Source organism: Sciurus vulgaris (genome assembly GCF_902686455.1).
Source record: "Sciurus vulgaris genome assembly, chromosome: 1".
Classification (NCBI taxonomy): domain Eukaryota; kingdom Metazoa; phylum Chordata; class Mammalia; order Rodentia; family Sciuridae; genus Sciurus; species Sciurus vulgaris.
This window is the reverse complement of record NC_136461.1, coordinates 22,063,477-22,126,367: the sequence shown is the minus strand read 5'-3', so window position 1 is coordinate 22,126,367 and position 62,891 is coordinate 22,063,477. Positions and strand designations below refer to the sequence as shown.

Sequence of the window (62,891 nt, the reverse complement as noted above, 5' to 3'; positions counted from 1 at the left end):
GCCACACTTTTGGACAAGTGGAGGGCCAGGCTTCCCTCGAGCTTAAGGAATGCCGAATGCGTGCCCTTCACGGCCGAGCCCCTCACCTGACTCTGGGTCCTAAGCTCAGGCCCTTCTGACGCTCTACCTCCCAGCGTTTCCACCATGGCCGCTGCTCCCACTGGCTGGGGGAACTCTTCCCACACCCCGTGCAGGCAGCCCAGGCTCCTTTGCCCACTGCTGGGCAGCTGGGCAGCTCCTGCTTGGTGCCCTGCGCTGGGCTCGGTCCTGGCTCTGAGCCCACAGGCAAGAGCCGTGTGCTCTTGGAGCTTCATCCTGTGGGGAGGCAGCCCAGAGAGGGACGTCAGATGGTGATAAATGTTGTGGAGAAGATTGAGTGAGGGAGGAGGTGCAGACTGTTGGCAGGGGCTCTTTTTAATTTCTGTGGGAGGCCTGGGAGGTTTTCTGATGTGGCGACATTTCAGCTAAGACCTGAAGGAGGTGAGGGAATGAGCACACAGCTCTGAGGGGAAGGTGGTCTAGGCAAGGGGAGCAGCCAACGCGCAGGCGCCGAGGTAGGAGCTGGCTTGGAATGTTTTGAAATGCTTGAGAAATAGCAGAGACCTGAGTGTGCAGTGAGGGCGAGGGTTGGAGAAGGAGGCTTCTGGGTGACAGCAGAGGACAGGAGGGGTGGCTGTGTAGCCGTGCAGGCCCTTCACTGGCTTTTCACCTGAGAAGGGGGTGGCAGGGGAGAGTTTGAGGGGACAGGGTGGACTCAGGGAGACTGGCTGGGAGGCTCTGAGGGGACTGCACGGTGGTAGTGACTGCAGTGGCAGAGTGATCAGACTCTGGGTCTTGGGAGGGGTTTCATTGTCCCAGAGCTGGGAAGGCCCCACTAGCAGTTGGAGGGACCTGGGAGTCAGGTTCGGGCATGCGGACTGAGGTGCCTGCTCCTCGGACACATGGACAGCTGGGAGTGAGGGCGGACCTAGGATTTGGGGTTCTGGGGAAAGGGTGGCTGGAGGCAAGTGCGTGGGAGCATTGGAGAGACAGGGTGGGCGAGCCAGAGACTGCAGGTGCCCTGGGGAGGGAGGGCGGGACGCAGGAGAAAATCCAGACAGAGCTGCCTAGACCTCGAGAGGAAAGAGCCCCCCAGTCTGATCACCTGCTGTTGAGAGCCACCTGAACCAGAGACGGGGACTTGGCTGTGGACCCGGTGCAGGCAGGTCTTGGAGCAGCAAGGATGGAAGCCCACAGGGAGAGTGAGGAGAGGAGTGGAGGGTCAGGGAGCACCTCTGGAGCAAAGCCTGTGTGGAAGAGTGGACGTGTCCACCTTGGAGGAAAGTTCTAGAAGGAGGGCAGAGGTGAGTAGGTAGCCACCAGGGGGCTTTGTCTGGGGCAGACTGGAGTTGAATCTTTTGGAAGCCAGCTGGAAGCTGCTAGAGGACTTTGAGAGCTTTATTTCTTTATTTTAAAAACTGCCCTCTGGTTTCTGAAAGGGGGACTTTGGGAGCCTTTGATCTGAGCATCCCCTGCTGTGGCTCTTCCTGCTATCCCTTATCTAGGCCCCTCTGGTCCCAGAGGGTCACGCCCTCTGTTCCTGCTGCCTCTGATGTCAGCCAGGCTGTGTGGGCTCCCCTCACCCACGCTGGTGGCTGCAGGAATGGATGGTGGCACATACTGGTCTTGTGAGGCCCTTTTGTCTTGATCAGGCGCTATGAGGCCGGAAGTGCCCTTTGACACCCACCAGAAAAGGGCCTCTTGAAGGGCCAGGAAATGGCCAGCTGAGATTTTCTGCCCTGGGGTTTGTGGGATCATCAGAGGACCAAAGAGCAGAGAGCCTGGGCTCTGCAGACCTGTCGCTAGTGTCATATACGTGACCCCCTGGAAAGCGCCTTCGTGCTCCATCCCCTCGCTCAGCTCCTGTGAGCCTCCCTCCTTTACTTCCTGCCCCCGCCAGGGGACCAGTCAAGGTAGTACCCACTCACCGTGTGCTTATCTCAGCTGGCCCAGCCCCTTCCCGGGGGACCTGGCTCATCCTGCAGAGGCGCCATGGGGGAGACAGCTCCATCTCCATTTTACAGCAGGGTAAGTCTGGCCTGAGCTCAGGTGTAAGGGGCAGGGCTGGGTCTGTCCCCAAGCTCCACAGGGTCAGGCTTCCCAGGTGGTGCAAGGCCATGTCTTCTGAGCACCGCATTTGCTAGAAGGCCTCTGAGGGGAGGAGTCGTCTGCTCACATGGCCCATTAGCGAGGGCCTGGACCAGGACCTGGGGCTGGCCATGGATGGTTCCAGCCCAGCTCTGTGATGTCCCTGGGTGTGGCCTGGGCGAGACCCTCTCCTTGAGGTTTTCCTGTTGAGGCAGTGATGCTTCCTCAGGGTTGCTGCTGCCGGACACCGTGTCAGTGGTGCATGGCAGGTCATGTCCTCGAGGGGCACACTCCTTCCCCACTTCCCTGGCCACATCCCAGGGGACACGTTCTGGGCACTTGCCCTCACAGTGCCTCTGGAACATCTTCAGCCACGGCTTTCACCTGGGAGTTGGCCCGCCAGCCTTCGGATCCAGAGGAGTGACTCCCTGACGCCGGGCCTGGGGACTTGGGGCTGGAGGGAGCACCGTCCCCGCGTCTCCAGCCTGGACCAAGGCGGTCCTGCCGGGTGGCTGGGCATTGGAGTCTGCGTGGGGCCCAGGGGCCCAGGTCCTGAAGCAGTCGCTGCTGGATTTTCCTCCTCAAGCCTGACTTCCTGAGGAGGAAGGAGCCAGGGCAGGCCCTTTCCTCCTTCCCCAAGGACAGCTGACCCGGGTGGAGGGCACACAGTGTCTCTCCCCCTCCCAGCTGCCCTGCACGGTGGCTCGTGGTGCCTGCTTCATAGACGAGGACATGGAGGCACCTGGCCAGGAAGCCACTGCTCAGGTGAAGTGCCCACTGGTCCGCAGGCCAGGGTGCTAAGGCTGCAGTCCCACCCTCAGCCCAGGGCCACCCTGCCTCAGGTGGGAACGCAAATGTAGGCAGGCGGCCACCAGCAGGACACTGGTTAAATCACAGGGAACCAGGGGCTTGGCACTCCTACGAAGGAGAAATCTGGGGTGGGTGGAGCTGTTCCCAGCTGGCCAGGGAACAGAATCTCCCACCGTGCTGTCCCCACTGGTGGGTTCCGTCCTCATAGTTGCGAAGTGCCTGCTGTGCCTCTGGCACCCACGTGCATCCCAGGCCAGGCTGTCCTTGGGAGGCTTGTCCTCTCGTTTGGGAACTGAAGCCTTTTCCCGCAGATCCCGCCAAGATCTTGGCCAGAACCCCTGGCTCCCGTGGCTGGGAGGTCGCTAGGACAGGAGCCGCTAGCCTTGCGGCCTCCAGAGTGAAAGAGGGCGGGGCCGGGAGGCGTTGGCTGGCAGTCCTGTCCCTTCCTGGCTGTGGTGGTCTCTCCAGGAGGGTCCCTCTGCCCGTGCTTGTTCAGTGGTCCCCTCCTCATGAGAGGCTCTGCTCCAGCCCAGCAAGTGGAGGGACCTCCAATATGTGCCTCTGCCCTCTGAGTCTGGGCAGTGACCGGAAGCCAGGAGAGCTGGGGCAGGTGTGCGGTGCTCTCTGGGCCTCATTTTCCTCATCTTAAAATGGGGCCTCCCACCTCCCTGCCTGGCAGGGTGGCCAAGAAAAGTAGCCAATCGGGGTGCCCAAAGTGCCCAGGCCCCTGGAGCAGGGGATAGCAGGGCTCAGGGTTGCAGGTCCCCCAGCTGCAGGTCAGGAGCAGCAGACGGACCTCCCTGCCCGGGTGGTGGAGGGGGTTCTGAGGGTTAAAGGAGTTCACCCACAAAGAGCTTCGGGATCACTGCTCCGACCCTTGCTTGGGGCAGATTCCTAGAGGGAGCGGCCCTCTGGAAGATGCTGCTCCACGGTGTGTGTAGTGTGTGTAGTGTGTGGTATGTGTGGTGTGTATGTTATGTGTGTGTGCAGTGTGTGTGGTGTGTGTAGTGTGTGTGTGTGTGTGTGGTGTGTATGTTATGTGTGTGTGCAGTGTGTGTGTGTGTGTGTTGTGTATTATGTGTGTGTGCAGTGTGGTGTGTGTGTGTGTGGTGTGTATTATGTGTGTGTGCAGTGTGTGTGGTGTGTGTAGTGTGTGTGTGTGTGTGGTGTGTATTATGTGTGTGTGCAGTGTGTGTGGTGTGTGTGTGGTGTGTGTGTGTGTGGTGTGTGTGGTGTGTATGTTATGTGTGTGTGCAGTGTGTGTGGTGTGTGTGTGAGTGTGTGTGGTGTGTATTATGTGTGTGTGCAGTGTGTGTGGTGTGTGTGTGTGGTGTGTATTGTGTATGTTATGTGTGTGTGCGGTGTGTGTGTGTGGTGTGTATTGTGTATGTTATGTGTGTGTGCGGTGTGTGTGTGTGTATGTGTGTGGTGTGTATGTTATGTGTGTGCAGTGAGTGTGGTGTGTGTGTGTGTGGTGTGTGTATGTGTGTGTGTGGTGTGTATGTTATGTGTGTGTGCAGTGTGTGTGGTATGTGTAGTGTGTGTGTGTGTGTAGTGTGTGGTATGTGTGGTGTGTATGTTATGTGTGCGGTGTGTGTGGTATGTGTGTATGTGTGTGTGTAGTGTGTGGTATGTGTGGTGTGTATGTTATGTGTGTGTGTGGTTTTCCCTACAGTGATTTGAAGAGGTAGGTGGCCCTGTGCTGAGCAGGGAGGGTACTCCCTGACCCCTCCTTCCCAGGTCCTGGCTGCCTCCAGAAAGGACCCCAGGGACTCATCAGTTTGCCCTCCCCAGGCCCATGATGGATTGACCCCAGCGCCCTCCCAACGGCAGTCCCCAATCAGTGGCTCCCTGTGCTGGGCTTTGAGCCATGACCACAGTGGCCTGGCCTGCCTGCCCTGCCTGCTAGTCAGTTCCTGTCCCTAAACATGTCTCCTGGGAGAGCAGAGGGCTTCCTACTCTGGAGGGATTTGGACCCCTCAGCCTCTCTGTCTTGCTGTGGCTCAGTTTCCCTGTGACACAACACCTGGGGGAAAAGGAATGGGGGGTGCTGAGTCACCACCTCACGGTTCCTGGCCCCTGGTCTCTGCCTGGTCCCTGCCTAGGCCGAGCTCTGTCAGGGTCTGGAGAGGAGCAGGTGCAAGTGTGTGGATGGGGTGGGGTGGTGGTGGCTGTGGGGACCTGTGCGCCTTCACAATTCCAATCCTGCTTTGTCCTGACCTTCTGTGTGACCGTGGGCAGGTACCTGCCACTCTCAGACCTCTGTAAAAGGTCCCCAATTCTAGGCCCCTTCCAACTGGGACATCTCCGTGGCCGTGAACCCATGTCTCAGGGTGTTCACCACCCAGGGAAAGCCTTCACTGTGGCCTTGGAGCCCCTGGCCAAGATAGATGCCCCAGGACTGTGGCCCTCTCCCGTCCCTCCCTTTGTCTGGGGTTGGAGACACACTGGGTTCCTGAGTGCAATGCGCCCTCTGGTGGCTTCTCAGGAACACTGCTGTCCAGGTCCCAAGTGTTCTCTGCTGGGCTGGGGCCTGGCAAGGGGGTCTTGGGGAGCAGCTTTCTTTGGTTTTGGAGGGCTGGGTGGAGCCAAGGTTGCTGCAGTTTCTGGGAAGCGTTATGGCCCCCAAATGCAAATCTGCCACCGATATCTGTTCCAAGACCCTGGTTAGATTTTTCTTTTCTCCTTTTGAAGAGCTGTTGTCTGGGGGCTGATGTGAGCAGCCTGCTTGTCGGCTGAGTGGTGTCACCCGTGCTGTGGGTGAGGAGGCTTGGTCTCAGGAGGTCCCAGGGATCCGTGGCTGCTGGCCTCCCAGGCTGGCCCCACACTGCACCCTCTGCCTGGGAGACCTGCCCCTTCTTTGGAAGGATGTTCATCCTGAGTCTTAAATGCTCCTCTGTTTGTCTTTATTTTAGAAGCTGCGCTGCTGCATAATGTAAAAAGCCCTCTTGGCCGTGTTTCAGGTGTATTCGGTGGCATCGAACACGTCCACGTCGTTGGGTGGCCATTGCTGTCACCCATCCCCAGAACTCTTTTCCCACACTCAAATCTGTGCCCCTTAAACACTGACGCCACTCCCCCTCCTCCCACCCCAGCTCCTGGTGGCCACCATCAACTTCCTGTCTCTGTGAATTTGGCCACTCTGGGGTCCCCATATAAGCGGAATCACGTGATATTTGTCCTTTCGTGCCTGGCTGACTTCACAGAGCATAGTGTCACTGAGGTCCATCCGTGGTGCCGCCCACGTCAGAACCCCTGCCCCTCCCGCGCGTCTGGGCCACACTTTGTTTACTTGTCATCCTCTGCGGATGCAGTTGCTGCCAGCTTCTGTGGCACAGTGAACAGTGCTGCCGTGAACTGGGGTATGGAACAAGTATCAGTTCAAGTGCAGGCTTTCAGTCTGCTGGGTGTCTACCCCGAGGCGGAGTCGCTGGGCCCCATAACAGTTCTCTGCTTAATTTTTGGAGGAGCTGCCGAGCTGTTCCCACAAGGGCTGCACCACTTTCCATTCCTGCCAGCCAGGCAGGAGGGTGCCGACTGCTCTGCATTTCCACCGACACTCGGTTGTTTTGTTTTTATCAATTTCCTTTAAAAGAACATACCGTAGCCATCTTCATGGGTGTGAAGCGGTACTGCGTTTGACATTTGCATTTCCCCAGTTATTAGCAATGTTGAACATCTTTTCATTTGCTTATTGGTCTTTTTTTTTTCTTTTTTCCTTTTCCCTTTAACATGTCTTCTCTTCTGTGCCCTCCAGCAGCATCACTGATGCCTGGGAGCTTGTTAGAAATGCAAATTCCCCATCTCTTCCAGGGATCCACTGAGTTGGAATCTCTGGGCCTGAGGCCTAGCAGTCTGGGTTCTAACCAATCTCTGGGTGGTTTGCACGCCCGATCCAATTGGAGAGCCACTGGCCTGGGCATCGTGTCATTTCATTTGTGGTACCACTATTATACCCACTTGGCAGATGAGTAAACGGAAGCTCAGAGAGGTAGAGTCACTTACCCAAAGTCACACCAAGTCAGAGCTCTGAGCCCTGTCCCCCCTCTGTGGTGCCTTACTTGGGGCTCATCAGGCCCCTGCATGGCCAGGAGGGGGCGGCTTTGACTCAGGATCAGAGTCTCCTCTGAGATTGAAGCAGGTGGAGGGCTGCACAGGAGAAACTCAGGGCTCCTGTCCAGTCCACAGGCTTACCTCTCGTCTCTCCTCCTTGGGCTCCTAGCTCCTGACTACAGAGAATGCTGGGGCAGAGACTCAGAACAACTTGAGAGAAGTTTGAGAAGTTCCATTAACAGGCTGTGTAACCTCGGGTGTGTTACTGGACCCTCTGTGCCTCAGTTTCCCTATCACTGCCCTCAGGGTCCCCGAGAGCAGGCTTCTGGAAGGTGCTTTGAGCCAGGTGTTCTGCCTTCCTGGAGGGTCGCGATGAATGGTTCTTTTGGGGAGGAGGGATGGAAAAGTGAACATTTATTTGAGCTACCTAGGTGCTGGGCGCCTTCATGTGCCATTCTGTCATGTGCCCATACAGTGAAATAAGGCGTATTACCCCCATTTTGCCACTGAGGAAATTGGGTTCGGAGAAGAGAAGCCCACAGAGTGAGAAAGTGAAAGAACTGGAGTTCAGAACCAGGTCCTGTTCCTTCAGGCTGCCACCGAAACTGTGGGTGAATATGCAGTCTGAGTTGTCCCTGCATGGACTCTGAGGCCAGCGTGCCCGGTGTTGGCTCCACTGTCTACCAGCCCCACTGCAGGGCAGGTCCCTCCGCTCCCTGAGCCTCAGCTTTCTCATGGGTACTCATGGGGATGATAGGACTTTGGGCTGCCAGGATTTAACAGTGAAAGGCAGAGTGCAGGCCCACAGCACGGGAAGTCCCAGAGAGCTGGCCTCAGAGATGGAGCATGTGGAGTCGTCTCCATCACGTATCTCCTCTGCCTGCCTCTGCTTCCCTTGCTTTCTCCATCCTCCTCTCCACCTTGGTTCTGCTTGTCTGTCGTGGGGCAGAGGGGCTTCTTTGGCTGAGATTAGGAGGGCAGGACTGTGCACAGCACTGGGTTGCCTTTTCCTAACTTAGTCCCCCTCCCAAGAACAGCTCTTCCCATAGCCCATTATAAAATCCCAGAGGAAGAGTCTGATTGGCTGGGTTTGTCTATTCCTGGGCCAATCACTGAGGCCCACTGGAGATGAGACATTTCAATTGGTCAGATCCAAGTCACGTGCACACCCTTGTGGTTGGGGTGGTCAGGACAGTGAGAACTACCAGCTGCTTACCAGGTACCTGCCCTTGTCTAAGCACCCTAGCTGCCTCCTCCGTTTGTTCGTCACAGCCATGACTGTTTGACGGAGGACGAGACTGAGGCTGACAGGCGTACGGTTGGCCATTTGAACTCCGTCTGGTTACAGAGCACATGCGCTTAGTGTATCTGAAGGGAGGTCGTGGAGTTTTGAGAAGCAGGGGGAAGGGCTGTCGGCAGAGGAACGCAGTCCCTGTCCCTTCTACCCTCATGACAGGGAAGGCACCCAACCCGCGTGGGCACGCAGCCGCCCAGTGGAATAATGTTCCCTCCCCGCTTTGGGAAATCAGGGCAGGCCAGCTAATCCCCGGGAACCAGAGAACTGCCCAGTTGAAAGGCCTCGCACATGGCTCCTACCTGGGAAGCTCTGGACAGCTAATGCTCCCCAGAGGGAAGGCTGGAAGAGGCAGGCCCTTTGGCCCAACCCCTGACCCCGACCACCCTGGACAGAGGACTCTCAATGAGGAGGGAGCCTCAGTAAGGGGCGCAGGTGGGCGCAGGGGCAGAGTCTGGCCCGTTTCCCCTAGCGCGGTGCGCCTGCTGCCATGTTATCTTTGGAGCCTGGGCTGGGGCTGGGGCCTGAGTGCCATGGCTCTGGGGGCTGGGTGGCCTCTGCTGTACACAAACACTGAACTGCCGGCCAGCTGCTGAACAAGGCGGGCCCTCAGCGGGACTCCATGAGGCTCCAAAAACAAGACTAGGTCCTCCAGTGCCACATTCCTCCGCCTGTTGGCAGCTGCTAATTTATGCTAATCAGATGCACAAAAACCCCAAGTCCCCAGTGGGTCTCTGGGGGACAGGGAAGGTCCAGCTGGCTGAGCAGAAGGATGAAGTGGGCCTGTGTTCCCGCGGCTGCCCGCTCCCTGCCCTTGCTTGGGCCCCTGAGCACCCCCAGTTCTCCTGAGCCCTTGCCATGTTGGACCTGGGGGCCAGGGCCTTGTCCTTAGTGTAGGGACTCTGAGGAAGGTTGAGGGGCCAGGAAAGGGCAGGTGGCTGACTACAGGCCAGACGCAGGACCTGGTCCTCCCTTGTCCCCAGGGTGGGAGTCCCGGTTTGTGAGAGAACCAGAGCTCAGGGTGCCTGAGACCTGCTCCAGGTCACCTGGAAGTGGTGACTTTTGGTGACAATGAGGTGCTTAACCTTGAGCCTCAGTCTCCTCATGTGTACCAGGGGGACAATAGTACTTCCTCAGGGGTCGTTTGGGTCACTAAATGGGCACATAGTGGGCAAGAACTGAGCAGAGTCGGCCATGCCTGAGCAAACTGTGGGCCGAGCAGGAGCCTGCCTGGGAGGCCCTAAGCCCGGGGTCTCCCCCGGGGGGGTCCCTCGGCCCAGACCCTTCCCTCCAAGGCCCTGCGTCAGGTGAGGTGACAGGCAGGGTGGGCAGTGGAAGCCTTGTGTGGGTGTGGGCGCCCTTGCTGGGGAGGAGGGCTCTGCTGTGCTGGGCGCTAAGGCCACCTCTGCCTGTCCTCTTGGCCCTCGCCTGTGCTGGCGCTGCCGCCACAAATGCCTTTCTGGCTCCTCTTTCCCGTCCTGTCAGCCCTGCCCTTGCCCCAGCAGGCAGCTCCGTTCCTTTCGCCTCCTTGACCTCTGTGTCCCCTCACCTGTCCATTCACTTGCCGTCCCCCCGCCCCCAGCCCTTTGCTCAGCTGCTGCCAGCAGGACTTGCTGGTCTCACCAGTTGTCGCCAGGCACTGACTTGGGGGCTGGTGGGTCAGCGCTCTGGCTGCCACCTGTGTCTTTCCTCACACAGGAAGGTGACCTCTGAACCCTGGCTTCCCAGGCTGTGTGAGGAGGAGGCTGGAGACCTACCGGCCCTGCCCCCTGAGGCCTGAGGCATTGGTGCTGCCATCCTCCTCTGGGCTTCTCCTGGCCGCCGGCTCCATGAGGACCCAGAGGCAGGGCTGTGGCTGCCTTGGGCTCTCAGAACCAAAGGCCACGGGTCAGGTGATCCAGGGTGGGCCATCTGGGGACCTGGACCTCACATTCATGAAGAATTCATTTAAAATTTCCATGGAGGATCCAATCCCAGTTCTGGCCATCTGAGTTATTTTGGGACACCCTGGCCAGGGCCCTGTGCCCGCATCCAAATAAACTGGCCCAACAAGTGGGCGTAAAATTGTCCACCCACCTTCGTTTGCTGTCCTGCAGGGCTCGTGGCAGGTCAGTGGCCAGAATCCAGGATGCCAACCCCAGACCGAGTGGAGTGGGCACAGGACTGAAATGTCCAAGCCCGTTAATGGCATTGTGGTCTCTGGGCCAAACAGGAGCATCCTGAACTGCAGAAAAACAAGAGTAACACAAGCGCTCACTGTCCGCCCTCTGTGAGGCCTTTCCAGCAAGTGACAGGAACAGGGAGAGCCATCTTCCTGCCACCTGGTCACGGGGTGACGAGATGGCCCTGCAGTGTTTGCCCTGAGAAGAGCTGCAGCCCATGCAGACTTGGCCACAGTGGAGGGGACAGGCATCCAGCCCTTCCCCCCCCCCCCCATCCCCAGCTGCCAGCGCTCTGCGGGGTACTCCCAGAGACTGGTGTCCTGGCTGTCCCTGGAATGCCAGAGAAGGTCCCCCATGGGGGAGGCCTGCGTCTCTCTAAACCCAGCGAGGCACCTCCAGATGAGGCCTCAGGGAGGGGGGGCATCCCTCACAGAGCAGCTGTGGCGACACATAAGGCTCAAAGAACCCCCTCCACCAGCAGTGGAGGAGGGAGAGGCTTCCAGGGGGACAGACTTCCCTGTCTTTCTCAGAGGACGACAGCAGGGGAAGCAATGGCTGTTTATTGAACATCTACTATGTCCCAGGCACAGTCTCATTTAATGCCCACGACAGACTGGGATGTAGCTCACTGGTAGAGCCCTTGCCAAGCCTGCAGGAGACCCTGGGTTCCACCCTGCCGAGAAAACAGTCCTTGACAGCCCAGGAGGCCCCTGGACGCAGAGGTTGGAAGACGCGGAGAACAGGCTCCTGGTGCTGTGGTTCTGGTCTCACTCCTGCCCGAGGGGCTCTGGTGGCAGCCTCCGCCGGCTGGCAAGCTTGGCAGCGTGAGCAGAGCAGTCTCCTGTGTTCCCCGAGCCGACGGGTTCCATTTCACACCTTCATCCACCAAATGGCGCCCGGCCCTGCCCTGGCCTGTCGCAGGTGGTGTGGGATGGCAGGGAGGGACACCCGGGTCTCGAGCAGGTCACTCACCAGCTTCCCCACGTCGCCCCTGTTCTCGCCTCAGTCTCACCGCTGGGTCCCCTCACTGCTGATCACGGCGTCCCTGCAGTCGCCAGCCCTGGGGCCCATTCTTGCCGTGACCATGACACTGTGGGTTTGGGGAGGCCTTTGAGGGCACCTGCCCTTCCCTGGTGTCCTGGCCCACCCTGCCCCTCCAGCACCTCGCTCTGGCCAGCAGGAAGGGCGGCGTTCAGGCTCCCCTGCCAGGCGGAAGCTGCTCCCCACCACTGGGGTCTCCAGAGCCGCGAGGGAGAAGCCTACCTCCAGGGGGTCAGGAGCCCGCAACCCAGCTCTGTCCGCCGCCTGCACCCCTGGGATCTGCCTGGTCTCAGGGTGAGAAGGCATCTCTGCTTCCTCCGTGAGCGCCCCTCTGTCCTCTGCAGGGCAGTGAGGAGTCTGCGGCCCTCGCGGCTGCTGGGCATGTGCCTGCCCTTCCTGCCCAGGGGCGGGTGGTGAGCGCAGAGGAGCGGGAGGAACCAGTGGCACGTTGTGATGCAGAAGCCACCCGCGGAGGGGCGCGGGTCAGGCAGAACAAGCTGCCGTGACCCCAGCTCTGAAGAAAGAAGCCCGAGAGCTCTGGCTGAGCACCTGGGCCGACCCACAGGTCCCGCAGGGTGAAGGTGGAACTCAGCCTTTCTGGGTTTGGTGGCGGTTGGCTCCAGGGATCACTGCTGCCTAGCATCCCTGGGAGCGCGGAGGGCCTGTGGGAGGAGAGGGAAACCTGGCAGAGCTGCTTCACTTGCTGCGTGGCCTCAGGCAAGGCTTTGCCCTCTCTGGACGCCCACTCCTTGTTTTGTTTGCTGGGATGCTTGAAAGGAGAGGGCCTGAGGATGTGGGAGGAGCCTTCTTCAGGCAGAGCCCTCCTCTCACCTGAGGGTCCTGTTCAGATGGGAAAGCCCCCTCCCTCCCGTTCAGGAAGTGGCCATACCGTGGGAACGGCCTCCTCTCTGACCTCTTGAGGCTGTTTCTTCCGCGGTGCTCCAGCCTCCCTTTCCTTCGACATGGTGAGGTGGAAATCACCACGCAGCCTGGGTGTCACTGAGCCAGTCCTCAGGTTCCGCAGGTCCTCCTGAGGGCCTAGGACTGTCCTTGCACTGAGTTGGGCTCGTCTTCAGCCCCTTCAGCCTGAAGTGGTCCCCATGGCTTCACGGTATGCCCTTGACCCCTGGAGATCGCAGGCCAGTTGTTTTGTGAACGCTCTCGAGCCGGGTCTGCTCCCCTTGGTGATGTTCAGGTCGTGCGATGTGAGGGGGACCATGAGGAAGTGCCACTGGTTCTGCTCCTGCATCCCGCCAGGTGGCCCCAGGTTTGGATTTGCCCTGCTACTGATGATGCTCCTCGGGGTCCTTGGGGTCTGGCCTGCAGCCTTCTCCACCTTTCTCTCCCTAGTCAGAAAGGATCTGGTGGCAGCGTGAATGGCCGTCCCTCCCGGACTCCCAGGTCATTTGTTCATTTATTCACTTCAGTGTGATTGAGTGTGCTCCCCAAGTTTCTGTATGGACTTGAGGGTCCCTGTTGTTTCTAATGTGTTACTATCATCTTTTTTTGATGCTCCAAAGGAGCTGGAGGGAGCCCTTCCATGCTGGCTCCTTGCCCCCAAAGATGTTCGTGTTGTTCTGACTCCGTCCTTACTCTGCGCTTATCTCGCCCTTTCCCTTGCCCAGTCCTGGGATCCGCCACGTCTCCAAGTCGTCCTCATTTTAAGGCTTCCATCTGATTCCCAAGTGAGGTTGAACACGCAGTTTATTGTACCCTGTGTGTGAATGTACATGTGCCTGCTGGGTGTGTGTTTAAAAAGTTTGTTTAGGAACCATGGCCTTAAAGAAAAAAGTTTCATGACTGTGGTCGGGCCGTTCTTATTTTTACAAAATACACTGGAAGCTTTAGGAGACTGGGTGGCAGGGAGAGCGTGCTGGGCCCCTGCGGTTTCCGCCTCGCCCTCGGCCTGCAAATCGCACGTTCCTGACCCGGCCTCTCCGCCTGGGCCAGCACAGCTGAAGCCCAGAGGGGCTCAGGTGAGGGTGGGGTCCTGCCAGAGCAAACATCGGCCCCTGCGCTCCGCCAAAGGAAACAGCCCGCGTCAATATTAGCTCGTGCAGAACAGGCCAAGGAATGTGTGGCTTGTCCCCGAGGCCTCTGGGGGGGGGACACGGAGTCAGCAGCAGCTCACAGGAGCCCTCATCTTCCGGTCCAGCCGCCCCCCACCCTGCCCTGTGAGGATGGGGACCTTGCTCTGGGTCACAGTGAGAGAGGCGGCTAGCAGGACACTCTTGTTTTCTCTGTTCTTTCCTTGGGATGTTCGTGTTTCTCCCCTGCAGATTCTGGGAGGCAGGAGAAGGCAGGTCAGCAAGCCCTTGACGGAGGGTCAGGAATCCTGAGTTCCAGTCCCGTCTCTGGCCGGGTTGTGTGGGACTCGTGCTGTGCACCTCAGTGACACCCGCTCCCTGCAGACTACCAACTTAGACTGTCCGTGCGTATGTCCTGCTGAGTCAGGTTCTCAAAAAATAAAGATTCTCTAGGGGCCAGGTAAATGTACCACCCATCCTGAGACAATGGAGGCGGGGACCGGGGCAAGCCGGGGGCGAGCGGGGTGCAGACACTCAGAGTCCTGGGCAGCCGCCTCTGCAGGCCCTGCTGGCTCTTCCACGCGCCCCGCTCCCTGCATGTCACACTTCCTCCCATGCCTGACTGAGCCTGAAAGGGGGGCCCACTAGGCCTGGGAGCACACGGTCCCTGTTGTGGCCTTTGCCACCCACCCCAGATGTCATCTGGACTCCAGCAGCAGAGCGCGTGCCGAACGACCAGCTTCGTGGAAATGCTCTTTATTTTTAAAAAGAATTAGACGCACTGCAAACTGTTTCTCATGTTGGCAAAGATGAAAAGGTGCTGGTGACAGCTGGTGACCCTGGGGAGGCAGGCATTGTCCTGTGTTGTTGCAACGTGAACTGGTGAACCTCTGTGAAGGGCGGCTTGTTCACTCACATTGGTGACAATGGGAACCCGGAGCCTGAACCCAGGGAGCGCGCGCGCTTTAGGAATCTCACTCTCACACGCGCTCATCCAGCTGGAAACGACGCAGGGACGATATTTTTGCTGTCGTGCCCATAAAACCGCCAAAGATTGGGAACACACTCATGTCCTGCTGTGATCCGAATGTGCTCCCCAAGGTTCCTGTATTGCAGACTTCATCCCCAAATTCCTATCCCGATGGCATTTGGAGGCGGGGCCTTTTGGACGTACTGAGGATCGGATGAGGCTGTGACGATGGGGCCTCCACGAGATTAGTGGCTTTATAAAAGGAGGCAGAGAGACCCTTACAGGGCCCCCTGGCCTCCCCATGCCGTGTCCTCCCCCAGTGACCCCGCAGCCGGAGGCCCTTGCTGGATCCTGCGGCTGCTCTGGAACTTCCTGGCTTCCAGAACCGTGAGCCACATCAGCCTCTGTTCTTTATAAGTGACCCAATCTGTGGGACTCAGTGGGAGCAGCAGGAAAGGACACTTTACCGTTGCAGATCATTTAATTGGAGATTTGTTCTGAAAGGAGCAAAGACCTGGCTCGCTCTTCATCTGACGGAATGGAACAATCTCTGCATTAAGTGAAGAACAGCTGGTTTAGAACAGGCATAAGGACGCCACCATTGGCGATAACGGAAATGTCTACACGAAACGCCAGAAACTAAGCCACAGGTCTGCCCTCGGCAGGATGACAGCACAGCAGTGAGGACCAAGGTGGATCTTGCTTTTTATTGTATGTTTTTTGGTGTAATTTCAATTTTGTACCATGTACATTTGTCCTGTTTGAAAATCCATTTTTCTTATTTACACATTTGTTTGGTCCTGGGAGTGAACCCAGGGGCACTTGCCAGTGGCTGCATCCCCAGCCCTTTTCATTTTTTGATTTTGAGACAGAGTTTTGCCAAGTTGCTGAGGCTGGCCTTAAACTTGTGATCCTCCTGTCTCAGTCTCCGAGTTGCTAGGTTCATAGGCGCTCACCACCGTGCCTGGCCAGAAGTTCATTTTGAGAAGGGAGTGGATGGGGTATGACTTCCTCAGAGGGAGGAGGGCTGGCGGGACCACCTCGGGCCTGAGGCAGGGAAGGCAGGGGTCTGCGCCCCATTCAGGTCTCAAAATCCCTTTTGGTGCTGAGCGGCAACGGGCAGTCCCACGCGTGGTGGGAGCAGGCGGGACGTCAGGCCTGAGCCCCGGTCTGAACATCCCCGAGACCACGCCCCGGCAGCATTCTCAGCTTATTCTGAAAAAATGGGTGCAAACCGCTCCTCCTTCAGGGGTTCCAGGAGATGAGTCCTGAGAGAGGCCAGCCCCCCGTGGGCTCTGGACTCTGCCCTCTGTCCCTGGACATGATGGCTCCCTCTGTCATCTGTGGGAGCCCTCTTGGGGCTGTGCCCTGCCCCACCCCACCCCACAGGGGCGCGGCCCCGTGGCTGAGTGGAGCAGCGAGGTGGGTGCGGAGACGTCAAGGTCAGACACCCCACTGGGAAGTGGCTGCCTCTCCGACCACAGACGCCCCGACATTTCCCTTTAGCGTAAGGAGGTTTGGGGGCAGGGGTGGGGCCAAGACTTGGCACCTGCGGCACCTTCAGGCCTGGCACTCTGGAGCCCTCTTGACCAGGGCGTCCTGGGGGCCTCTGAGCGCCCGCGCTGTGGGACCCGGGACGGGTGCTGGTGGGCTCTGCCTCAGAGGTCTTGGCAGAGGGGCAGCCCCTGCTTCGTGGAAACGGCTGGGCTCAGGTGTCTGGCTGTGAGAGAGACTAGGCTCCTGCAGGCCACCGGGAGCCACAGAGAGCCTCTGAGGTGGCCGGGGCGCGTTCAGAACCAGCCATGGGACGCATGGTTGGCAGGGGAGCAGAGGCACAGGGCCTGTCCAGCCTCCTCGTCCTGACCTCGGTCTTCTTGGCGATGCCGCAAGGAGGCCCGGCCCACTGTTATCTGCGCTTGACAGATGAGGAAGCGGGGCCACGAGGCAGCGAGACTGACTGCCGCAGCTCGTCAGGGTGGGTCTGGGACGTGAGCCCAGGTTTGCCCCTTCCAGGATCTGTGGACTCCCCCTCACCTGACACCTCTCCAAGGAGGTATTTTTAGACCTCTGGTGTCATCTTGACCATGCCTTTTGCTGAGAGGCGGTGCCGTGGTGGGCCTGCATCCTGCGGCTCTTACTCAAGCTGGAACTGTCCCTGCCCCAGCCCCGCCTTCCCTCGCTGAGCGTTCGCGGGGATCACTGGGGCTGCCACCTGCAGCCCAGGCCTCCAGGCAGCCCCGACAGGCGACTGGCGAGGAGCGAGGGAGACCCCACTGAGCGGCGGACTCCCTGCTTCCAGGGTGGCCTCCCCGTTTTGTCCTCAAACCCTGCGGGAATGAGGCGACACCGCCACGTAGCGTGCTGCTCCTGCCCTGGGGGGTCAGTGGCACAGACGTCCCTCGACAATGAGGAGGGCATGCGCTTGGCCCACCCCGTGCGTCTGGGTGGGGCACTCCTCAGGCGCACGAGCGGCGGACCTCAGGCCCCTCTGTGGAGTTGGTCTGGGGGTGGTGTGGCTCTTCAGCAGGACGCATGTCCCCACTGGTCTCCTTACTGGTCGCGAGGTCTCGAGTGTCCCTAGGGAGTGTGAACTGGTGCCTGCCCACTTGCTCCTCGGACACTTCTTGAGGACAGAGCCCTGCGGTGGGGCCTGACAGCTGGCCCCTGCCCTGCCCTGCAGGGCGGAGCCTGCTCCTTCTGCTCCAGCTGCTTCGTGGCTAAGCCAGGTGCCGCTGGACCCTGGCTGGGAATGGAGAGAGGCAGAGAGGCTTGGGGGGTACCAGGGAAGCCCCAGGCCCTGGTGAGGGGAGGAGGGAAGGCTGAGCCGGCGCTGGCTGGGCCCAGGGGTGGCCGGGCGTCCACCTTGGAGGGAGCACCGAGGTGGGTGAAGCACAGGGTGGCAGCCTGAGTGTGCCACGTGGAGGGGGCTCCATGGCTGGCCTGGGTGGGCAGCAGGGCTACGGCTGGGCCTGACCCCCTTCAGCAGAGGTGGCCCCTTCATGGCCTGTCCTCCCAACCTGCCAAGAGCCCGCGCCAAGCCCTGCCAGGGAGAGGCCTGGGTACAGTCAGGCTCCTCAGCCTGCTGCGGCCGGGCTTGACCTTTCAGCACTTGCTCGAGATTTATTGGCGGCCCTGAAAGGGCTGCAGTCAGGAGGCCTGGGACGGGACGCGTTCCTGGCTGTTGACCCAGGCTGAGGGGTGTGAGGGATCAGTCCCGCTGGAGGGGATCCAACCCCGGGCGCAGCTGCTGACAGTCACCCACCTGGTCCCAGGGCCTGGCCGAGGGGGCGGGGCTCCAAGAGCGTGGACCTGGACACCCCCCTGATGTTCCCGACAGGAAAACAGGTGAGGGCGGGGCAGAGGCCGCCCAAGCCCCGTGGCCGAGCTGAGCTCTAGTCAGGACCAGAAGCCAAGCGAGGGAGACAGCAGGGCACGGCGACCAGATCTGTCACTTCTCACGAATGTCCTGGCGTCTGCCCACTAGGATGCTCACGCGCAGGGCCTGTGCGTTGCTGCCTGTCCCACGCCCGCGCAGGCCTCTGGTCGAGGGCGTGAGAGAAGCTGCGCACCCCGGAGAGGGTTTCTCTTCCTCACACAAGGTGTTTTTGTCCTCATGATCCCAAAGTGACTGCTGTCCCTCCAGCCACGGAATCTACATTTCTGGCAGGAGGAAGGGAGTTAGGACCATGTGTAGACATGACATCTGTCCCTTTTAAATAAAATAGATGGTAGGTTTCCCAGAAGTGCCTAATAGCACCTTGGCCAAAGCACGGGTCGTAGTTCTTTGCCTTGCTTTTCATTTTCGGCTCTCCTAGGCTACAGCACCGCGCTCAACCTTGACGGGACATGTCACTTTTGTCGTGTGGTGGCTGTTTCGTTTGATTAGATAAAAATCCCCTTTCTGGGGGAAATGGTCTCAGAGGCTACTCTTCCTGGGGTGTTAACAGCAGCAGGTGTGTCTCTGACCCAACCGCTTTCTCGAGCCTGAGACCCCAGGGCAGGGTGAGCAGTGGAGACCGCGGAGGTGGGGCTACCCTCCAGCACCCCAGCACCCCTGGACACAGCATGGCCTTCGCACCCCATAGTTCCGAGGGAGACGGAGGCAGCTCTAAGGCCAGCGTTCTGCTCTGCTTGGCCAGCCCTGCACCCACGGTCCGAGATGCTGGACCCCGGGGCGGGCTTGGAGCTGAGCTTCGCCGAGGACACTGGCATGGCTGCTCTGGCTGCTGATGGCTGGTGTCCCTTTTGGTCCTTGTTGCCATTACCCTGGAGTCTCCCGCCTGCAAAACTGGAGGCATTGTCCTCCTCACACTGCCGTGCTGAGGGGCAGCCTCCTGGGCAGGGTGGGCCAGGTGGCCTCGAGTCAGGGTCTCTGGGCTGAGCGGGCACAGAGGCGCCTCAGGGGGAAGCGCCCTGCAGCTGCCCCTCGCTGCCCCTCCCTGCACACCGCCTGAGCAGCAGTCCCCAGGAGGCCCTGCTTTCTAGAAGGTTCTGCTGCTATGTGCCCGGCAGCAGGCCACTGTCCCCTGGGTCTCCAGGAGCACATCGACACCTCTTCCTGCCTTTCTTACCCCACTGAGACTCGGGAGGTAAGGATCGAACTGAGGACAGAAGTAGCCATAGCAACAATGGTAATCAAAATAGCCACGCTGTGGGCACCTCCCCTGACCCCAGAGCTCCAAGGTGCTTTATCTGGACTCATTGGAAGGACACGTGACTCCCCAACTCTTTGTTTAAGTATGAAACCTGGCAGCATCAAGAATTTTATTTTTACCTTCGGGCATGTGGGTGGAGAGGGAAGTTCCAATAATGTTCTTGTTACTTAACAAAGACAGCTCGAGTCATTGTGCCTTTGAGGAAACAGAGATGTCTGTTTAAATATTAATAACCACAGCGGCGCTGTCGAGCAGCCAGGGGCTCGGGCTTTGGGGATTAAAGATGACTTTCGGATTCAGGAGTAATCTCTAAAGTTGGAAGACAAGACTTTTGCGTCTGAAATAAATTTAGCAAGGACGGTTTTGTTCAAAAAAATTTTTTTTAGTTGTCAATGGACCTTTAATTAATTAATTAATTAATATGAGAGCTGGGGGTCCAACCCAGGGCCTCACACACGCCAGGCAAGTGCTCTACCTGAGCAACCCCATCCTCTACCAACGACAGTTTTATAAGCTGGCTCCAAGGTTCCAGTCTGCCCCACTGGGGCCGTGAGCATGTGGAACATTCCTCAGCTGATCTTGGTGAGTTTGGAGGGTCTGAGTTTCCCAGGGCTCTGCCGGCCCACAAGGAGGGTATAAAAAGTGATTAGGGGTGCTGTTTGCTGGGGCACACTCCTGGAATCCCAGGAGGTTGGGAGGCTGAGGCAGAAGGATAGTGAGTTCAGGACCAGCCTCACCCATTAATGAGGCTGTAAGCAACTTACCAAGACTCTGCCTGAAAATAAAAAATAAAAAGGGCTGGGGATGTGGCTCAGTGGTTAAGTGCCGCTGGGTGAAATCCCTGGTACTGGAGGGGAAAAAAGGTGGTCAGGAGAAGCTAGAGGCATCATTTGAGATGGAAAAAGGCTGAGTCTGAACAAGGGCTGTCTGCAGCTCTGTGACCCATGTGTTCCTGTTCTCAACTGATCTTCACACATGAGGTGGGTGTTATCGTCAGCCCCATCTTGCACAGGAAGAAACTGAGGCTCAGAGAAGTTCACAGCTGGCCTGGGGTCACACAGCGAGGAAGTCAGGGGTGCACTTGTGTGGATGGGGCTGTGGTTTCCGTGAAGGGCGTTTGGGGGCTCCTGTGCCAGAGGCCCAGGCTGCCTGGGGCCTCTGCTGAGCAGCTGTACTGTCTTCTGTGGCTGCTGTCACAAACAACCCTGTTTACCGCTGTGCTAGCGGCTCACTGGAGCCCCGGAGGGAATCAGTTCCCTGGCTTCTCCCAGCTCCGGAAGCCGCCTGCTTTCCTGGTGCATGGCCCCCGCTTCCTTGCTCAGAGCCAGAGTGCAGCAGCCTCCAGTCCCCAGACCCCGATATTTCCATCTACCTTTCATTTGGGGCCCCTTTGACGACATGGGGCCTGCTCCAATAAGCCTGTCGCGTTACTTCACCCAGCACATCTGTGAGCCCTCTGCCGTGTTCAAGAGAACGCGCGCACAGCTTCAGGGGTTAGGAGGCCGGCGTCCTCAGGGGTCTTTATCTGTCCTCAGCGGGTAGAAAGTCCACAACTGAGCGCCCCGCCCAGGGACCTGCGGGTGTTTGACCAGCAAGGAGCAAATGTCTCCATCAGAACTCCAGTGCCCTGGGAGGCAGACAGTGGCGGGTGGGGGGATGCCGCTTGTCATCAGGTCAGGACTCAGGATCAGAGCACTCAGGGTTCAAATCCCAGTTCTGCCTCCTCCCGAAGGGCAGACTGTGGTTGAGACAGGGAGCAGGGAGGGACTGGAAGGAGGGAACAAACCTGATCACATGGCCTGATCTCATATCTACCTCAACCCTGCCCCTGCGTTTTTGCCAAAAGGGAAACAGCAGCTCAGAGAGATCAAGCACTTTTCCTAAGATCACACAGCCACTTAGGGGGAGCTAGGATTTCCCAGGCCCTGGAATTCCCAAGCCCTCTCCAATTTGATGGCTGTCACCCTGTGTGCCTGTTAGATTTTTAACACATTCTCTTTAAATCAGCTTACTGCTTTTTTAATTTAAATGCATCTGTTTTTAAATGAAACTGTTTCTCCCATAATGGAAAATCACAGAATTTGTACTGCACATTAAAATGAATTGATCACTATAAAATGAAAAATGTTCATTCACAGATCATAAAAGTATGTCACACACCATCAGTGTTTCATCCCTCTCTTTGGGAATCAGCTCCATACCTGTTGTGGTTTCACCAAATCATAATGTAATCAACGACTCTTTCATTATGGTATAAGATCTTCCAAGGTTTCCCAGCACCATCAAACGCAGATACCTCAGAATGGCCTCAGGGCCTTCCTGGCCCCTGCTTTCTGAATCTCTAGTCTCTCTGGCCTTGTGGCTTTTCTTGTGGCATTGGTTACCCAGCCAGAAGGTGCCAGGATTCAAGCCCAGGACAAGAGTAATCACTGAATTGTGTCCCTTTGCTAAAATGTCAGGGCTCAGTAAAGCTCGTGGAGGAAAGGAACAGCTTTGGAGATGACGTAGGAAAGGAACTGGCTGCACGTCCCAGAAACCCCACACTTGCAGGGTCCTCAGGTCTCATTGGCCGACAGAGAAAAATTACGTCAAGTCCACCAGTCAGTTTTATGGGTAGGACAACACAACTTTTGCCAAGGCAGGGGGCATACGGACTTTTTATAACCTGTCCTGGGGCTGAAATGATGGGCTGCTGTGTTGTCCAATCCAAACCCCATGATGTCATGGGAGGGTGGGGCTTCACAGCAGTTGCTGCTCTGCTCTCTGCTGGAACCTGTATGTTGCAAGCAAGCCCAGCTTTGGGACAACACCTTGTATACCGGCATTTTACCCACGTTTCTTATTCCCTTCCTTTATTGCAGTATGGATAACTTATCATCTGTGAAAGAAGTACAGATCCCCGGGTAACTTGCTTAGCAGTTGAGGTTTATTAATTCCAACTTTTCCTAAGAGGGAGGGAGTAAAAGAACCCCCTGGGTTCCTGTATCAGGGAGTCTTGAGGCCCACAAAGGGGGTTCGATAAGGTCTTCCAGATTGCCAGGAGTTGCAGATCAGTTGGAGGAAGAGTCTGGTTCTGTGACTCGTGGTTGGTGGCTTTGCTCAGGAATTCTCCTTCTGACCTAGTTTGGAGGTACTCAGGGCTCACCCTGAGACGGGGAGTGTTGGGAAGTCCTCAGCTCTAGGAATGACTTCCAGAACCGCCAGGCTCCTTCAAACCCCTGCTCCTCTTTGACTGGGTTACCTTGGACAAGTCATGTTCCCGCTCTTTGCCTCGGTTTCTTTGTTTGTAAGATGGGGATAATAATAGCCCTTCCTTCAAAGGGTTGGGTGGAGTAGGGGACCTAATCCAGCGCATGCTTTGAACATAGGGAAGCACTGAATGGACAGTGGCTTTCTCTACGACCAGAGAGATCTAGATTTGAATCCTGCCACTAACTGCTGTGTGATTTGGGGCAAGTGCCTTGACCTCTCTGGGCCTCTGTTTCTTTATCTAGCACGGGACTTGGCCACCGTCCTCGCTTCCAGGGGTTGAGTGAGCATCCAGGAAGTAGGGTGTGTGCAGCTGCTTAGCTGGATCTGGCGTGCAGGGAGGGAGCAGGGTCCGCCTTCCCCAGGGCCCCTGGGAGTGGCGAGGGCTGGCCGGCTCTCTGAGGCAGGCTGCTGTCCTTCCCCGCCCCCCAGTCGTGACGACTGCCCCTGCCTGTCTGCGGGCAGGGCAGGGCGGAAGTGAGGCGGGCAGCCCGCAGCTTCCCCTTTTCTGCCCTGCTCTGGGCGCGGGGCTCCTTCTCCCTCAGAGGCTCAGAGGAGGGGCGGCAGCACCATGGCTCTCCGTGCGGCGCCCGCCCGCCAGACCTGCTGCTGCTTCAATGTCCGGATGGTCACCTTGGCCCTGGCCATCTACCACGTGGTGAGTGCGCAGCCAGGGCGAGGCCCTTGTGCGTGTGCGTGGGGCCTGGGCCGCCGAGCCCGCCACCTGCTGCCTGTCCCGCTGTGGGACCTGGGACACCTCTTTCCAGCTCCGGGCCTCAGTTTCCCCCTGACGAATGGGAACCCGGGCGGCTCTGAGTCTCCCTGGTCCTGGACGGGGCTGGGCTGTGCCCTCTGCGCCTCTCGTGGGGGAGCCGCGACCTCTGGGCCAGGGCTCAGCCCCACCATGGCCTTCTCCCACCCAAGGGAGCTTGAGGCACTGGCTGGCCTGGCCCGGCACTGCGGGACCAGGGGTGGTGGCCCCGGCGGCTCCCCTCTGCAGGCGGCTGTACGCCTCCCGGCAGGAACCCTCTGTCACCTCACTGTGACTCTGGGCAAGTCACAGTCCCCAGAGTCAAGGCTCCCCCAGGGCCAGGGTCCCTGTTCTGTCCTGTCCAGAGCCACACCCAGCTCCCCCAGACCCAGCGTCTTCCTGCCAGGGTGACTCAGGCACGGCTGGGGGCTGGCAGTTCTCTGTGCGCCTGGAAGAACTTCCTCAAAATCAGCCTAGATTGCACGCTGTGTGGACTGCTGCACACTCTGAGACCCAGCTGCCGCTGCTGTGGTTGCAGGCAGGGTGGCCAGGGCTGTGGAAAGAGCTGGCCCTCGGGGGGTGGTGCTGCTCAGTGGTCAGTCTCCTGCATACACACCCTGCCTTCTCTGCATCTGTACTGTGCAATCTTGGGCAACTTACTTAACCTCTGATTCTGTTCTTCATCTAACCAATGGGGATGGAAATAATAATAAGTGAAGAGTAGTAGGGTTGCCGTGAGGACCTAGAGTTTGTTTCCACCTGGAGCTGCACACAGTTGCAGGTTTTGTCATGAATGGTGCCCTGACAGGGCACTGCTGCCTGAGCACTTGGGGTCAGGCCGTCAGACCCAGGACACTGGTTCTGAGAGGAGCCCATGGGAGAGAGGAGGGAACACCTCGACTGTCAATGTCAAGTCTTTAGGACCTTCGGTCTCTGAGATGGGGGCCGGGGGGACAGTGAGGTACAGAGGTGTCCCTGCACAAGGTCCCTGGGTCCTTGCCCCAGCTCTGCCAGCGACTGGCCGTGTGCCTTAGGCACAGCTGTCTCTGAGTCTGTTTCCTCTTTAGAAAGTCGGAGGCCGGGGGTGTCGACCGGCTGCGGGGGCTCAGACCCGACGCCTCTGGGGTCGTGACGGCCCCTGGGGGGACTTCCGAGGGCAGATGGCCTGGGGCCTGGCTCTGCCCACCCTGGCGCTGCTCTTCGTCTCCCTCTTTGTTGCCACGGAGGGATGTGGGCGCTGGCACCGCTCTTCTGACTCTCGAGAAGCAGGAAGCAGGCTTTATGTCAGTCCTCTGCTGTTTCCATGTTAGTGGCTGATTCCAGGTTAAAAATGGCCCAGAGAACAGACCTCAGGGCAGGCCGGGCGGGACTGCACTTCTCTTGAGGTTTCTTCTCCATCCTTCCATCTGTCGCGCTCACCTGGACGTGGTCAAGCCATATCCAGTCTCCATGCACAGAACCGCAGAGTGTGTGGGTCCAAGTGACCCGGGACTTCTTGGAGGTGGTGGCGTTGCAGGAGGTGCAGGGGGTCTGCCTGGGTGGAGGAGAAGCTGGCTTGGGGGGTGTGCGCAGTTGTGGGAGCGGGGCTTGTGCAGGGGCTGCAGGGGGGGGGATGAGGCTTTGAGTGACAAGCTGTGCACTTGTCCTTCTCTCTAACGCATTACTGCTCTCTGGTCTGGAGTGTCGGGAGGGAGGAGTGTGCGCGTCGTCAGGTTGAGCATCTCTGGCTTTGACCCGTGGGCTGCCAGTGCTGCCCCTGCCCATCAACCAGGACCCCAAGCAGGTCGCTCCTACTTGAGAACCACCACCTGTAGTGTGAGCCACGGGGAGCCATGGAATGTTCCAGAGCCTGAGAACAGAGGAGTGGCCTGCCAACTGGACGCCCCGTCCCGGAGGCTGCCTCTGGGCTGGGTTTCTCGGCTGGCTTCAGCAGGGCTTACCTCTGGCCCCTTTCTCTTTCCGGGAAGGCCAGGGTGGCCAGGGTGGCAGGTGCGTGGACAGGACCTTGAACATCTGGATGGTAGAAGAGAAACTGCCGTCCAGATGTGCCGATTGCCCACGTTGGTTGTCATCTGGAGCCAGCCATGGGTGACAAGAGCGTACGTTGCAAGCTATTTGTGGACTCGGCCTCCCTGGGGAGAGTTAAATTGGGCCATTGACGTCCCAAGACAGCCGTGCTGAGTGGTTCCGGGAAGACTGGTGCCCTCGGGGAAGCCGGCTTCCGGCTGGGGCGCGCACCTTCCCTGGGACTGCTCAGTTGTTCCGAGGACCTTGGGGCGTCTGGACTTGGCTGCAGAGAAGCCAGAGAGCTTGTTCTTCAGGCCCAGGCTGCCGGCAGCCGTAGGGGTCCCAGGTCAGGCAGGAGGCGGGCCCAGGGAAGCTTGCCCAGAGCCCTCTCCCTGGCCTCGTCCCCCCAGCTGTGGAATCCCGTCATCAGAAACGCACCATCCAGGTGAAAACCCCAAGCCTGCCGTGGAAAAACCCGCACAGACTCTGACTGCGGTGCAGGACTGTCCAGGGGGCGCAGGGCAGGTGGCCTGGTGGGCCTGGCCGGGCGCCTGGGCTCTGCCCTCCTCTGGCCCTTCCACGTTTGCAATGAGCATGTGTGGATTTTTAGAGTAAACTTTTTTGTTTTTGGAAGAGTTTTAGATGAAAAACGGTGGCCATAGTAGGGAGAGTTCCTGTGTGTCCTGTCCCCCTGAGGCCGCCTCCCACAGGGCCAGCAGGCTCGTCACAGTGAGGACCACCTCTGGCTGTGATTAGCCAGAGTCCAGGTGCTGACTTCCCAACCTCCTTTCCCTCCAGGATCCTCCAAGGGGCCCGCCCGGGGTTGGCCCGGCTGGCATGTCCCTGCGTCCTCTGGGTGAGGGCCGTTCTCCTTCCTCCTTGTCCTTGGTGGCCTGGCCCCAGGAGCCTGGCTGGGTGCTTCCTGGACCCTCCCTCTGGGGATTGGCCTGGGACTTTCTCACCGTGGGGCTGGGGTACTGGGCTTTTGGGACTTGAAGGGCCATCAGCGCCTCGCACCACGGGATGCGTGACGGTGGCCTCAACCACCGGCCAGGGCAGTGTTGCCAGGGGTCTCTCCCTTTCCCCGCTGCGTGCTTCGGGGGAAAGTCACCGTGCAGCCCAGCCTGGGGGACAGAGCCGGCTCAGCCTCCTGGAAGGCCCGGAGCCACACGCGGCCCCTGGGGCCCCCACTCCCCATGACACTAGTGGCTTGCTCGTTGGCGTCGGTGGGACAGGGCTCGTTTCCTGCTCTGGCTCAGCCCCTTCTGCTGCGCCTGGCTGCTCAAGTGCCCTGCTTTTGAGTTGGGAAGGACTCAGCGGCCTCTGTTGTCTAGCGAGGAGATGTCGCCTGGCCTGGCTGCAGATGGGTTTTCAGGCGGCCCCAGGAGCCCTGCCCAGGCAGGCGCAGCCCGGCTCCTTCTCGGCCTCTGCCCTCGAGGGTTCCGGCCTGCCAAGGACAGCTGTGGCAGTGCCGCGGAGGACAGTGCTGGCTGCCGGGGGCGCGGATGTTGGGGCTCAGGAACGGCTTCTGGAGGAGGGCTTTGCTGGGTGTGCTGGGGACAGGGCACGCTGGTGGAGGGCGCCTGAGAGAGGCCTGTGGGGTTCCAGAGAAGCCCGGAGGCCAGCCAGGGTGGGTCTGCGCAGGGCCCTCTGCTGGCTGCACAGGGAGGAGACCCAGGCCCGCGGGGCCCTGACTTGCTGCACGCCACGTGGGGAGCGTGGGGGACCAGTGGCCTGCTCCAGGCTGCTGCTACCCCCAAGCCGGGCTGTGCCATGAGACGAGGGCCAGGGAGTGGACAGAAGCGACCCTCGGCCAGCCTGTGGCGGGGACCTGGCTGTCCTCAGGGCCTGTCCGCTCCCCGGCCTCCTGCTCACTTCTTTGCCACCCTCTCCAGGAAGCCCCCATCCAGGAGGTCCCGGCTGCGTCCTGGAGCTCCTTCCTGCTCCTCCCTCTGCTCTACGCTGGGGCTGCGGCCCACCTCTGCCACTCGCCAACCTGGGGCCTGTGTCCTCGTCTGTTAAGTGAGGCCCGGGTCCTCTCCCCCAGGGTGACCCTTCCCAGGTGTGGTGAGGCCACCCAGGTGCAGCGGGGGTCTGGCAGGCGGTGGCTGTGGGAAGCCACCATGGGGGCCGCTCCCCTTTGGAAAGCTCATCTCGAGGCCTGAAACTCAGCCCCAGCTGCCGGGCAGGGAAGCCCCAGCACTGACCTGGGACCTGCCACCTTCACGCCTGGGGCTGCTGGGTGGGCAGAGGACTTGTTCTCGGCCTCCGCGGCCCTGAGCCCTTCCTGGGGGTTGGGAAGGCGGCAGGGAGTGACCGCCGGCAGATCCAAGGGGCTCTGGGGGCTATGCAGCAGGGTTTCTGGGGACAAAGTCCTGCTCCTTCTGCTGTACTAGGCCTGGGGGCCTGAGCGGTGGTGGTCACTTACCTGTGTGACCCCAGGCTGGCCCCCGCCCCTCCTGGTTCTCCGTCCCAAGTCAGAGGAAAGGGGAGTCTGGGAATAGCAGGTGGGTGTGGCCCCAGGTGTTGGGGGTCACCTCAGCTGGAGGACCCACGGCCGTCAGAGGGACAGAGCTGGGAGAGGCATCAGCCCAAGGTGTCCCCAGGGGGAGGCACTGGGTTGCTGGGATGAGCCTGGTGGCTGGAGCAGGATGGGTCCCACGGGGGCTTCCCTGACTTTGCCCCAAGTCTGAGCTCCCCAGGAAATGAGGCTCTTATTTTGAGCCCAGAGCAGCCGCCCAGAACCGGGGCTTGGCTCTGAGCTCATGCTGAGGTCTGCGCTGGCGTCCCAGGGGACCTGCCCTGCCTGCGGTGACGGTGCAGAAACCCAAGGAGGCAGGACGCAGAGCGAGCGGACACTCGGCCGCAGCCGCTTGTGGGGACTCAGGACAGGGTGCTGGCCACCTCAGGCTCAGCTTCCTCTCCTGGCGAGGAGGGGTCAACACTCCCCCTGTCAGCGTGGACAGATGACAACTGTCACCAGCCTCCATTTCATAGAAGAGGAAACAGAGGTTCAGGGAGGCCAAGCAACTTTGTAGCTCATGATGGTGGATAAAGAAGAACCCAGGGGTCCTGTTCTAGATGGAGACCGGGGAGGGGCCGTCTCCTCGGCAGCAGGGGTGGGTGGCCTTTCTCATCCGGAGTGGCCTCGTTCTTAAAACACGGAGACCACATACAAAGGCTCGATTTCAATCTCACCTGCAGAGTAGGGGAAAGTGAGACTGATGGCAGGAACTGCCGCGGAGGCTGAGAGGAGGCTGCGGAGGCTGGACTGGGCGCAGGGCCCTGGTCTGCACTGCTGCTCAGTGGCGGTAGTGACGCCGACACTTATTGTCACTGTGGGTCTCTTCTCTGAGGGTAACGGGGAAGGACGGTTTTGGGTGATTGTTTGTGGGTGATATTCAGGGAGGGGAGGATGACCTCACTTGGGCCAGGCCTGGGGACGGTCACCGAGTCCCCAAAGGGAGGGTCTGGCGGGGCAAGAGCACTTCCTGCGTCCCTCTCCCGGATCAGGGAAGCCCTGTGCTCTGCTGCCCTCAGGGCCTTTGCACCAGCCGTGGCTCCTCCTGGGGTGCTCTTGTCATCTGAGTCCCCACCCCCATGTGTCCCCCAGCCACCCCCACACTCCCAGCCATGCAGCTGAGGACCTGCTGTGGCACATGGGTGACCCTGAACCTGGTGCATGGGGCGAACGCCGCGCAGCTTCCTGGAAGCTCCTGGCGCTCTGGCCTCCGCACACTGCTCCCCTGCCCGAGAGGCTTGGGGAGATCTGCGAGGCCTGCTTCCTCCCAGGAGGCCCAGTGTCCCTGAGCTCTCCGTGTCCCCGAGCCCCGTGTGCTGATCCCTGTGCTCGGGTGCTCTGACCCGAGTCTCACCCAGGGCGTGGCTCCGGGGCCAGCCCATCTAGCTTACCTCACCTGGTGTTCGTGAACAAACGCGTCACTTACCCCGCGAAGGCGCAGACGTCCCGAGCGCAGGTCCTGATAAGCTCACTCGCACCCTCTGGGAGGTGGTGCTGGCCGGCCCGGCGGCCTCCTGGTCACTGCCTGCCCCGAGAGCCACATCGGGCTGTGGTCCTGGGCCCCGCACCTGGCTGTTTCCCACGGCTGCCGCCTCCGGGAACTCCCGGCCTGTATCTGCCTGGCTGCGCGGGCGGTGGCGGGGGACCCTGGGGCTGTGACACACGGAGCCACCTGGCTCCCAGGGCCGGGTAGGGTGGCTGCATGAGTGCCTGGCTGCTCAGCCCCGCCTCTGGACCACTGTCGGGTGACAGACAGGTGTCGCCTCACCTGCCTCTTAAGGCCACTCTCCCAGGTGGTGCACGTGGGACACGGGGGCACGGAGAGTAGTGACTCGGCGAGGGCCACACAGAGCCTCTCTGGCTACCTTGGGGTTCTCACTGAGGCCCGTGAGCCCTGGGGTCCAGGTGGGGGGACAGTCAGTCCTGGGAGGGGTGGGGTGGGGAGGCGGGGAGGCCGCAGAGGGGAGAGCGAGGCCGGCCCTGGGACCCTGGAGGCCGCGGGTGGAGCTGCTGGCGGGGGTGGCGCCCTGCCTGGGGCGTTGGGATGGTATTGGGGAGGCTGGAGAGGAGGCTGGGGAGGTGGAGCTTCGGGGAACGGCCTCCACCTGTTGCCCCATTAGCTGTGACGACCCCTTGGCAGGTGGCTCTTCTCCAGAAGGCAGGTGGGCAGGGGCGGGCGAGGCCATGGTCACCACCCAGGGGCCCAAGCGGGCAGCAGCCCTGGAGGCTGAGGCCACGGGGTGAGGACGCCTGAGAGGGGCTGGGTGCGGGGGTCGCCCAGGGGTCGCCTGGGCCCCTTGGCAGGTGGCGCTCTGTGAGCAGAGAGCCGCCCACGCAGAGTCCGAGGTCATCCTCCAGCAGTGGGACCAGCCTGAGGGCAGCAGACGGGGAGCGTCTTGAGCTGGGGCACATGGCGAGTGTCCCTGGACACGCGGGTCCTTTCTTGGCAAATTCTACCCCTGTCCCCTGCCCCCGGGAGTCGCAGTGTCTCTGGCGCCGCCCCAGCAGGAGCAGCAGGGTGGGCCCGACCTCCGACCTCCGCAGGGGACAGCCTTGCCCCTGGCACTGAGGAGTCTGACGTCACCCCCGCCAGCGAAACTGGCTCCACCGTGCCATCAGGAGGGCGCGCCGCCGTCACCCCGTCAGGGCCCCTGGCATCGCAGCGGCACCTTCCCACGTGACCCCCGCGGCCAACGGCTGCCGCCCAGGACGCCCAGGGGTGACCACCTGCTCGGTCACCACCCCTGCCTCACCCACTGCCACCCGTTAGCACCAAATGGTCCCAGTGTTCACCACCAACTGCCACCAAGGGCCACACCAACTCCAGCAGCATCGGCTGCAGCCATGCCCCCGGCACCCCAGGCCACCCCAGCACCTCCCCTGCGCCCTGGCACCTCCAGCCAGCCGCCTCCTCCTGCAGCCCGGCCTCTGCTTTTAGCTCAGGCAGTGGGTCACTTGCTCCCACAGAAAGAAATTCTCCTGCCCTCTGGGCCACTTCCTGTCCCGCTCAGCTTCGGGAAGCAGAGAATGGGAACAGAAACCAAGCAGCAGCAGAGGGACAGGGTGGAAAGGGGAACGGAGAGTGGAGAGGGAAGGTGCAGGCTGAGCCCAGATTCGGAGCCGGGAGGGCTGAGCGGATTCTGACTCAGCAAGCCTTGCTGTGTGACCTTGGGCAGGTCACTGTCTCTCTCTGGGCCTCACATCCCCACTGGTAACATCCCCCTCTGGGGTAGGAGACGTCTTCCCTGGAGGGATCCAAGTGCATCTGCACTTCCTGGCCCCTGGGCCTTTGCACATGCTGCTCCTCCTGGAATGCCTTCCTGTCTTCTCTGTTGGAAACTCCGACTCCCTCCCTGCTCAAGGGTGGAGCAGAGGGTGGGACTGTCAGGGACCCTGAGCCCGTGTGTCCCCTGTTGTGGTTTTTAGAACGCTCGTTGCCCCTGGGCCCTCTGAAGACTGGCATCTGCAGCGGGGTGGGTGGCAGTTAGGCTGTGTTCTTGGGGGTGAGGGGCACCCGTGCGCAGGGCCTGCCGCTGCCCCAGTGCTCCCGGCAGCACCTGCTGTTGACTTGGCAGTGACCCTGGAGGGCTGGCAGGCGATCCTCCCACCCCCTGGGGAGGAGGCCGAGGCCGGGCGGGCAGGGCTGGCCCAGGAGCAGAGCTGGGCTGGGCCAGGGCCTCCTGACCCAGCGTCCCAGATCCTGCCCGCCCAGCTCAGCGGCAGAGCCAGGGCAGCTGTGTCCGCCCAGACCTCGTGGGAGGAGAGCAGCCCGGCTCCTGACCCAGGACGGCCCTGACCGGAGGATCTGCCCCAGCTCAGGGAAGGCGGGCTGCGTCCGGTGGACACCACGGGGCCAGAGGGAGGGAGAGCTGTGGCCCTGGACATCCGGACCTGGGCTTCTGGGACTCTCTTGGAGGACTGTGGCCTGGCCAGGTGCCTCCACCCGGGACGGCGCTCCCAGCCCGCAGGCATCCTCCTCGGACCTGGGCACGACCGTGGCCTCTCCTTGCCCTTCTCTCACTAACAGTGAGGCCAGGAGGCGAGGACGCTGGGTGCCCCTGCCTTCTGCTACGGGCTGCTCTGCGCTCCCAGCGAGACCAAGCCTCCTCCCTCTTCTGTATCAGGTGGAGGGACAGCTAGAGGAGCCCCCAGCCCTCAGTGCTCAGCCCTCAGTGCTCATCCCTCATGCCTCATCCCTCAGCCCTCAGCCCTCATCCCTCAGCCCTCATCCTTCATCCCTCATCCCCCAGCCCTCAGCCCACAGCCCTCATCCCTCAGTACTCATCCCTCATCCCCCAGCCCTCATCCCTCAGTACTCATCCCTCATTCTTCATCCCCCAGCCCTCATCCCTCATTCCCTCATCCCTCATCCCCCAGCCCTCATCCCTCATCCCTCATCCCTCAGTCCTCATCCCCCAGCCCTCATCCCTCAGCCCTCATCCCTCATCCCCCAGCCCTCATCCCTCATCCCTCAGCCCTCATCCCTCATCCCTCAGTCCTCAGCCCTCAACCCTCATCCCTCATCCCTCAGCTCTCATCCCTCATCCCCTAGCCTTCATCCCTCATCCCCCAGCCATCATCCCTCAGTCCTCATCTCTTAGCCCTCATCCCTCAGCCTTCATCCATCATCCCTCAGCCCTCATCCCTCATCCCTCATCCCTCAGCCCTCATCCCTCATCCCTCATCCCCCAGCCCTCATCCCTCATTCCCTCATCCCTCATCCCCCAGCCCTCAGCCCTCATCCCTCATCCCTCAGTCCTCAGCCCTCAACCCTCATCCCTCATCCCTCAGCTCTCATCCCTCATCCCCTAGCCTTCATCCCTCATCCCCCAGCCCTCATCCCTCAGTCCTCATCTCTTAGCCCTCAGCCCTCATCCCCCAGCCCTCATCCCTCAGTCCTCATCCCTCATCCCTCAGTCCTCAGCCCTCATCCCTCATCCCTCATCCCTCAGTCCTCATCCCCCAGCCCTCATCCCTCAGCCCTCATCCCTCAGTCCTCAGCCCTCAACCCTCATCCCTCATCCCTCAGCCCTCATCCCTCATCCCCCAGCCCTCATCCCTCATCCCTCATCCCTCAGTCCTCATCTCTTAGCCCTCATCCCTCAGCCCTCAGCCCTCATCCCTCATCCCTCATCCCTCAGTCATCAGCCCTCAACCCTCATCCCTCATCCCTCAGCCCTCATCCCTCATCCCTCAGTCCTCATCTCTTAGCCCTCATCCCTCAGTCCTTATCCCTCAGTCCTCAGCCCTCAACCCTCATCCCTCATCCCTCAGTCCTCAGCCCTCAACCCTCATCCCTCAGCCTCAGCCCTCAACCCTCATCCCTCATCCCTCAGCCCTCATCCCTCATCCCTCAGTCCTCAGCCCTCAACCCTCATCCCTCATCCCCCAGCCCTCATCCCTCATCCCTCAGCCCTCAACCCTCATCCCTCATCCCCAAGCCCTCATCCCTCATCCCTCAGCCCTCAGCCCTCATCCCTCAGCTCTCATCCCTCATCCCCTAGCCTTCATCCCTCATCCCCCAGCCGTCATCCCTCAGTCCTCATCTCTTAGCCCTCATCCCTCAGTCCTTATCCCTCAGTCCTCAGCCCTCAACCCTCATCCCTCATCCCTCAGTCCTCAGCCCTCAACCCTCATCCCTCAGCCCTCAGCCCTCATCCCTCAGTCCTCAGCCCTCAACCCTCATCCCTCATCCCTCAGCCCTCATCCCTCATCCCTCATCTCTTAGCCCTCATCCCTCAGTCCTTATCCCTCAGTCCTCAGCCCTCAACCCTCACCCCTCATCCCTCAGTCCTCAGCCCTCAACCCTCATCCCTCATCCCTCAGCCCTCATCCCTCAGTCCTCAGCCCTCAACCCTCATCCCTCATCCCTCAGTCCTCAGCCCTCAACCCTCATCCCTCATCCCTCAGCCCTCATCCCTCATCCCCCAGCCCTCAGCCCTCATCCCTCAGCCCTCATCCCTCATCCCTCAGTCCTCATCCCTCATCCCTCAGTCCTCATCCCCCAGCCCTCATCCCTCAGCCCTCATCCCTCAGTCCTCAGCCCTCAACCCTCATCCCTCATCCCTCAGCCCTCATCCCTCATCCCTCAGTCCTCATCTCTTAGCCCTCATCCCTCAGCCCTCATCCCTCAGCCCTCATCCCTCATCCCTCAGTCCTCAGCCCTCAACCCTCATCCCTCATCCCCCAGCCCTCATCCCTCATCCCTCATCCCTCAGTCCTCATCCCCCAGCCCTCATCCCTCAGCCCTCATCCCTCAGTCCTCAGCCCTCAACCCTCATCCCTCATCCCTCAGCCCTCATCCCTCATCCCTCAGTCCTCATCTCTTAGCCCTCATCCCTCAGTCCTTATCCCTCAGTCCTCAGCCCTCAACCCTCATCCCTCATCCCTCAGTCCTCAGCCCTCAACCCTCATCCCTCATCCCTCAGCTCTCATCCCTCATCCCCTAGCCTTCATCCCTCATCCCCCAGCCCTCATCCCTCAGTCCTCATCTCTTAGCCCTCAGCCCTCAGCCCTCATCCCTCATCCCTCAGCCCTCATCCCCCAGCCCTCATCCCTCATCCCTCATCCCTCAGTCCTTAGCCCTCAACCCTCATCCCTCAGCCCTCATCCCTCTTCCCCCAGCCCTCATCCCTCATCCCTCATCCCTCAGTCCTCATCCCCCAGCCCTCATCTCTCATCCCCCAGCCCTCTTCCCTCATCCCTCAGTCCTCATCCCTTAGCCCTCAGCCCTCAGCCCCTCAGCAGCCCTGGCTCAGCACTTTGCAAATCAACGTAATCGATTATTCCTGGAAACAGCCATGTCTGTTTTCCAGATGTGCAAATTCTGTGAGGGACAGTGACTTGCCCAAGGTCACGTAGTGACTTTGTCGGTCTGGCTCCAGAGCCAGCTCGCTGTCACTCTTCTGCACTGTGCCTTTCAGACACCCTGAGAGGATGTACTAGGGTAGGAAGACACATGGAGACCTGTGTCTGAGCTAAAAAAAAAAACCCAAAAACCAAAATCCCACACAGCAGGGGAAGCGGCTGGTGGCTGTCTGGCTACGTATTGGCTAAGTGAATCGCCAGCGCAGGGACACCTAGAAAGTCAATGTGAACTTAGGCTATATTAGTGGAGGTAGAGCACCCACTACAAGGGAGGGGATAATCTTGTTCTCGGCCTGGGCAGGTCGTTCCTACAGAACCATGTGCTTGTGTGCGGCGGGGAGCCTGCTTCCAGCATGCGGACGCAGCTTATTGAGAGGCCTTGGCTAGAAGCTGTGGTAGAGGCCGTGGCGCAGGGCCCCTGCATGGGCCCAAGGGCCTTTCAAACCTCAGTTCTGTCAGCTTCAGCAAGGGGCAGGGCCACCCTGGCACTCAGCCGCCAGGTCCTAGCAAGGGCCCCGAGGGGACAGGATGCCCAGTTCATTCAACAGCCACCGCCCCGCGTGAACAGGAGAGACGTCCCCGCCTGGGCCTGAGGCCTGCAGGGGCTCAGCGCCCACTCTCCCGCCTGGCCCCCCAGCCTGGGTGGTGGACGTCTGGCTGTCCTTATGTTTAGATGGGAAACGGGTCCACAGGGTCAGGGCCGGCAGGGCAGCTGGCCAGTCAGGGACGCGGCACCCTCCAGGGCGGTCCCAGGCCCGTGTCGATGGCTCAGTGTTCAAACACTGTGACCAAGAGCCCGAGAGCCTAGGGCTCCACCGTGAGAACCCGTCCCCACCCCACACCTGGCCTGCAGGGGCGGGGTTTCCCGAGAGCCGGTCTGAGTGCCCTCCGGGCATCTCCTCGGACAGTGGCTCTGAAGGTGGCTCCTAGTGTCAGCCCCATTTTGCAGATGAGGAAACTGAGGCACCGAGAGGTCTAGCAACTTGCCCAAGGTTGCAGAGCCGGGAAGAGGAAGGACCAGGGTCATGAGTTAGAGCTGCCACTCTGGGGAGCCCACTGCTGGCTGGGCAGCCCACCTGGGACCCTCCTCACAGGCCCCAACGGTGATCCCCTGGGCGGGTGGGGCCCGGGAGGCCGGCTGACGGCCTCTCCTCCGCCCAGATCATGAGCGTCCTATTGTTTGCCGAGCACGCGGTGGAGGTGGCCCACGGCACCGTCTCCTGCAGGCTCTCCAAGACCGTCTACCTCAGGATCGGTGGGTCCGGGCTTTGTGGCGGGAGGGGTCTGGGTCCTGCCCTCCCTCTCCGACGACCTCGCCCAAGCCTCTGCCCCTTGGGGCCTCTGCCACTGCAGCTGTGGGGGCTGCTCCTCCGGGGCCACCAAGCCTTGGAGGCAGCTCCCCTGGCCCACCTCGTGCCCCGCCCGCAGCCCCCTGCCCCCACCCCAGAGCTGGCAGCTCCCTCGTCACTCACAGCCACCCCTCGGGGACGCCCTCGAGGACCTCGCATGTGCAGTGGCTCCGCCAGCCCCCAGCCCGCACAGCTGTCTTGTGCCCAGCCTCCAGCTGCAGCTGCGGGTGCGGGCCTGGCTCCGCTGAGCCACCTGCCCCGCCCAGGGGTCCCAGGAGCTAACACCCGTGCCTTGCAGCCAATCTGGTCTCCAGCTTCCTGCTCATCGCCACGCTCTTCCTCATCAGCCTGGGCCTGCTGCTTGGCGTGGTCAAGGTGAGGGCGGGGCCCCTCCGAGCTTTGGGGTGCCCCTTGCCTGTGGAACAGATGCCCTGGGCTGCCCGGTGCACCTGTTGTGGCCGCCCTGACGTGGCAGAGCCACCCAGAGACCCGCATCCCGCTGGGCTGCCCGGCAGGCGGCGGGCTCTCCACGAGGCGGGAGGGGAGCTCTGAGAGGTGGTGGGGCCCAGGGGGACCCAAGCGCTGGACCCTTCCAGAGACCTCGGCATCTCACGGGGAGGACCGACCTGCAGAGACCCAGGTGCCTGTGTGGCAGCAGAGGGGCTCTGGGCCCCTGCGCAGCCAGGTGGGGAGACCAAGGCAGACTCGGCCCCCTGCCTAGGAGGACCCGCCCTGGCCCCGGCTGGAGCGGCAGGAAGCCCATCTGGCCACAGCGCCACCAGAAAGGGGCCTGTTCTGTGCAGATGGGAGCTGGGCACCTGGACAGGCAGAGAGGGGCAACAGCTGGGTGCCAGCTGGCCATGTGCTGCTGCTCCCCAGGCCGTTTCAGACCCTGCCGTGAGACCCCAGGAAATCACGCCTTCTGTGACTTTTGTCCCCAGCTGCCTGTGTACAGCACGGGTCTCAGTGGTCACTCACTGCCAGTCAAAGGCAGGGACTGGAGCCTCTCTCTGGCCTCAGGCAGGAGAGTGGGGTCCTTCGCGCTGGGCTCTGTCGTCCCCGGTGCGATGCCCCAGCTCCTCCCCACCCCAGGCCCTCCAGCCACCCTCTGGACCTAGCCCAAGTGTCCCCCAGGATGTCCTCCCCTACCCCTGTTCCTCCATACAATGGACACGAGGCTCCTCCCCATTGGGCTCTCGGGGGTGCATGGAGTCCAGGTGGGGATGGTCCCCTGCCGTCTCCTGAGACCCCAAGACCCTCTCCCGGCCTCTCAGGAGGATGGGTGGACCCAGGTAGCCGTGGCTGATTGCGCAGGGGTCTCGCTGTCTGGGGAGGGAGGGGGCCTATGGGGACCCGGCGGCGTGCCAGGGCCGCCCTGAGCAGGGCCTGCCTTTCAGAGCCGGGAGAGGTACCTGCTGCCCTTCCTGTCCCTGCAAATCATGGACCTCCTCCTGTGCCTGCTCACCCTGCTGGGCTCCTACATCGAGCTGCCCGCCTACCTCACGTTCGCCTCGCGGAGCCGGGCGGTGAGTAGGCCCCAGCCCTGGGGAGGCCGGAGGGCCGGGTGGAGTCGGGCAGCCCCCAGCCCTCCCGGCAGCCCCGGGAGAAGGCATGTTTCCGCTCAGCCCCTCCTGTGGGACCTACCTGGAGAAGGAGAGGCTGGCAGCCCCGGGCATGCGCTGACTCCTTCCTGCTGGGGTTGACCACAGTCTCCTTGGTTTTCTGGGAGAAGGTTGAGGGGCTGGGTCACCGAGGACCCTGGTCTGGAGTCGGGCTCTTGTCCTGGGCCTGCCACCAGCCCTTGCTGTGACCATCGGGCCTTTCTCTGGGTCTCTGGGGACTGGAGAGTCGCTGGCCTCTCTTTCTGAGATGGTCTCTCTGGGGAGGGCCCAATGGTGCCCCCCAGTAACCTGGCCTCTGCTTACCAGTCTTCATCCTTCCTCCCTGATCTGCCTCCCCCAGGGCTCCTCGCAGGTCCCCCTCATGACCCTGCGACTGCTGGACTTCTGCCTGAGCATCCTGACCCTCTGCAGCTCCTACGTGGAGGTGCCCACCTATCTCAACTTCAAGTCCATGAACCACATGGTGAGCGGCCAGGGGCAGAGGCCCGCGCCTGTTCACTGGCTGTGTGGCCCGGGGCAACTTACCTTGCCTCTCTGTGCTTCCGTGCCTGGGTGTCCTGGGAGGAAGACCCGGAGTGTGACTTACTGAGGGAGCACTCAGGAAGACACTCGGAAGGAGTGAGAGAAGCAGGTTCCAGGAAGGGCGGAAGCTGCAGGAGCGGCCCCCCGTCCCAGAGGGAGTCCTGGGTTGTGAATGGCACCTCAGAATAACACTAGCCTTTCTTTTCTTCTTTTTAATTGTCACCTGACAGATGGCCCCCAAACATCACGGCTTAAAGCAGCAAACATTTGTCGTTTCCACTCCTGAGGATCAGGAGTTGGGGGAACGGGTTGTTCTGGCCCGGGGTCCCCCGAGGGTGCAGCTGAGAGGTTGGCTGTGGAGATCTCTAGGGACCTGAGCCCGGGAGGCCACCTCTGGCTGCCTGCACTCTGCCCGCTCCCCAGCCATGGATCTCTGCTAGGCTACTCCAGTGCCTGGGTGGCCTGGCTGCTGGCTTTCCCCGACCCCATCCGGAGGACAGCAGGAAGCGGCTGTGTCTTCCACGCCTATGTCAGATGGGGTTCAGGTGCCTCTGCCACCTTTAGGAGTGAGCCTCCAGGCCCAGCCTGCACGCGGGGCAGGGGCCTGGGCTCTAGGCGAGCAGGAGGCGCATCAGAGAGCGCGAGGACAGATGTGCCAACCGCCCGGGGTCGTCTCCCAGGGCGACACCCCTTGCCAGTCAGTCACAGGCTGGGATGTGACCTCCTGGGTGCCATAGGGCCGGGTGGCTCCTGTCCACCCAGAGGGCACAGGAGCTGCCCAGATGGGCCGGAGCTGCAGGGGCACCTGCTTCCTCGGTCTGCCGGCTCCGTGGGCCAGATCCACTGCCCTGCACAGAGGGCCCCGCTGCGGCTCCCGGCCAGGAGCTGACGTGGCCCCAAACCTGTTGCAGAATTTCCTCCCGAGCCAGGAGGGCGTGACTCACAGCCAGTTCGTCAAGATGATGGCCATCTTCTCCATCGCCTTTGTCATGGTCCTTGTCCTGAAGGTGAGGACAGGGCCCCAGGCGCCCCGGGGCTGGTCCCCGCCCTCCCTCCTTCATCTAGCCCTCCTCACTGCCTCAGCTTCACCTGTCCTGCTCAGGGGACAGGTCTGTGAGGACCCTGTGTTCAGGTGCCAGGGCCTCCGTGTGTGACCCGGCGCTAGGTGGGGACAGGCCTGGCTTTGAGTGGCAGCCCACCCTCCCAGGCCGGGCAGCGGGACCCAGCAGGTCGCTGCTCTCCGGGGCTCAGGTCTCCTCTGCAGTGGGAGGCCCACGTCTCGCTCCACCACGTCACAGCTGGGTGGTCAGAAGCCACCCTGCAGACGGGTCCAGCTCGTGAGTAGAGGTCGGGTGGGAAAGAGGGAGGAAAGGGTCTCCTGGGGCGTCTCCCGGGAGACCCGTGGCGGAGTCCAGCTCCCCAGGGAAACAGGACTTGGCTGCTTCGGAAGCTCTCTCTGGGGAGGGACCCAGCCCAACCAGGCTAGTGGCATGCAGGGACCTCAAGGGGGAGCAGAGTGGGAAGTGACATCGTGCACCCACCCTACGGGAGGACCCGGCCTCCAGCCCAGGCCCTCCTGGCGCTCTCCCCACCCCTTCTCTCTCTCTCTTCCTGTTTCGGGGCTCGCTCTCTCCCCTCATTCCTGGCTGGCTGCCTCCCACCTGCTGAGCTCCCTGGACCTCCCTGTCCTGTGCCATCTAAGTCCCCCCAGGTGACGGGGCAGTCTTGGGCGTCCCTTGTTCCCCCAGCAGGTCCGCCTGGAACCCTTCCCGACCCCCCCCCCCCCACACGCTGAGGAAGCTGATGGCTGGGGCTGCGCACCTCCCCTCCCTTCCTCCCTCTGTTGCTGTGGACAGCACGGCCGTCCTGCTTTGTAACCTGCCCCCTGGAGACGGGCTGGTCCCCTGGGGAGTGAGATCCCGTGGGGTGCTCAGGGGTCTGCAGGACCATGGCCCTGCAAGGCCCTTGCTGTGGGGGGTGGCGGCCACCAGCGAGCCTCCCCTGAGCACCCGGGCTGCCCGGCAAAGACCCCCAAACCAGGGGCCTGAGCAGCAGCAGCTGGCTGCCGCCTCCTGGGGAGTCTGTCCCAGGCCTCTGGGGCGGCAGGAGGGCCCGCGGCGACAGCCTGACCCGCTCTTGCCCAGGTCTACCTGCTCAAGTGCGTGTGGAGATGCTACAGGCTCCTGAAGCACCTGAACTCGGCCGAGGAGGGCACCTCCAAGATGCTCCCCAAGGTGAGCCAGGTGAGGGTGCACCCTGCCGCTCTCTTACTGTGCCACTCCGGGCCAGTGCCTTTCCCTCTCTGGGCCTGTTTCTGCACTTGAAGATAAGGGCTGAGCCAGATGAAATGTGGTGCCCTCCGTCCCCAGGCAGATCCTGCTCCCCCGGTCAGCGTTCGTGGCCGCACATCCCATCTTGGGGTGCAGGGGAAACTGAGGTGCCTCCCCTGTTCTGGAAGCGGGTATGGTCCAGAGAGAACCTGGCCTCAGAGACGCAGCTGTGGTGTGGCGGGAAGACAGGGAGGCGCAGAGGTGGCGCATCTGGGGTGTCAGGGAGACTTCCTGGAGCCGGGGACCCTGGCCCAGTCTTGCTTGGTGGAGGGGTACAAGTGAGCCAGGAAAGGGCTTCCAGCGGAGGGGACCCAGAGTGCTCAGGGCCGCTGGTGAGGGGGGCCTGGACGGCGCCCGCTTCACCCGTGAAGTGGGGCTCCTCTTAGAAAGACGTCTCTGTTGCGAGTGGCAGAACCGAACTCAATCTGACTTAAGTGAAAAGAAAAGGAACTTTCTAGCTCAAAGAACGTGAAAGTCCAACGTGGGTCTGGCCCGGCCTGGTTGAGTCCTGGCGCCAGGGTCTCATCCTCTCCGTCGTCTGACTCTGCTTTCCTCAGGGTCGGTTTTGTTTTCAGGCAGCTTTTCCTTGTGGTGACAAAATAGCTGCCAAAGCCGGTAGGCTGACATCTGCCTCCCCAGTCAGACAGAAAGAGGAGTCTATCTGATGGGACTGGTTTGGGTCACATGCTTTCCTCCCAACCAGTGGCCATCGCCAGCGGGGCAGGATTCTACTTTGAGGGGCCAAGCCAGCCCACCCCCTGGGTCTGAAGGAGGCGTCCTGTTCTTTGGAAAACACAGGGACTGAGAATGTTTCCAGGAAAACGGCGCCTTGTCAAAACGAGGGGACTTGTTGCCAAATGGGCAACGGCAAGTGTGTGCGCTGGGGACAGAGCCCCATCTCAGGCAGGCAGCGCCAGCCACCAGGAGAGGTCCTTTTGCTGGAGGTGGGGGTTGGGGTCCTGACCATCCGCCTCCTCTCTGTCCCTCCAGGTGGTCCTGCCGACCTACGAGGAGGCCCTGTCTCTGCCCTCCAAGTCTCCCCAGGGGGGCCCGGCGCCGCCCCCCTACTCAGAGGTGTGAGCCTCGCCTGTCGGCCCCACCCGGAGGGGCCCGGTCACCTGTAACCTGCTGCTTTGCTTTGGTGGCCCTGGGCGGACCCCCGCAGCCTCAGGACAACCACCGTGTGCCCCGCTGGCCGTCCGTCCTGAGGGCCGGCGCTCTCGGTTGGCTCAGGCTGAAGGCTGCAGTCCAGCCCTACAGCCCCGCTTCTGTCCCCGACAAGGACGGTCATTGTAGATGGCGGCTTATTCTGGATTTAGTGAGTTTGTTTGGACGACCACGATCCCCCAGCGACACCCGCAGCTGTCAAGCGAAGCAAGTCCGTCGTCAATAAAACACGTTGGTCAAACCGCTGTCCGGGCGTTGGGCGAGCAGGGTAGTCAGTCTGCAGGGCCTCTGTGGCCACCTGCGGGGAGGCCTGTCCCCTTCTCGGTGAAGTCGGTTTCCCCACGGCGCTTGCTTGAAGGGTCAAGCGTCCAGCCACCCATGTCATTCAAAGTCGTGATAAACGATAGACAGGGGAGTGGTGACATTTGATCACACACAAAAAAATGAAGCCACCGTCCAATCGCTCCACGGAACTCAGCCGCGCGGCTCCGCCAGTCCAGCTGGCAGCAGCCGAAACGCAGTTCAGGGGGAACCTGCGCCGGCACCTCGGCTCGCGCGGGGTGTCGGCTGATGCAACTGCTTTCCGAGAGTCGTCAGTACCCACGGTCAGACGCTGGCCCTGGGTCCCTGGCCCAGTGTGGTCACATGGCAGTGGCTTCCAAGCACGGGTCACCTCGGCCACAGTCCAGCTATCAGGCTGTCCCGCTGCCAGGCTGGCCCGGTCCAGGCTGTAGTCACAGAATTCAGCCCTGAAATCAGCACATCCACCTGCTGGACTCAGGTCCTTCAGTGGGACAGGCAAACCCCTCGGGGCCCAGACCCTGCCTGGGACTCTGGCTCCGTGGTGGCGGTAGGGGAGGTTCCCTGGGCGGGCTGCAGATGGGGCTCCAGGTGGAGACGGGGCTGCAGAGGCCCCGGCCTGTCGGGTCCAGGGAGAAGGCTGGGCAAGAGGCTTCCGCCAGGCTGGGAGCCATCGCCCAGCGTGTGACCCCGAAGAGGGCTCAGAAAAGCAGCAGGAGCTTCCCGCTGCCCACCGGGCTCCTGATCCGCCTCCGGCCTGCGTCACTCAGGCACGCACGCACGCACGCACACCTGTCCTCCCATTCAGAAGCTCGGCGGGCCACGCCCGCTGTGTGTCCCGTCCCCCACGCTGTTCGTGAGGGTGAATCCCTGACCGGGTAAGTGCCCCGCGCCTCCGAAGTCGGGTGGGGGCTCCGTGCACCTGGACAGCACCCACCTGGGACCAGGGCCTGCTCTGCCCCGGGGCGGAGCCTCCAGTGACAGTCTGGAGCTGGGGACAGATCCGTGCAGTTCCAGCAGCCCCCTGTGGACACCACACTGCAAGTCTGAGGGTCTCAGACTCCCGAGGGCCAGAGAAGCTTCCCGAGAAGCCAGAGGAGCCTGCAGCAGAAAGCAAAGGCTGGTGACAGTGGCAGATATGCAGGACCTCCCTGGGTGGGGCAGAGTGGGGCATGGCTGCCAGTGTGGAGGGGAGGAGAGAGCAGGGGACCGGCCAGGCAGGGCCAGGCTCACCCCTGTGAACTGCATCCTAAAAGAATTCACTGAGGAAGGTGACTGCAAGCAACAGAAATCTTAGTGAACCAAGTTACGACCCTCAGAAGATCTTGCCAAAAGATGGTTGTGATGTTTCTCAGCTCTTACCATACATGACAAGTCCAGGAACTTGGACTTCAGGCATGGCTGGATCCAGGAGTGAAAAATTTCAGCTGTGTCTCTTTTTCTCTGTTCCTTGCCTTTGCCCCGGGCTTGCTGAGCTGCTGAAGGACCACATGAGAGGGGAGTTGGTGGACAGCCCAGGGCAGTTTGAGCTGGGATCTGTCACCAATACCGAAAGACACTCAGAGCCTTGAATGTCATGCCCAGGAACATGTCAAGGAGCTAATCCTGGGATGGGGGAGTCTGTGCAGGGTTTGAGCAAGGACGTCACAGGCTGAGATTGGTTTTAGGCAGGAAGAGATGGAATGCGGCACCCAGGCAGGCAGGCTGGGGAAGTTGCCCTGCTGTGCAGGCAGGCGGGTGGGGTCGGCGGCCTCCAGCCTTTCCCGGGCGGTGGGTGGTGGATTCCTCCTAGGGCTCCGTCTATTCCCTGTCAGATCCCCAGCCACTGCTAAAGCGTGACTCTAAAAGACACGAGGGAATGGAGGCTCAGAGCTATCGAGTGAGTCCCCTGAGGCCACACAGCAGTCGGGACTGGACCCACGGCCTTTTTTCCCTCCTCCAGCTCGAGGTTGTTGGGGGCTGGAACCCTCCTCCGTGTGAGCCCTTTTCGTCCTGTAAAGATCCATATGAAGAGCCCCGGCTCCCAAGGAGCCCCCAGGAAGTGGAGGCTGGGAGAAGTCACAGGAAGAGGGGGCTTGGCCTGTCCCCCACTTGGGTCCTGTCGAAGGGGCTAAGGGGCTGTGGCTGTGTGTCCTGAGGACCAGGAGACCAGGAGCTCCCAGTGTGACCTCGCTGTCCTCCCCCACCCGCACTGCTGGCTGGGAGCCCGGGGCAGGCTGGGCTGTATGGTGGGATTGTGTCCTGCGGCCAGGCAGCTGGAGGGGCGGCTGGGGAACAGGAAATAGCTGGGCTGGGGGGCGTCCGAGCCGCTGGCCAAGCCAAGCGGGCCTGGATCGCCTGGGCGGCCCCAGGGGCCTGTCAGTGCCCCGCTTGAGGCTCACACAGGGGCCCTTTGACAGGGACCCCTGAGAGGGCCTGTCTGCGCCGGATGCCCGAAGGAGCCAGCCCCGGGAGAGGGGAGGAGAGGAGAGCTGTCCGGGGACGAGAGGCCGGTCAAAGCCGGCCGCGGAGCAGAACTGCGGCTTCTGGGGGGTCGATGGTGGCAGAAGGGCCCGACATCCAGGGCCCCTCAAGTGTCACTTTCACCGTGGCCTCAGTGGCAGGTGCCGGGCGAGGCTCGCTCTTGAGGTCCAGGGAGTGGAGGGCGCAGGCGCTCGGCTTTGCCTCCGGCCTGGCCGGCCCTGATCCGCCCCTCTGGGCCGCCCGGCCCCTCCGCTCCCCGACCCCCACTGGCCAGCTCTCTTCACTCCCGCCTGGGCTTTGGGCCCTGGAGAGGCCCAAGCGGGAGCGGCCTCAGGGCCCGCAGGTCCAGGCGCTGGTTGTGGAGCAGTGGGGCCCTCGCTCACCCTGCTGACCGGGGCCCCTTCCTGCGGGTCTGTGTCCTGCCCCGGGATGGCCGCAGCGTGCACGGGCGCATGCTCTGCCCAGCGGAGGTCTGTTTAAACGGCGGGTTTAGCCTCCGGTCTTGACCTCTGCCTTCGCGGCTCCGGAGTCCCTCTCCTCCGCCCCTCGTGGCCTCCTGAGGACATTGCAGATGTGGACGTGGAAGCCAGGGCGGCTCCTCCAGGCCTCCCTCCTCGGCACCTCACAGGCCGCTGTCCCCCCGAGTCCAGCCTTCAGTTATGGGACTTGGAGTCTGAGTCTCTGCAGGATCTCTATTCATTCATGCATTCATCCACTTATTCCAGAACCTTCCTGGATCTGGGCATGCCAGGAACACAGGGGTGACCAAGGCCCCACCTGTCCTTGTCCCCAGGGGTATGGCAAGAGGAAGGGGCAGGAGCCATTGCCAACTGGCTTGATCAGTGCTGGGCGTGGATCTGGAGGGGACTGAGGACGCCAGGGATGGGGCAGGCTGCCACCTCCAAATTGCTGCGGAAGGTGGTTGCCGAGTGGGAGCGGGGTCGGCAGGTGCAGGCGAGGGGGGCTCTGCAGGTGGGGCATCTTCTGAGGAGCATGAAGAGCATGGGCCATGAGGTTTGGAGAGGGCCCTGGAGCTGACCGCCTGGGTTTGACTCCAGACTCCACAGGTGCAGAACCTGAGTTCTCTCGTCTATAAAATGGGCTGACCATGACCTCCACTTCATAAGACCGTTGAGAAACACACGTAAGCTGCTTAGAAGAGTGGATATGTCCAGTTAGGAGTGCGAAAGAGAAACAGAGAACCCGACCTTGCTGGCTTGGACGATGGGCAATTTTTCATATAAACTAAGAAATCCAGATAAAGGCAATTGGTGGCATTGTTTCATCAGCTTAAGAAAAAGAGAATTGGAGTCTTAATTTCTTTTGGTCTTTTCCTCATGCTCATAAGATGGCTGCTGCTACTCCTGCCTGCAGATCTGTCTTCAAGGCAGAAAGACGAAAGCCCTCCCAGAAAGAAAGCCCTTCGCTCAGCAGTTCTCCACCTCTCAGTGGTCGGGCCTGGTCCCATAGTGCCCTAGCTGCAAGGGAGTCTGGGAAAGCGAGTCTGTGAGGGAGTTTGGACCTCCCACCAGTGATGCTTTCCACAGACCTTGACCAGCACTTGGTAAATGCTCAGGTAAAGGCGGCCGGTGTGGGGCGAGGCGGGAGCCTCCGGGGAGGGGACAGAGCTGAGCCGGGAGCAGATCCCCTGGGGCTTCACTGCCAGGTTGGGGGTTTGGACACGGTCTGAGGGATGGCGAGCAGAGGGGCGTGAGGTGGGCCCCTGGAGACGGACGGATGTCAGGCGGCCGTCACCAGTTCACAGATCCCGCTGCACGCTGGTACCTCCCGGACACACCTTCAGAGGACAGCACCTGCCTCCTGCCCTGCCCAGCTCCCTGGCCTCTCGCTTGTAGTGCCCAGGCCAGGAGGACCTGTGTGAGGGGCCACAACACACCCGAGCGTGCGGGGCAGAGCCACACCAGAGAGGCCGCGGTCCAGCTGGCAGCGGACAGGCCAGCACCCGCCACCCTGGGCCTGGACGGTGGGGCAGCCGGCTGCAGGTGCGGAAGCTACTCTGCTTCTCTGAATTTTAGAGACCAAAGGCCTATTGTCCAGCCAGGCTCCTGGCAATGTCCCCAAGTTCAATGGCTTCGTGTTAAGTGTCAAGAAGGGCAGTCTAAGGAGGCCGGATGGACCCGCCCTTGGGCTGACCCTGGGCCTCGGGGCAGCGCGGCCCTGCCTGAGCCGGGGTCTCCGTGGCCCCTGCCGGCCTGGAGTTTCGGGGCTCCTCCTGCAGCCGCTGTCTCCGAGCGAGGGGGAGCTTCCCTGGTGAGCCCCCGTGAGCGGCCCGACAGCCAGGGCACCGCCTCCGCGCGGCCTGGGACCTGACTCGGGTGGGACCCAAACGGGAGCTCCACGGTCACCTCCGACGGCCACCACAGGCCCTCGGCGTGGCCTCGACAGGCCGCCGCACCTGTGGGTGGGTGGCGGGAGTTCCCGCGGGAGGCGTTGGGAGCGGCCAGGCGTGTCGGAGGCTGAGGTGGGACAGTGCGGGGACGGGGGTGGTGGAGCTGCACTCCTCAGCCCCGCTCCCTGGCTGGCCGCAGGTGGACATCTGTGACAGTCCGGCGCTTCCTGGTGCCCCGTCGCCTGTTGGGTCGGATGTGCCCCCAGGCTGCAGACTCTGAGGGGTCCCCTGGCACTCTGCGGGGCTGAGATGGCGGCCTGGGGACAGGGCGACTGCAAGGGCCATGGGACGGAAGCAAGGGTGGCCTCCAGACCGTCTCCAAGGCTCGCCTCCCACCTGGACCCACGTCGCTGTGCTTCTTTGTCTGTGCCCCCACCACTCAGCGTCCACATATAGGATGAGGCAGACGGAATTCTGGGTGGCCCCTGATGTCCTGCTGGTCCGTGCCCTGGAATCACCCTCTCCCCTTGAGTGTGGGTGACAGGACATTGCTCCTGCGCTCGGTTACACAGAGTGGCACAGCTGACTTCGGGAGAGGAGAATCAGCCTGGGTGGGCCTGACCAAATCAGGTGATCCCTCCAAATGGACCCTGCTTTTCCTGAATGGGGGCTTCAGAGCAGGCGAGGGGCTAGGAGGGGTCACCTCACAAACACCTCATTCCTTGAGCAGCCCTTAGCCTGCAGCCAGCAGGAGGCCTGTGGGGAGTGGGGCTGAATGCTGCGGCGGCAGGGGGGCTGAGCTCTGCCAGCCCCCGGGACCTGCACTGGCCCAGTGCGCCAGGGAAAGGACCTGCCCAGCCCGCACCTTAAGTCCAGCTCCGAGGCACCAGCCGAGTGCCTGGTGCGCAACGGCGGAGGCTCCTCTGCCCACAGGACCTGAGCGGGGACACTTGTGCTGTTTTAAGAGGCTGCGCTTGTGGCCACGTGTCACCCAGCGACGTACCACGAGCATCCCACCGTCTCCCAGTTGGGGGGACTTTTTTCCCCTCCTTAAACTTCACGTGGCAGCGCCAAGGATCCCGCGTGGTGGAGCCGTGGGTGGCGTAGACGGCCGGCTTCGGAACTGCAGGAGGAGCAGCCGCAGCTTGCGCGTCCCCACGCTCCGCTCAGGTGCCAGGAGCTGCCTGGGCTGGCTGCAGAGCAGGAGGGGTTTCGGGCCGCCTGGACCACGGTCAGGTCCTTGGAGGACGAAGTCCGCGTGTCGGGAAGGAAGCGAGGCGTCTTCCCAAGGGAAGGTTGACCCCGGGTGGGTGTGACCAGGTGGCCAGACGTGGGGCACCGGGGTCGGGCTCCTGTTGGACTGGACGGGTCACCGACGGGGAGCAGGGCCCCATCCAGGAGGGGTCGCACCCTGGACGGGCAGCAGCTTTGCAGACGCACACAGAGGACAGGGACGCTTCATGCCCGGGGCTGGGAGGGGACGGGCGCTGTCACCTGAGCGCTACCCAGAGCCCAGAAAGACGGAGTGGCTGGGTCAGGTGGAGCCTGGGAGGCCCTCTCTCTGGAAAGCCCTGACCAACTGTCAGAGGCCGCCGGGAAGCAGAGCGCGTGTGGACGGGGTGACTGAAAGTGCACCCCATGGGATTCTGCTCAGGGTTGGGGTCCTGTGGTCCCCTCCCCCAGCCCCTCCAAAAGTGAGCCCCCAAAACGTCCTTGGTGTGGCCTCAGCGCAGAGCAGGCTTTATCCTGGCAGTTGACTTGGGATCTCGAGGGAGGGTAGGCGTCCCCGCAGCTGGCTTAGCAGCAGGCCGCTCCCCAAGGACCCTCCCGGCCCTTGGGCAGAGACGTCTGAGGGACGTGGGGCGTGCTCAGCTCCCTCCCTCAGCGTGGAGGGTCGCCCACGGGGACCTGGGACTCCCAGCCGCCGGGCTCACCGTGTTCACAGGAAGTGCCCGCCACAGCTGCCGGCGCTAGGCCCAGGCCTCCTCCTGGTGACAGCTCTTGTGGCCGCCCCAGTCAGTGGTCCCGGGCCCAGGAAGGCCTCCCACTCTGCGGGGTGGGGTCTGCCTCCAGGGGAGCGGGACGCTTGGCTGGGCTGGGCTACGCTAAATTTCCCTCCTGGTCCTTCGAGCCCGAGGTGTGCGGTGTGGCATCTCCCTCAGGGAACCCGGGTCACTGTTTATCGGGCACAGATGCTGGCAATCCGCTGGCGCATGGTGGCGCTGGACTCTGAGCCCTCACGGTCCCACCGGGCAAGTCACCAATGCCCCCAAGGAAGGTCTGGCAGGGAACCCATCCCGTTAAGGACAGAGCCTGAGAGGCTGCGGGGACAGCCGCCCATCCTGGAGTACAGAAGGGGCTGGGGGTCAGCGCAGGGAGAGGGGCGGGACCAGCCTGAGCATCGCGGCTACGTCTGAGTCCTTCTGCTTTTCTGGAGATTGCTAGGCTGCCCAGGCTGGCCTTGAACTCTTGGGCTCCAGTGATCCTCCCGCCTCGGCCTCCCAGACAGCTGGCACTTCAGGTGCATGTGAATTCTGATCTGGAGGTGGTACGGAGGTGGGAGGTGACCGCTGTCAGGCTCCTGCCCCCGACATCTGGAGAGTCAGGTGATCCGTGCTCCCTGCCATCAGGAGAGTGCTCTTTCTCTTTCACCTAATGGAAGCCACTTTGGGAAGGCCCATTGGGAGACCCCTGCTGCCTCCAGGGCTTTGCCTTAGGAAGAAAAGAAAAGAAAAGAAAAGAAAAGAAAAGAAAAGAAAAGAAAAGAAAAGAAAAAAGCCGCGTGACTGGGGGACTTGTTTGTTCTGGTGACGAACCCTCTCCTAATACAGGAAGGCCTTGTGGGGACCGCAGACACTGACCACAGACACTGTCGCAGCGGTAGGGGCATTGCTTTCTCACAGGCTTGGACATTAGCACAGGGACCCCAACTTTACAGGCAGAACACAGAAAAGGGAGGGGTTCGCCTGACGTCACCATAGCTGGCCTGTGACAGAACCGGGGAGCGAATCGGCCGCCTGATTCCAAAGCTTCTCCCCTCTCAGGCTCCCTCCGGGCGTGAGACCGCAGCACCTCAGAGATCGTGGACAAAGCAGTGAAATCGAATTAACTGAATTTATTTAAATGGGCGTTGGAGTAAACATATCAGCTGCTCTCCGCCCAGCGATTTCATGGCTGTTACTCATCAGGAGGGGAAATTAAACTTGTTGGTTCAGGGTTGATCAAAGATCAAACACTCGATAACGGCAAAGGCGCACGGGGTGCCGTGCTGACGGTGGACAGGACGCCGCAGCCTGTCACGGTGCGAGATGACCCGGCTTGCTCCGCAGGGGAGGAGCTGAGCCTGCAGCGCCGGGAGCTCTACCCCCTGAACCACACTGCCCCCGGGCCTCGCCGGCCTCCACAGCGCTCTGGTAGAGGACACGGAAGGCTGAGACCTGGGAGCCCCAGGGCTGCCTGCTGAGCGGGGACAGCATGGAAGACGTCCCTCCAGGCCGGCTGCTCCGCACCCCGGCCGATACCGACACACTGTTCCCAATTTCAGGTCCTGGGGAAAATGTTTTGGTTTTACAAACACAAATATTTATTTTCTTTCCTCCATGTATACGCTGCGCTTCCAGGTCCCCCGCGCCCAGCCTGGCCCCTCTGAGGAATGCGGAAGCCGCCTTGCCCTTGAACCCAGGCCTGTTCCTGAAAACCCGCCCGCCGCCCATTTCCATGGCTCTGCTAATGAGCGGAGAAGCCACAGCGAGGAGCGCGTTCCTGGAGCCCACAGAGCTGCCATTCAGAGCCGGGCTGAAAGGGCGGTCTCATGCGCCTGGCGGCTGCCTGGCCAGCACGGCTCTGCACGTGGGCTGCGGACGCGGCCCTGTCCGTCGGGAGGGGGCCCTTGGCCGGGACACTGGGGCTCGCGTTCCCCTCGACCACCTTCGGCATGGCCTGGGCAGCGCCGTGCCTCCCTTGGCCTGGTCACCATCGCCGACCCTGGAGTGACCCTCGATGGCCGACAGGGAAGCGCTGCTGTTCATCATGATTTCCTCTGTCTTCATTTGCCCACCGGGTTCCCCAAGCCAGGCACCACGCTGGGTCCCAGGGAAGCTGTGGGGACTGAGACAGGAGAGACCCCTGGGGAGGCAGGTGACACATTTGCAACTCCATCAAACAGACCGTATGGTGACCCACGATGTCCGGAGCTCCTGCAGCCTTTATGGAGAAGAGAAGCCGTCAAGGCCAACTGTAGAGGGCAAGGCCGCTGCGGCTTCCGGTCTGGGGAGAGGAAAGGGCGGAGGAAAAGCTCCGGACGTCCTTTCCCTCTGACATGAGCACAAAGGGGACTGAGGCCGGGCTGTTGGCCCTGACGCCCCTAAACTGGCCGGGTGGCTTCGGCCACCCAACAGACTTCTCTGGCCTCAGTTTCCCTATCTGACAAGCAGGCCAACAGACTGTCCCACGTGTGGCACTCGCAGGTTTGCTGGGGGAACAAAGGAGACGGGGTGTGGGTGTGAGTGACAGGCGTGGACGTCGGCACCGTTACTGCTAACGGGCGCGGGAGCCCTGCTGTGCCTGGCGGTCACTTTCCAACCACTGTCCACCTTTGCCTTTGCTGAGGAGCAGCTTCCAGAGTGGAGGGCTCAGGTCCTAAGTGCCACGGTTCTGCCCCCTGGAAAGAGGGCCACCCTTTGACCCCATGTCCAGCTCCTGTCCTCTCACTGCTTCCTCGCCTGGTCCCATGAGGCAGAAGCCCAAAAGCTATGGCTCCCACCACATGATGACAAGGCAAAGCTCAGAGAGGGTGTTGCCAGCTCCAGGTCACACAGCCAGGCAGTGGGAGAAGGGGCTTTGAACTGGATCTCTTGGGAGGCCAACGCCTGTGCTCTTTCTGCTCCATCCCACCAACTAGAGGACCCAATGCAAGAGAAGGGACCATTCCTGGGAATGTTCCTATACAAGCTGCACATTCGCCCATTTTTTGGGTACTACTATGAAATGTCTGAGGCTATGTAACTTTATAAAGAAGGGAGGTTTATTGAGCTCACAGTTCTGGATATCGAGGGGCCCGCATCTGTCGAAGGCCTTGCTGGCAGAGCCCCAACGCGGTGCAAGGTGCGCACCGTGAGAGCGGGTGTATGTTCGTGGGCCTGCTTCTGCTCTCCCCTCCTCTTACACGGCCACAGGACCAACCCTGGGGCTCCACCTGATGGCCTGTCTCACCCCTGTCACCTCCAAGGCCCACCTCTAAACACCACAGCTGGGTGAAACCAAATGAATGCCTCAGGAAACTTTGGGGCTCCCTCAGACCATACCAGAACACATGAGGCCTGCTCTCTGCTGTCCCCGCTGGGCCTGGACAGAAAAGAGTCCCTCAGACGCTCACCAGCTCTGGGGACAGGGTGGGAAGCACAGCAGAGGGCTCAGGGGACAGGCCACCAAGCTTCACCTGTGGCTAAGAGCACAGGCCTGGGGCACCGAGACAGCTCCTGCAATTCTTCTTCCCCTCAACCGACCCTGGGAGGTAGATGCTGATATACTCCCTGGCTTCCAGATGAGGAATCTGAGGCACAGAGAGATGAAGGGACTTGTCCGTGGTCACACAGCTGCTCTGGTTTCCTCCCCTACCACCCCGCACGTGCTAAGAGCACAGGTACCTGTCAGTAGCAATTCTGATCTCAAAAGATCACGCTGGGCAGAGGTGGGGGCCAGGGAGTACGGGCATGTGCAAAGGCCCTCTGTTTTCAGGAGAATCCAGGGGCAGCCAGAGAGGAGGGTGTGGCAGACGGGCGGGGCTGTGAGGCTGGAGGAGGGAAAGGCTTAAGGAGGAGCTGGAGCTTGGATGTGCAGTGGAGAGGCTGTGGCTGTGGGTGAGGGAGCAGGGCAGGGCTGGGGCGAGGCCGCGGGACTCGAGTGTCCCTGGGTGGCAGCTTCAGGTCGGCTCGCCAGCCCCTTCAGGAGCCACCCCCACCTGGGAGTTCCTGAATTCCAGCTGCGGCTCAGGTTGCTCCTGCCGGCAAAGGAGCCCTTGTGGCTGGAGGGCCCGGCCAGGCGCACCCTCCTCTCCAGCACACTCACCTCCATTCAGCCCGGCCCCGCCCCCGGCTTGGGGGCTGGGGTGCTGTCCCCACCTCAGTGGGGGCCGCCTGGCCAGAAGGCCGGGCGGGCTACGGGGTTGATAAGCCGGGAACCGCCGGCCCCCACCACTGTGCCGGCCGCTGCCCGCGCTGCCACCACCATGAGGGTCGCCTCTGGCACCAGCCTGGCGCTCTGTGGCCTGCTGCTGCTGCTCCAGCCCCCGCCAAGCCTCGGCCTCACCCCCCCGTCCAGAGGTGAGGGGCCACGCGACCCAGGGCCACCCGGCCAGGCTGGCTGCCGCCATGAGCAGAGGCAAATGGGATCGGAAGGGGCAGGGGGCACGGAGGCAGGAGTGGCCAGGAGGCTGGCTCAGCGAGGTGGCGATGCTGACCTGGTCAGGGCAGGCTGGCCCTCGGGGATCTCGGCTTCCAGAGGGGCAGACGTCTGGCGCTGCGCCAGGCCCAGGCTGAGTCCGGCTCCTTGATGAGCACAGATCTGGGGGCCCGGGGCACCAGCCCTGCCCCGCTGGGTCCGGAAGGACTCGGCTCTGTGGGGTTCAGCTCTGGGCACTGACTCCAGGAAGTGTAAGTGTTCCTGTAAAGACGGGGAAACTGGGGGGAGGCCACAGCGGGGCTGGGCTGCTGCTCCCCGCTCTGCCCCCCACCCTGGGCCTCCATTTCCCGTGTGCGGCATCGCCAGGAGGGAGCAGGGGCCGGAGGCAGGCGGTCTCTGAGGCCTTGGACCTCTGATGCCAGGCCCCCTCGCCAGGGCAGCAAGACTGGGGGCGCCTCTGCCCCCCAGGCCTCCCCTCTGGATTCTCTGCACCCTCATCGGGCACCCGCCCAGGCTGCCTCCACCAGGAGGGGAGTCCCTTGCGCAAGGCCGGCCTGGCTGCGGGTCCAGGCCAGAAGCCCCGGGCAGAGAACGGGGGCTGCCACCTGCCCGGGGCCTGAGTGGCTGAGCGGGCGTGAAGCCAGGCCTGCCGCCCTCCAGCTCCTGGACCCGGGCACAAGGCGGCGCCTGCCTCCTGGGAGTACAGAGGGACGTGGCTCCTCGGGGTTGTGCCTCGGACCCACCTGGCCTGGCTGCGGAGGTGGCCACCAGGGATTCCTGCTCCCTTCCTTGGACCTGGAGACCGGAGCCAGCAGGTCCCCAGGGCTGAGGGCAACTGGCTCCACGGTGTCCATTCACTTTGAGGCTCAGGCCGGGCAATGGCACCGTGTGGGCCTCTCGGCGGGCCCATCCCCAGTGCCCCCTGCCTTTGCTTTTGGCCACAAGTTGGGGCTGAAACCGGGAAGGTGCATCTGAGAGGCTGTGGCGTCCTGTGCCGCCGCCCTGCGCACTCGGGTGCTGCCAGCGCCGCTGGCTGGCCCCCACCTGCCCTGTGGCTGGTCCTGGCAGGCTCCCCAGGAGGAGGAAGCGGGCAGGGGGCGGACGGGTGCCCAGGGCTGGATGAGCCTCCGTCCTTCAGGCTCAGCTGTGGCCTTTGCGAGCCCCTTGCCAGTGTCCACACACTGAGCGACGCAGGGACCCGCCCCCCAGGCCTGGGTCTGGCTGCGCGCCCAGCCTCTGCCTTCTCCCTCCGCCCTCCCAGGGCACCTCTGCCGCACGCGGCCCGCGGACCTGGTGTTTGTTGTGGACAGCTCGCGCAGCGTGAGGCCCGTGGAGTTTGAGAAGGTGAAGGTGTTCCTGTCCCAGGTCATCGAGTCGCTGGACGTGGGGCCCAACGCCACCCGGGTGGGCGTGGTCAACTACGCCAGCGCCGTCAAGCAGGAGTTCCCGCTGCGGGCGCACAGCTCCAAGGCCGCGCTGCTGCAGGCTGTGCGCCGCATCCAGCCGCTGTCCACTGGCACCATGACCGGCCTGGCCCTCCAGTTCGCCATCACCAAGGCCTTCGGCGACGCTGAGGGCGGGCGCTCCCGGTCCCCTGACATCAGCAAGGTGCGTGCACCCGACCCACGCAGCGGCTCTTGCTGATTCTGGCAGCAAGTCCGGCTGGAACTTGAAGGTGTCCCAGGCTTCCCCTCTGTGCTGAAGGCTTGCACTTCTCCCCTCATGACATTCCTGCCAGGGGGCCGCTAGGGTGCGGGAAACTGAGGGAGGGGCAGATCATTAGGCAGAGGTCTCCAGCTGGGTGGGTGGCAGAGCTGGGGTGAGGACCCCCTAGCCTTCCGAGCCCAGCAGCTTGCAACCTGGTGAGCACGGGATCATTTCTGTTCCCATGACCTGGCCCGGCCAGTCCGAGCTCCTTGCAGGCAGAGCAAGGCAGGCCAGGTGCAAGACAGGGGCCGTGTGGACTCTGCCCCCTGCCTGCCTGGGTTCCAGCCCGCTCGCTGGTGCTGTTGGTGCCACCCTGAGCAGTTATTCATCTCACCCAGCCTCAGTTTCCTCACCTGTGAAATGGGACACCTCACCTGCCACTCTAGGGTCCAAGGCCGTAGGCATAAGATGCTCAGAAGATGCCCAGAAGATGCCTGGTTCCCAACCAGCCCCATCAGCATTAACTATTTTTTCAGGGGCGGGTGGTACCAGGGATGGAACTCAGGGGCACTTAACCACTGAGCCACATCCCCAGCCCTATTTTGTATTTTACTTAGAGACAGGGTCTCACTGAGTTGCTTAGTGCCTCACCTTTGTTGAGGCTGGCTTTGAACTTGAGATCCTCCTGCCTCAGCCTCCCCAGAAACTGGGATCCCAGGTGAGCGCCTCCACACCCAGCTTAACCAATTTTTATTTAATAATCCTTTGAAGGCAGGGGCTCAGGAAAGGGTACGCACCCCATGTTGCCCTCAGGAGGCCCCAGGAGGGCTTTGCACCCACACTGTCCCTGTTCCAGGGCTCAGCATGGGGCCTTCAAGGCGGTCAGGTGTCCTCCACATGGTGTCCCCATGGGCTCCTGCACTTCTCCATCTGCAGCCCTCCTTGGCAGGTCACCGTGCGTGTGCCTGGGGCTCTTGCCTCCTCCTCTACGTCCCACTCTCCAGCACAGATGAGGTCAGACAGTCCTGCTGGAGGCGGGACCCCCATTTCACAGATGAGGAAACTGAGCCGGGGAGAGCTTAAGCAACTCACCCAGCTCCTGAGTGGAGGAAGCGCTCACTCGGACAACAGCCCAGCCCCACCATGACCCCCTGGGGAAGTGACACACCAGGCTGCCTGTTGGTCTTTCTTGTGGGGCCGCTTACAAGCCCTCACAGGAGGTGCTGCAGCTGTGAGTGACAGTCACCGCGGAGGATGCGGTGGCCCAGGTGAGCCTAATGGAGAGCAGTGAGGGTGATGGTGGTGACCCCTGTGGCAGCACAGCTCCAGAGTCCGCGGGCTTCCCCAGATCAGACCGTGGCCTGCGGCAGGCAGGGGACCCAAGGTAGATGGAGCATCTCAAGCTTGGGTTGCAGCTCAGGGACAGGCTAAAATGAAGAGTTGTCCCTTCCTGGCTCCTTAACGCTGCCGCACCCCCTTGGGCCGGGAAGGCACCTCATGGACTCAGCCACTTTCTGGCAGGGCACCAATACAGAGGCCAGGCCAGGCCAGGGTGGGGACCCGCGAGTTAGATGCCGAGAAGCGGCACAGCGGGCTGGAGGCTGAATCCAGACCTGGCAGGGCTCCAGGACGCTCAGCACCACCCTCTTCAGGGTGCAGGACATGGGAAACTTGCGGAAGCGCCGTGGATCCTTTTCCTGTGCGGGAGCGGCGTGCATCCTCCCGGGAACGGGGGGAAAAGGGAACAACTTCCTTCCGCGTGTTGGTTCCTTGGGCGTCTGCGGGTCGTGCTCCCTCCCGGGTTGGGGAGTCCACCCGCCAAACTAGAGGCAGCAGCTCCATTCGTTAGCCTCGGGCGCCCTCCGGTGGCCACAGCGCGGAACCGCACGGTGCTGGGTGCGCTAGCTTGGCCCGCCACCGGAGTCCCTGGGCCTTACTGCCCGGGAGAGTCGGTCCACAGAGACCCTAGCCATGAGTCCCTCGCGGAGGGCACCAGGGACACAACGCGGGCCGTGCTCACGCGGTATGGCTCTCCGCAGCCTGGGGCCTCCACCACTCCCTGTCTGAGGGGGACGCGGTCTGCAGACTCCCCACTTTGATGGAGAGACTTGGCCCTGCCCGGTGACCACAGAGGAGCCTGCCCGAGGGAGGAGACACGCAGGCTCGAGGCCTATGGGGGTAACACTTCAGCCACCTCTCTTCCAGGCAAGAGGAGCCTTCCTCCCCTCTGGCTAGCCAGGTTCTCTTCCCCGGGACCAAACCCAGGCAGGAGGAAGCTCCACCTGCACCGACCAGCCAGTCGCTCTGCTTCTCTGGCCTGGAACTACTCTTCTGTTAAGTCCCATGGCTTCCTGTAGAGCCAAGCAAGGGGAGGGAGGGCTGGTCCTCACACGCCCCCACCTGTCGCAGGTGGTCATCGTGGTGACAGACGGGCGGCCCCAGGACAGCGTGCGCGACGTGTCTGCGCGGGCCCGGGCCAGCGGCATCGAACTGTTCGCCATTGGCGTGGGCCGCGTGGACAAGGCCACATTGCGGCAGATGGCCAGCGAGCCGCAGGACGAGCACGTAGACTACGTGGAGAGTTACAGCGTCATCGAGAAGCTATCCAAGAAGTTCCAGGAGGCCTTCTGCTGTGCGCAGGGCTGGCCGGGCCGGGGGCGGGGCTGAGCCGGGGCGGGGCTGAGCGGGCAGGGGCCGTGAGGCTAAGCATGGAGGCAGGGCGGGGCTGGGGGCGGGGCTGAGCAGGCAGAGGCCGTGAGGCTAAGCGTGGGAGGCGGGGCGGGGCCGGGTAGGGGGCGGGGCTGAGCAGGCAGGGGCCGTGAGGCTAAGCGTGGGAGGCGGGGCGGGGCCGGGGGCGGGGCTGAGCAGGCAGAGGCCGTGAGGCTAAGCGTGGGGGCGGGGCTTAACAGGCGGGGCTGAGCAGGCAGGGGCCGTGAGGCTAAGCGTGGGAGGCGGGGCCAGGTCGGAGGGCGGGGTCTACGTGAGTTTGGGGTGGAAACTAGATCAGACTGGTGGGGCTAGCACCAGGGGTGGGGCCGTTGTTAGGGAGTACTTGCAAGTAATTGGGGCGGGTCCCCACCCAGGTTCAGAGAGTGCCAAGAGAGGAGATGTCAGGAGCCTTTCACACAGTGAGTCTCTGCAGGGACCAGGAAGTGCCCGAATCCAGCAAGAGTGTTTCTACGTCGTGGGTTTCTGGCGACAAAAATTTCTATGACATGGGAGGGTCTGAGGTACCTAGAAAGGTTGAGAGTCCTTCGCAGAGGGGAGGAGGGTCTATGTGTGGGTTTCTCACGGATGCGACCAGCCAAAAAAGGGTGCTGTCAGGGTTAGGGCAGGGACGGGCCAAGACTGTTCCCATTTGTGAAACGGGTCTAAGAAAAGCGTGTCTTTGGTTTGAGGATTCGTTGAGATAATGTAAGGGTGAAACTCAATATGTGGCTTTTAACGACTTTTCATTGAGTTCTGTGTTCTTTACTGTGTGGTTTCTAGTCACTTGGGACGCAGCATCGAACAAAATAGGTGAAAGGCTCTGCTCCTGTGGCCTTTTCCCTTTTAGAGGGACTTGTATTTTGATCATCATTATCACCCTCTTCATGGATCTTGGCCCTGGTGCAGCGGTTCCAGCCTCCGGTTGAGGGTCTGGGGCCTGGACCCTCACATACCCCAGTTGAGGGTGTCAGTTTCCCTGAGTGTGTGAGGGGCGCTGTTCTTTCTGATCAGAAAAGAGCCTTCCACTGACATGTCCATGTCTCATGATTGTGAGATCTGAGTCTCCCCTTGTCCCCCCAGTGGTGTCGGACCTGTGTGCCACGGGGGACCACGACTGTGAGCAGGTGTGCATCAGCTCCCCAGGCTCCTACACCTGTGCCTGCCACGAGGGCTTCACCCTCAACAGTGACGGCAGGACCTGCAACGGTCAGTAGGCTGGGCACCGGCATCCCTGGGGAGAGGTGGCGGGGAGCTGGCTTCTCCCAGAAACCCATCCAGGCCTCCCTGCACTTTGCCTCTGGATCAGCCCTCAAAGCAGACAGGTGCCTTCTGGAGTTTGGTGTCTGCGGAAAGTAATTTCCTGACTCCAGTTCCTTTCTTTATCACAGAAAAGTGATAGTCTGGTGGAAGGAGTCACATAGTCTTGAGCTCTTGGTTCCTCTGACCTGTGCGATGTACCAGCTGTTTTCAAAGCTGTGTAAGGGGTTAGCAACCCTGGCTTCATGGAGGGAGCTCTGAGGTTAAAGAGGCCGATCCCCAGCCCAGAGCTGGTGTGTGGTGGGTGCCCAGCCAGTGGCCAAGATAGTGGCTTTGTCCTCAAGCCTCTTTCCTTCGCATCCTTCCCAGTCTGCAGTGGAGGTGGTGGTAGCTCGGCTACTGACCTGGTCTTCCTTATCGATGGCTCCAAGAGCGTGCGGCCAGAGAACTTTGAGCTGGTGAAGAAGTTCATCAACCAGATTGTGGACACCCTGGACGTGTCCGACAGGCTGGCCCAGGTGGGACTGGTGCAGTACTCGAGCTCCGTGCGCCAGGAGTTCCCACTGGGCCGCTTCCACACCAAGAAGGACATCAAAGCGGCCGTGCGGAACATGTCCTACATGGAGAAGGGCACCATGACCGGCGCGGCCCTCAAGTATCTCATCGACAACTCCTTCACTGTGTCCAGCGGGGCGAGGCCTGGTGCCCAGAAGGTGGGCATTGTCTTCACTGACGGCCAGAGCCAGGACTACATTAATGATGCTGCCAAGAAGGCCAAGGACCTTGGTAGGTGCTGCCTGCCTGGGCCCTGGACTCCACTGATGGCCAGAGGTGCACACGGGTACAGCCCAGCTGTACTGTATCTTGTCTTCTGATTAGTGCCCTGAACCCTGGTACAGTTGGACGAGGAGGGATTTGTTAGTCAACCCTCTCTTAATATCGATGACAAAACTGAGACTCTAGGGAAGCAAGTGGTTTGTCACGATGGTCCTTTTGTAGGTGAGACTTGGAACTTTTCCAACTGAACATTTATTCCCAAGAACACACCAACTTTTGGAGGGAAAAGCCTTGGGGCCGAGCCTGACCCTCAGTTTTATTGTTGTTGAATGAGGGAAATAATAACCGCCAGATGGGTGGTTACAAGGATTAAGTGAAGCCCCCAGTACAAAACTCCAGGGCAGGTGGCTTTCCTGGGCTCCCTGCCCCTGCAACTCGGGCATTGTGCCTGCAATTCCAGAAGCTGCCTCTAGGAGGCGTCTGGTGGCTCTACCAGGAGTCAGCCCTGCAGCTTCCAGTCTCCAGGGCCAACCCTTCCCTTTTTGTCCTCTGGCAGGCTTTAAGATGTTTGCGGTGGGTGTGGGCAATGCTGTGGAGGATGAGCTGAGGGAGATTGCCTCGGAACCCGTGGCAGAGCACTACTTCTACACGGCGGACTTCAAGACCATCAACCAGATCGGCAAGAAGTTGCAGAAGAAGATCTGTGTGGGTGAGTGAGGAGGGAGGCCCGGGCACCGATGGGCAGGCAGGGGCTCTGGGGGGGATGCAGCCATCCTGGAACTGACTGTGGGTGGGGAGAGCTAGGGACCAGGGTGGCGCCAACAGTTGGCAGCACCGGGAGGTGAGCTGGCAGGTCGGTTCTTACCACCAGCAGACCTGCGTGCGGGGCACTCATTACGTGAACCGTGTAGTTCTCCAAGGCACCGTGCACTCCCATTGGGTAGGAATATCATCCCATTTCGTAGACAGGAAAGCCAAGGCCAGAGGGGTGGGGCAACTTAATAACCGGGGAACCAGGGTGGAGCCCAGCCCTTCCCCTGGTCCTCCCTGGCTCCCCTACCAGCTGGCACCTTGGGGTAAAGACTTTGGGCGCCAGGGCCAAGGGGGCCAGTGTATCTCAGCTCTGACACTGATGGCCACGGGCAAGTCATGGATTCTTCCTGAATCCCAGAGGGTTGGGGTGAGGCGTCATTGAGATGCACGGAGGCCCGGAACGGTGTCTTGAACGTGGCAGGTGCTCAGCCCAGGTGCTGTAACTGCAGCTCCCGTCAGGGCTCCGAGGGGCTGGGCAGACGTCCAGGGATCGCCCCCTCGCTCCCAGGAGGGCTGTGTGCCGCTGCTCTTCTCTTCCTGTCCCTCAGCTCTCCTAAGCTCCTCAGTCCCCCAAGACTCCCCTGTGCCACCCTGAGCAGTGACTGTCCCTAACCCAGACAACTGGTCCACAGCTCTCTTTTCTTGTCGGTTTCTTGTCCCCTGCAGAGGAGGACCCGTGTGCCTGTGAGGCCATTGTGAAATTCCAGGCCAAAGTGGAGGGGCTGCTGCAGGCCTTGACCAGGAAGCATATCCTTTCCGGAGGGCGGGGTGCAGCAGGAGGGAGCATGGCCCCTGCGGGGTTGGGTTGGGCAGCCTCCTCTCTGCCAGCTGCCTGCTGAGGATTTGGCAGTGGGCTGGCACAGCCTTGCCCCAGGCTTTCTCAGATGCAGAGGGTCCTGAGGGAAACTGAGGCCCAGGCCGAGCTCTAGGGACGGGACAAGACACAGCACCCAGGACAAATCCAGGAAAGCATGGTCCCTGCGGGTTCCCCACTTCTCAGGCTCATGGTGGCCTGACCCAGACCAGCCCATGCTCAGAGGTGGGGTGAGTCCCCAGCACCTCCCCTGGCTCAGCCAGGGTGAGGAGGGCATGGTGCCAGGCCGCGTGTGAGCCCAGCCCAGGGCTCACGGGATGGGCTGTGCTTTTGGAAAGCGACGTTATCAGCACAACCAAAGGATACCTTCTGATAGAGGGGGGACACGCGGTGTGGTGTGGGGGGCTGATGAGAGAAAGCTCCAGGAGAGGGCCCCCTGCTGGGAGGAGGCAGGAAGTGGGCCACAGCCAGCGCCACTTGCTCTGGCCCGACCCTCTCCTTAACTCAGCGTCCACTGGAGGCCGTCAGCAAGCGGCTGGCCGTCCTGGAGAACAGAGTCGTCTAAGGCCGCCGTCCCCACCTGGCCTCTCCACCTCCGCATGCGAGCTTGGCTCAGAGTCCTGCGGAGTCCCTGCGCTGGGTCGGCTCCATCCCGGGCTGGGGCCGTCAGGAGCCTGGGACAGAGTTCGGGAGCACGTGCGTGTGCCCGAGGGAGGGCTGTGTGTCTGGGAGCCGGGGTGTGTGCACGAGTGACACCATGGGGAGACTGTGTGTGCCTTCCTTTCCAGTCAAAAGCCTAATATATTCCGATATTTTTTTAGTTAACCCTTTCTTGACCCGGAGTGCTGTGAATCTCTTCTGATTTCTCTGTTTCCCCCGCGAAGAACAATTAAATGTGACTTGACGTAGGCACTGGATGGGGCCACCGGCCGTGTAGTCATTGGGGGACCAGGAGGAAGGACTGATGGGGGCAGTGGGGTGGTGGTAGGGACAGCAAAAGGGGTGGCCCCAGGGATGACCGCGGTCATATCAAAACCAGCTGTGTGTGTCCTGCTGTTTTCAGTTCCAAGTCTACCTCGTGGTCTCATTTCATCACCCAGTAGCCCCGCCCAGGACGGGCTGGAGCCCCTTTCACAGATGGGAAGGCTGGGCATCTGGGTCAGCGGGGTCAGCTGCAGAGCTGGGCCTTGGCTGGGTCTAGGTGTGCGGCGTGGAGAGAAGGGTGCCAGATGGGGCTGATTTGTTCGCGCGCTGCTCGTTCAGACGCCAGAAGCCCACAGAGCATCCTCTGTGCCAGGCAGGTGTCTGAGACACAGCCCTGTCCTTCAGGGACTCACAGGACCCTGCAGTCACCCTCGTCCGGCCGGAGAAGCGAGGGGGAGGCACTCAGGGTTCCTGCCTCCTCTGGCACCTGGGAGCTCCTGGGCGAGCGCACCTGTGATGAGGGGACCGGCCTGGGCGCCCACCCTGTCCCCACGCCCGAGGGCATCCTGTTTCCTGTGCACAGAGATCTTGCCCGACCCCAGCACAGACAGCGCCCCACTGCGGGCACACAGGGAAGGGCTCCTGAGCTCCCACCTCTCTCCCTGGCCCCTGGGAAGCTCAGCCTCGCCCCTCAGAGTGTGGTCGCAGGACTTCCCAAAGCCATTTCGTTTAAAGCGTTTAGTGTTACTGCTGGATTCGCACTCGAGAGCTGTAAAAGGGCCTTCAGGAAGCTCAGAATGTCCCCAGAGGGCCTCCTCAGAGGCAGTTCAAGGAGGCAGAATAACAACCCTATACGACGGCACAGCTGCACAGGCTGTGACCCCGCCCACCATCACGCCCAGCCCTTCTCTGTG

The 62,891-nt window shown here is 61.5% G+C and overlaps 2 protein-coding genes across 2 annotated transcripts; both read left to right on the top strand.

Annotated features, from left to right (window-relative positions):
- Positions 1–22,861: 22,861 nt before the first annotated feature.
- LAPTM5 (lysosomal protein transmembrane 5) lies at positions 22,862–41,540 on the top strand. The gene is made up of 8 exons (XM_079115185.1): positions 22,862–23,046; positions 35,696–35,789; positions 36,182–36,258; positions 37,281–37,409; positions 37,846–37,968; positions 38,939–39,034; positions 40,172–40,261; positions 41,348–41,540. The coding sequence occupies exons 1-8, from the start codon at positions 22,960–22,962 to the stop codon at positions 41,435–41,437; spliced, it is 786 nt and encodes a 261-aa protein (XP_078971311.1). The 5' UTR covers positions 22,862–22,959; the 3' UTR covers positions 41,438–41,540.
- An 11,164-nt stretch (positions 41,541–52,704) lies between these two features.
- Positions 52,705–61,923, top strand: MATN1 (matrilin 1). Its single transcript, XM_079114798.1, has 8 exons — positions 52,705–52,957; positions 54,298–54,644; positions 57,093–57,315; positions 58,473–58,598; positions 59,019–59,435; positions 59,983–60,135; positions 60,906–60,986; positions 61,569–61,923. The coding sequence occupies exons 1-8, from the start codon at positions 52,864–52,866 to the stop codon at positions 61,616–61,618; spliced, it is 1,491 nt and encodes a 496-aa protein (XP_078970924.1). The 5' UTR covers positions 52,705–52,863; the 3' UTR covers positions 61,619–61,923.
- Positions 61,924–62,891: the final 968 nt, after the last annotated feature.

Coding starts and splice junctions, on each gene's coding strand:
- MATN1 (XM_079114798.1), top strand. CDS start 52,864: ATGAGGGTCGCCTCTGGCACCAGCCTGGCGCTCTGTGGCCTGCTGCTG. Junction 60,136..60,905: donor GCAGAAGAAGATCTGTGTGG/GTGAGTGAGGAG, acceptor TGTCCCCTGCAG/AGGAGGACCCGTGTGCCTGT. Junction 60,987..61,568: donor GCAGGCCTTGACCAGGAAGC/ATATCCTTTCCG, acceptor CTCAGCGTCCAC/TGGAGGCCGTCAGCAAGCGG.
- LAPTM5 (XM_079115185.1), top strand. CDS start 22,960: ATGGCTCTCCGTGCGGCGCCCGCCCGCCAGACCTGCTGCTGCTTCAAT. Junction 36,259..37,280: donor TGCTGCTTGGCGTGGTCAAG/GTGAGGGCGGGG, acceptor CCTGCCTTTCAG/AGCCGGGAGAGGTACCTGCT. Junction 37,410..37,845: donor TCGCCTCGCGGAGCCGGGCG/GTGAGTAGGCCC, acceptor TGCCTCCCCCAG/GGCTCCTCGCAGGTCCCCCT.